General features: G+C 45.6%; 2 protein-coding genes across 2 annotated transcripts; one reads left to right on the forward strand and one right to left on the reverse strand.

Moving 5' to 3' along the window:
- Positions 1-2,508: 2,508 nt before the first annotated feature.
- On the reverse strand, positions 2,509-31,824 carry YARS2 (tyrosyl-tRNA synthetase 2). Its single transcript, XM_082257182.1, has 5 exons — positions 31,070-31,824; positions 16,839-17,006; positions 12,152-12,307; positions 3,703-3,873; positions 2,509-2,720 (listed from the first exon to the last, which is right to left on the reverse strand). Exons 1-5 carry the CDS (start codon positions 31,813-31,815, stop codon positions 2,561-2,563), a joined length of 1,401 nt encoding a protein of 466 aa, XP_082113308.1. The 5' UTR covers positions 31,816-31,824; the 3' UTR covers positions 2,509-2,560.
- A 122-nt stretch (positions 31,825-31,946) lies between these two features.
- On the forward strand, positions 31,947-58,630 carry SNRNP27 (small nuclear ribonucleoprotein U4/U6.U5 subunit 27). The gene is made up of 6 exons (XM_082255366.1): positions 31,947-32,026; positions 34,678-34,792; positions 36,077-36,168; positions 49,250-49,329; positions 55,457-55,521; positions 58,372-58,630. Exons 1-6 carry the CDS (start codon positions 31,987-31,989, stop codon positions 58,424-58,426), a joined length of 447 nt encoding a protein of 148 aa, XP_082111492.1. The 5' UTR covers positions 31,947-31,986; the 3' UTR covers positions 58,427-58,630.
- The last annotated feature ends 13,161 nt before the right edge of the window (positions 58,631-71,791 follow it).

Below are 71,791 nucleotides of genomic sequence, written 5' to 3' on the forward strand. Positions count from 1 at the left end.
TATAACCCAGCAGTTATGATTTATGGAGCGATGTGTCCAATGAACGAAAGAGAAATTGCACTTGATAAAATGTTGCGCTAATATCGTGCAACAAAAAAATTGCAACTACCAACCATATTAATCTCCAGAGTCTCTGCTTTCAGAAAATATATCATTTGGGGTGTTTTTAGCTAATCATCAGGCCTAAAATGATTCGATAAGCACATAAGCGAAAAGAAAAGCATGCAAAAATGGCTCTGGCAGAAAAAGGGTTCAAAAACAAATTAAAGCCCAGTGCCCTTTTTGAGGACTTGCAAGCAACTTTTTTCTTTTTTTTTTTTTTTATTGAGGATGAAAGGCTTATTACATATTTATTTTTTAAAAAAGCTGATTAATGCAAGCACCTCCACCAATGTAGTATATTTGTTCTTCTTTCCTTCAGCCACTAGGAGTCCCTGGTCAGTCTACTGTATGTGACGCATACAGCCCACTAGGGGTCCATGTTCATTCTTTTTGACACATACCGGCCACTAGTAGTATACTTTATTGTGCATGATCTAGGGACAGGTTCACTATATCTTTTCAACACAAGCTATGCCTCTAGTCATAAAGCAGTACTCAGCAACTCCCCTCACGAGCCATGTTTATTTTCAACTTACTCACAGTGCTGTAGCACTCTTCATAGCACATATTCACCTGCACAGCGAATCCAGCATTATCCTGCTGTGATCCTCTATTCAGGTATCACACAGCAGGTCCCATGCCTCCATCTTGGTCCTCCTTCAGCTGCCTGCCTCTTCCAGATGCAGGTATCCAGTTCCAAGGATGCGTTGACCCCCCACCCTAAGACAATAATAAGCTGTCTAATCAGCGTCTTGATATACCACACTTGTGAGGTGGATGGATTATCTCGGCAAAGGAAAAGTGCTCACTAACACAGATTTAGACAGATTTGTGCACAATATTTGAGAAATAGGCCTTTTGTGTACATAGAAAAAGTCTTCGATCTTTGAGTTCAGCTCAAAAAAAAAAAATGGAGGCAAAAACAAGTGTTGCGTTTATAATTTTGTTCAGTGTAATTTTGGCAAAGAAAAAAAAACTCCTAGCACACTTACTAAATAGTCCGCAATAAAAAAAAAAAAAAAAGAAGATCTAATCTAAAAAGGTAGCTGTAGGATTAGCTGAATTCTTTTTTTTGTTTCAGGCACAACTTCACCTCCTAAGGTGTCACCAGGTTTGTCATACAATAAAGGGACCTGTGGCACATCCATCATTGTTTGTCTACTTCCAGTCTATGTGTGAGAGAGGGGAACACTCTGCTTGCAGGGTTCAGCTGTCACTTCAGTACTGAGACTCCATGTATGTTCTTACAGGTCTATGTTTATCATTGTAAATAAAATGGTCGTGCAACAGTTTGTGTCTCTGACTTGCTGCAACCGGCTGCTTTATCTTACCTCTTCTCTCTTCCTATGTGCGGTTAAAGGGAAATTATAATGGGCACCCAGTACAATACCTAAAGCTAGACTCAAGGCAGATATAGCTTTGTATCTATTAATACATCATTAACGCAGAACCCCATGCACTGTAAATGGTAAATATATGTTGTGACCTGCATCTGTTCCGGCTGCTAAAATAAAAAAAATTAAAAAGGGCGCTTACGCAAATGCGCCACAGCACTTTTCCAGGCATTTGGGAGCAGGCAGATACCGATGGCAGATTTTTGCATGTGTGCATGCTGACAGCTTCTGATCGAAGTGTTTTGTGGCATTGTGCAGAAGAGTGCAGTGAAGGTGCTCATCAAGGGGGTGAGGTGTTCCATTTTTGCTCCGACTGTCAAAATAGCACAAATTACATTAACCTGTCATGACAGAAATGCTGGAGAGGTCCAAGGCATATTATAACTCTTTTTTTTTTTTCCTTTTTTAGGGTAGAAGCTCAGGAGCCATCATCCTCACCTCTTGTTTTATTACCCAGGTCCATAGCATCAATGTTGGATGCCCCGACCTTACTGGCTACAAACTTATTATAGATCTGTTAAGGAATAAGGCAAGGACAACAGGCCAGCCTGAACATTCAAAAATCATGGGTTCTCTTTACTGAACCAAATCATGTCCTGAACATCAGACAAGAACCTTCCTCTGCCACTATTCAGAAATCAAAGTCATTGGAAACTTTATTTTGTTTAAAAATTCAACTGATCCAGTTTATTATAATACAGTTTCAATTATGCACAAAACAGTTTCTCACTTAGTGAGAGTAATAAGTCGTAGATACAACCTGGATGCATTAGCACGGTCGGGTATTCCTCCAGTACACACAGGGCATATGGAGTGTTCTGTCTTCACAGCTGCAGCCACTTCACAATGTACAAATTTTTCTTCCCCACCTTAATACAACCTGGATGCATTAGCACGGTCGGGTATTCCTCCAGTACACACAGGGCATATGGAGTGTTCTGTCTTCACAGCTGCAGCCACTTCACAATGTACAAATTTTTCTTCCCCACCTTAATACAACCTGGATGCATTAGCACGGTCGGGTATTCCTCCAGTACACACAGGGCATATGGAGTGTTCTGTCTTCACAGCTGCAGCCACTTCACAATGTACAAATTTTTCTTCCCCACCTTAATGAGAGAAAGTCCATTCCTGAGAATGTGCGTACCAAGCACAAGAACTTCATCTGGATTGGTCACCTTCTTGTGGTTGAAGCGGACTCCACCTTTGCTGATTATTTCAAAGCTAGAATAGAAAACATGCCTCATAAAATGTATTATATAGTCAGCACAATATAAAACACAATACCAATTAAAGCATACAATAGGGAAAACCTATCCTTCACTGATCTAAGGTCAACAGGCTAAAGTCTAAATAATCACTGCACATTACTTTTGTAATGCTTTCGTGCGACACACACAGGACTATTGTGCTGATCACTGTTCTTGCTGTGGAGAAAGCTGTACCTGACAACCTGTAATGCAAAGGGCTCCCTGCTTCTGTTTCAATATTTACTTGAGACGAGTGATTGTAACAGGTGCAGTCACTTAAATTAAAGCGGAGCGCCACCCAACAAGGGGAAGTTCCACATTGGGCCTCCTCCCCCACTCCAGTTTGTGAAATGGGGCTTTTGGGGAGGGAGGGGGGGGGGAGAGTGGGTACCCGATTTTGACTTTGACAGGTAACCTCTTCCACTTCTGCTCTGAACGCCTAGGCCATCGGAAGTGGAAGTTCTCCTTCGCCCTCCCACAGCCTTCTGGGTCACATGACAGGTCCCAGAAGACTGTGGGATCATTCACAGTGCACAGCGCCGTGCACACCCGGTTGTGAAGCTGCAAGCTGTCACAGCTGGGTGCCCATAGTAAAGATGCCGGCGCCGGGGAAAGAGGACACAAAGTAGAACTGGCTGGGCCAAGCACAGCGCTGGATCCAAGGACAAGTGAGTGGCTGTTCAGCAATCACTAACAGAAGGAACTTTGCCTGCTGTGATTTAAAAGAAAAAGATTTCACTAAAAAAATCTTCAAGGCTGACCATGGCACCTTAGCCAAGCTGGTGATACAGATGGTTATCCTTTACCAACTTTAAGCAATGCAGCATTAGGAACTCCAGAAATCTTCCTGCAACAGTCACTCTACATCTGCTAGGGACTATGTCACATTAGTATGTGTGGAAGATAAAGATCAGCAGGATGTTTCGGGGGGACCAAACATACATAAATATACATACCCACGGGCACCTTCTGGGATAGCAGAGGCTTGCAGACAGGCATCTAGAACCCTAGTACCAGGTTCATGCAGCACTTCAGTGAATGGGGCTTCCTGGAAGAGCTCCTGCAGCTCCTGATCAGACATGGCTTCCAAAGCGTCAATACTGCTATGGTACAGGGCCTGTGTGCATCTGAAGGAAAAGCAGTACAAAGATCAGACTTTCCAAATTGTTTACTTCACTACTGGGCTATCATTTTGCTCTTTCTGTTGAGTTACTTTTGTTAACAGGGCTAGGTTCTAGATTTATGCCCAACTTTCTTTCTTTACCACACAGGTGGGGATTTGCCAAAGTGGAATCACATTGCAGGCAATTTAGTCTAAGACCAGGCAACCTACTGGCATGTAACTTTTGGCTCTGGTGGGAAGCTGGGGGACCAAGAGTAACCTAACTAAACCTACTGAGTAATGTGTTTGGATACTACAGCCAGCACTGCAAGCTCACAGTGATAACTTTTCAGTCACCAAGCTGCCCAAATTGATGAAAAGAGAAGCTTTGATCATTTAAAGTAGACAATGGGGGTAATGATAGAGTGGCTACTGCACAGCTTGTGTATGTGTGTGCCAAGAAGCATTTGTTAGGGAGGGTTCTGCAAAAATTCAAATCTGCTAAGGAAAAAAAGTCTACTCAAGCCCTAATTTGTGCAGCTCCTCCAGCCCTGGGTGCCAGCCTTCCACCTATGCTCATCTAGACCCTAATACCACAATCTCACCTTGAAAGAAACTAAGGCTGCATTCTGAAAGCAATCTCATCAGTAAAACTTGACACTCATTTTATCTGTAGGACTGCTTCAGGGGTATGGCTTCCTGAGGTGTGATATTAGGAAAGTAATGTATTTGTATAAACTGTAAGTAGCATTAGCTACAGTATAACTTGGCTCGGCACCATCCCGCCCACAGCACCTGCCTTCCAGACAGATTTTGGTATCCAGGTGGCTGTGGTGAGGTGGGAGCCCGTCCATATGCCCCGGGCCTTTAACAAGTCAGGAGACCTTTGTCCCAGGACATGTGGCTGGCCTGTGGGAAGTAAGGCCCAGGTGTAAGGGTATAAAGAGGGGAGAAGAGGGCAGGAAGTTCCTAACCGCCATTTTTTCCAAACATACATCTTGAGGGTGTTCTCTGCTGTATTGGTGTAAGGTTATTTAAGTTATGGGATGGTATGCCACATGGTATTATATTTTTTCATTTAGTCTAAGGGCTCTTTCACACGGTCCGCATTCCGTTGCGGACCGTGCTCTGCTCAGCGGGGATCGATCCGCCGATCCCCGCTGAGCCGCCGGATGACAGCTCCGTCTCCGCACTGTGTGCGGAGAGGGAGGTGTCAGAGCCCCGCTGCTCTCTATGGGGAATCGGATGAGAGCGGACCGCCTGTCCGCTCTCATCCGATCCCCAGGACGGATGGAAAATAGGGTTTCCATCCGTCTGGATTTCACGGACAGGATCGGATGCGGATGGCAGCGGACATGTCACCGCTGACATCCGCTGCTCCATAGGGCTGAATGGGGCATCCAATCAGATCCGCCTAAAAAACTGACAGGCGGATCTGATCGGAACGCCCGTGTGAAAGAGCCCTAATGCTCTAACCAAACACTAATCAGTCCTAAAGGCTTTTACATGGATATACACTTTTCATGGGCACGTCTGTCCTTACTGAACTCATTTAAATTACATGGAATTAGTTTGTTACCTTTTTTCATTTTGTTTACAACATTATTATACTTTATGTCTTATGATGATTTTTGATTTACATGTTGCAAACAACATGGAATTTTACTACTATTCCATACATCCTTTCGCTAAAGAAGAGCTTCAGCCACCTATCAAAAAAGAAAAAAAAAAAAAAAAAAGGCCAGCAGCTACAAAAAAGTGTAGCTGCTGACTTTTAAGAAACAGCCACTCACCTGTCCCACGGTCCAGCGGTGCACTCAGCCCAGCCATCTTCACCCTCTGTCCTTCCTCGGCAGCGCCGGCATCTTCACTATGGGTACCTAGCTGTGACAGCCTGGAGCCCACTATGCATGCGCGAGTCGCGCTGCGCATTATGAATAGTTGATGCAGTCTTCTGGGATCGGTCAGTGTCCCAGGCAACTGCAGGGGAGGAGGAAGGAGAACTTCCGTTGCCGAGTGAAAGTGGAAAGCAGGTACCTGTCAACATCTGGTACCTGCTCCCCCCCATCCTCCTCCTCAAATGTGTCAATTGTGCAAGAGCAGTGGGGGACGAGTGCCTAAAGCAGAACTTCCCCTTTTGGGTGAAGTTCTGCTTTAATATTTATGCAGCATACAATCCTGCCTACTGTGAGGTCTCCCAATCTGTTCCGTAGCGCTTTTGGGACCTTTCCTCTCCACAGGTCGGCAGGGTTTGGATGGTTCTGGGTTCCCCTTGGATCCCTTGTCTAAAGTCTGGGTTTCGTTTTTTTTTTTCAAAAGAGGTAAATATTACATGTAAATATTTATATCTTCCCTTTTTTTTCCTCTTTGTTGCTTACTCCATTACCGTACCTCTCTTAAAGGAGGATAGGCTATAATATTAATATGTTCTAGTAATTTCTGTTTATTTAAAGAGTGTTATTTTCTAAAACATGTTTCTAAAAAGTGTTTTTTGTATTTGTAGTTTTCGGATATCTGTGATACCAGCTTGGGTCATTTGGTCCTGAAGATGTGGATAATCCCATAAAGCGCATTAACCTTGACATCGGCTGGCTTGTATACTCTGTACACAATTATTGGTGCAGTTACCCCTGCTTTGTAAACGTTTTTTAAAGTGAACATAACGTTGTTGGTATTTGAACACACTGTAATAAAGCTTTAATAAATTTTAACAGTGTGATGTACCATTTTCAGGTGCAAATCAGAATCCCACTATTACATGGTTTGGTTGCATTATATACAGTATACAGTGCTGTGTTTTTCAGTAGTGGTGTGGGGACTTCCCATTCGGTTTCCAGAATAAAATAGTGTTGGGCTGAGCACTGCTCAACCATCTACAAGATGCCTTGTATTTTTATAAATAAAAACAAGGGTTCCCCTGATTGGCTGAGACGGGGTGAAGAGTTGAGGGTAGAGCTTTACGATTAACCGTTAAAAAAAAAACATTACTATCTTTATTCCACCCTGCTTCCGATCTTATTCCGGCATTTCCACAATTCATAAAGTGCAGAGCTGTTCTCTGCTAACTCACAGCATACAAAAAAAGCGCCTTTTTCTCTAATTGTCTTCCAGGGCAGCATCTGAGAGGATGTACCAAGCAATACTTACTAGGGAGGAAATAAAGTCTGGATCACCTTGCTGCCAAATCCCTGGTCCTGACAAGACAGCTGGTCAATGCGGTAATGCCTTGCGAAAGTCCTGAAGTTCAACTATGTTGCTGACCTGCAGATCTGCTCCGGTGTCGCCTTTGACTCTTTCTGCGCTTGATGATGCCCAAGCTCTGGTCGATTGGGCTAGGACTCCATTTGGCAGGGCAAGGATAAGTGCTTGCTAGTCCTCCTGAATAGCAAGCTTTATCCATCTGGCTATCTTACTTTTCAAGGCCGGCTTCCCCTTGTTGCATCCTGCATGGAGAATGAATAGTGTGGTCGTTTTTCGTCAATCTCAAGTTCTCTCGAGGTAAGCTATCAGGATCTTTCTTACATCTAATCATCTGCATCAGATGTCCTGGACAGTTTATTCCCGCCTCAGCCCTGGGATGGACGTCTCTCGGTGCCTCCACTTCCCCTCTCAGATGCTGGGCCCACTCTTTTATGCCCACATGTAAGCAGCAAGGCTACTCGTTTGACATCCTCCCTTTTATTTGTGGAGTACCATAAATTACATCTCCTTTCTACATCTGAAACTTACATGACATTTTTACTAATTTATAGACACCTTGTTGCATCAAACTCCTGATGAGTGGACCTTACTAGGATCTACGAAACACGTAGAGCTCCAGAGATGCCAAGATATATCTTTTCATTTACATACCAACTGTGTATTTTATGAACATTACTATACATGTGGTGTTTTATCATATATGGATTTCCCTATGTTAATTTTTACTGTAAATGGTTGAATTATTACTCTAATGCATAATTGTATGTTATGGAATTTGTAATAAATCATTATTTGTACTTAAGGTGTATCTATCTAGTGACCTACCTCATTTAAAGTTCCATGACCATTGCCGTGTGTGTGTGTGCATACATTTATAATATTATATATATATATATATATATATATATATATATATATATATATATATATATATATTATATATAAAAAACACACACACATATATATATTTCTTACATTTAGCTTGTTGTGTCTCTTTTCTTGCTATCCATCGAACTTGGAAGAGAGGGGATAACCACACCCTGAGTTCTGTGGAAAGTTGAAGAGACTTTTGGTACGAGGGCTGGGTCTGGTGTGAGAATAATTTTGTGTATCAGAGAGCCTGTATTTGGCTAAATCTCCTTGCTGACATAAGTGCCACCAGGAGTACGGTTTTTAGTGTAAGGTACTTATCTCAGCATTCCTCCAATGGTTCAAAGGGCGCGGAGAGGAATCCTTTAAGTACTGTGGAGAGGTCCCATGTCGGAGTTCTGCTGAACTTCATGGGTTGTGTGAAATGCCCTTGTCTGCTCCTTCCTGAAAAAAATCTAAGATTGCTGGAATAGTCCCCTTGTCGGGGTCTCCATTGTTCTCGTACCATAAGACGAACTTTTTCCTAACTTTTTCGTAGATGGCTCTAGTCACGGGTTTTCTGCTGGCTAAGAGAGTGTCAATCACCCTGTTTGACAGACCCTTGTTCTGTAGCCTCACCCTTTCAGGAACCAGGCTTCATGAGAGCTTCATGACCTTGTGGTTCAGGTGGTTGACTGGCCCTTGTGATAGGAGGGTCAACACATCTGGAAGTGTTAGATGTGGTTGAGTACTGAGGTTTTTTTTTTTAAGTGACAACCATGGTCTCTGAGGCCAATGGGGTGCAATAAGTATCACCGTTGCCCTTTCTACCTTGAGCTTTTGTACCAGCTTTGGCATTAGGGCAGTTGGGGGTGAATACATAACACAGTTGGAGAGCCCAGCTTTGGTTGAACACATTTACTCCGATGTTCCCATTTGTGGGGTTTAGAGAGAAAAATTTTGGGAGCTTCGTATTTATTTTTGACGCAGGTGATCCACAGGAAGATTTCTTGATTTAAAGGACCATTCCATCCGTTTTATGAGTTTTCGGCTTAAGAAGTCTGCCAGTGTGTTGTCAGTTCCCCTTTAGATGGATGGCGGAGATGGATCTGATGTTTCTCTCGCCCTATGACAGTGTTTTCGTCAGACCAATTAGACAAGTAGATTTTGTTCCCCCTTGTATGTTCAGGTATGCCACAGTTGTGGCGTTGTCTGACTGAATCCAGATATCTTTGCCTTGAATGGCTGGTTGGAAAGCTTTTTTAGCGCCTCCTCTACTGATTTTAATTCCCTCATGTTTGAGGATGCTTGAGACCAGTGGGGGTTCCATTTTGCTTGTACGCAGCGATCCACCATATGCATTCCCCAACCCAGAGTGCTGGTGTCCGAAGCGATACGCACCGGATCGGTCTGTGTCCATCTGCATCCCTCGAGGTAAATTAGCAGGCTGAGCCACCATTGGAGCGTTCTTTTGATTGAACGAGGAATCAAAATATTCGTCTCTAGGGATGATGGGTTGTCATCCCTTAGGGCCAGAACGTGATTTTTTTAGAGGTCTCATATGGAGCTGTGCCCAGGTGATGGCTGGGATTGAGAACGTCATTAGTCCCAACACTGCCATGCCCCGTCTGATGGTCATGAATATGGCCCCTATCAGGGATACTATCGTTTCCTTTTTTTTTCCAACTTTTTCCTCCGTCAGGCTACATACTAGATGCCAAAATAACCAAGATTTTCCCTAAGTATATGACTCTCTGGCTTGGGGTTAATTGTGATTTTTCTTCATTCACAATCCATCCTAAGCTTTGTAGGAGAGGCTTTTGTGCAGATTGGCTTCCAGTCTGTCTGATGATTCGACGAAGAACAGTAGATTGTCTAGATATGGCACCACGCCTATGCCTTGCTGTCTTAGGTTTTTTTTAGGGCTTTTGCCATTATTTTCGAGAAGATCCTGGGTGCAGAAGAGATACCGAAAGGTAGAGCTGTGTACTGCAAATGTAGAGTGGTAGCTGGACCCTGCCTGGACCGCAAATCTTGGGTATCTCTAATGACTCTTCTCGGCACATGTAAATACGCATCCTGCAGATCTACTGTGGCCATGTATACTCCTGCCGGAAGAATATTCCTGATCGAGTAGACAGACCATCCTGAATCTCCTGTACCTCATCTTTCTGTTGAGTGGTTTGAGGTTCAGTAGGAGCCTTTGCTTGCCTGATGGCTTCTTCCTCGTAAATATGTGCGAATAAACTCCTGTCTTTTCCTCTTCCGGCGGTACATGACAAATTACTTTTTTGTTTCATTAGATTTTCTAATGCAGAAAGGAATGCCTCTACTTGGTCTGTGCCTTTAAGGAATGTTGTCACCAGGTACTTGGTTTGGGGGGGGGGGGGGGGTGGGGGAGTGGAAATCTCTATTGAGTTACCGTCTGCTATCGTACGTAGAACAAATCCGTTTTTTGTGATTTTCTTCCATGGATGACCAAAGGATGCCAGTCTGCCCCCCACCTGGAGACCATCATTGCTTACTGTTTCTTGGAATAGAAGGCTTGAGGATAAAATCTCCCTGGTCTTTTTTGTTTTGTTGTGTCCAGCGCTTCTTTGGTCCAGTTTCTTTATTACATTTCCTGGACTGACGAAAGTGCACTTCCCCCTGCTTCTTTTTGGTTTGAGGAAACCCTTTATTTTTGGCTGAAGTTCTGTCCAGAACAGTTTCAAAGTTGGCTCTTAGTAAACTGTCAGCATCTTCTGAGGGAAAAAGCGTGCCTTCTGATGCTGTGTCTTCGTCAGCTGAGTCCGAACATAGGCCATCTTCAGATTCTGATTCCAGGCTATCTGAATTGGTTTCCTGCTGCACGAGGGGATGGATGGCTTGCTGGTCGATGGGGTGCTCGTCTGGCAGGAACTTGTTGGAACCTTCAGATTTTCTATTGCCCAACGTAGGGGCCCAATCGTGCCCTTAATTTCCTTCTTGAAGGAGTTGAGCATGTCTTTAAAAGGAACCCCTGTGATTCCTTGGCAACCATTTTGCTAATGTATTTTTGGCATAATGCTTTTTCCATTCTGGAGGAAACCTGTGACCGCAAGAGGCGCATGCCTTGCTGCTGGTCTTTGCCCTTTTCTGGGGTCTTTGTCTGCAAATAAGCACAAAGGACCCAGTGAGACAGGCGGTTGCCATACACAAACATGAATAACCGTTTGTAGTGAGGTAAAGACAGAGGAGACTCCAGAGTGCTCTGGTTTACCTTGGAGCTGTTCTGACAGGCAGAATCTGCCGGGTAGGGTGGCTAAGCATCCGACATGGTCAGCCTCAGAAAAGAACCCCTGCATAGGGGCCTTTTACCTGCTTCCTGCACAGCTCCAGCCCCGCCCCCAGCTGACCCCATGCAGATTGGTGGACATACCTGCACTGCCATCTGCTCTCCTGGTATCCTTATAGCCTGCTAATTCCTTGGGAAAAAAAGCCCATCCATCTTTCTCTTCGTTTTTCTTTTCAAAAACCGTGCCCCTGCCCGGAAGGGACGTCAAGCAGAAGTTGCCCGCTCTATCGCCCAACTTCCGCCTTCCCCAAGATGGCTGCAGACCAGAAGTGCGTCACCAGAAGTGCCACGTGGCTCCAGAAATGACACGCCCGCCACCTTCTTGCTCCTCCAGCAGCGAGGGACACCCATTTGCTCTATCGGCCAGAGGTATGGCCCATGGATAGCTAGTACTAGTGCCCGGAAGATATGGTGACCAGATAGCTGGCTCAATCCAGGTGCAAATTTTTGGGGGAGATGAAATTGACATCCTTTCCAGCAGGGGGGGATGGTTGCATACCCCTCCATAGGGGCGAAACCTGCGGCAGGGGCAGCTTAACCCAATATGCTGCCACTGGCCTGCACTACCCAAAGCCTGCTGAGCTGGATGGGAGGCTGGCCAGGGAGTCCCCTGCAGTTAGCACAGAGACTGGGAAAATAATAAACTGTTGCAGCTCCTGTGGATCCGGAGAAAACACAATCAAACTAAGGAAGAAGGTATGACTGATGTTTTTATAATGGTGGACTATTGTGTTTCCTGTTTCAGGTGGGAGGAGCCTATCTCTCAGATGCTGCCCTGGAGTACAATTCGAAAAAACAAATGCAAACCCGCACGAAACATGAACGCAAAACTTCAATAGATTATCTCACAAAAAAACAGACATTTCTTCTTACAATCTGGCCAAGAAGATCGTGTAGGAGAAGAAAGCAGCATCTACAGAGAGATGTGGCCTCTCACCTCTTGGCGGACTCCAAACCTTCCTTGCCATGGACCAGTTTTGTCACCTCTGCAGCCAGTCTCTTGTGTGGGATTCTCTTCTCCGGCTCCTTGGTATGCTGCTCCATAATGTGCTCAATCTCTGGCAGCGGGATGAATGTGAAGAACTTTAGGAAGCTGCAAAATTAAAAGAATTACACTATTAGTAAATATAGGCGGGCAGGTGCAGAGTGAGGGTTCTGCCACAAGAAATAATGAAGAAATAATGAAGCACTAAGTGCCAGGAGATTACATCTTTGGTCTGTAAATGCATCATTTCCAATTCATTAAAATCAACTCACTGATTTTTTCCAGGAAATGAACACCAACCTTTATTAAAAGCAAACATTATTCTTTCCACTTTTCACCAATCATTCTATGTGGTGGCTGCATTAGTTTTCTTTTTTTGGCTTTTATACCCCTTACGTTTTCACCTTGTGACCTTGTCAGTAACACACCTTTTTTTTATAAAAGTGCCCCTACCCTGGATGAAGGAGCACAGGGGTACCTTTGGACAGTAGCACTGTTAATCTGGGGGGGGGGGGGGGGGAGATGTACTAGCAGATGGTTAGATGTACTAGCAGATTTAGATACACTAACAAATTGCAGCCAACTCCAGCTTACACAGCAGTTACAGCAACAGTTTATTTTACTTTTGGGATAACAGATTTACATGAATAAACCAGAAAGTTGAAAGCACGCTTGTCAGTGTTAAATAGGTAGTCTCATCCCTCAAACTGCTGTATCTGCAAGAGAGCTTGTACTTTTGAAAAACAACAGACTTACTGGCTGGATAAACAGGTGAAAATAGAGGAAAGAAAGCCTAAAAAATAAAACAAATGCAGCCATCACATCTAAGGAATGGTAAACTGTGGTATAATAAGTGTTTGCTTTTGGGTTTAATACCCCTTTAAACAATCAATCAGAATAAGCATTCATCTTCTAATCTGAACTAGAAGTCAAATAGGTTGTCACACCAACTTTACAAACATCAGTGCTGAGGACTTGAGAAATAACCAAGCAAAATACTAGTTGATCTGCAAGAAAAACTCTGTACACTAGATGGTGCTAAGAGGTCAAAAATAGAGTGGAGGATGCTGCTACTTCTTTTGTTAGGCAGGTACAAGGATGGGAGGGGGGGGGGGGGGAGATACCTGTGTGCAGTGGAAGCAAAGCAGTGCTTAAAGCTGGCCATACACTGGTACAATAGAATAATTGTATCAGTACATGTCTGCCACCAGAGATTTGATGAATGTTGTTTGAAATTACTTCCAACACTTCATTTGTTTTTGACATTCAATTTTGGAGTAATTGGATTTTTGACTTACCATAAAATCCATTTCTCTGATGTTTATTGACAGACACAGCTCCCGATCTTGTTAACCATCGGGACATCCCAAAGCTTGAGGGGTGGAAACAGCGAAAAAGAAATTCCCAAGGCTAACTATAGCTAACCAGGTAAACAGGAGCTCAACCAAAAAAACAATATACCCTCAAAGAGGACCAGGTCCTCTAAACAGCAGCCTGCAAAACCTTGCAGCCAAAAGTAAGCATCCGCAGATGCCAACACATCCACTTTATAGAACTTTGTGAAAGTGTGCAGTGACGACCAGGTGGCCGTCTTGCAAACCTGCGTCACAGACACCGGATGACAGAAGGCCCAGGAGGCACTGAGCCCCCGAGTAGAGTGCGCCTTGACAGGGAAAGGAGGAACCTGACCCTTGATGGAATAGGCCTGAATCACCGTCTGTCTGATCCATCTGGAAATGGTTGCAGAGGAAGCGGACAACCCTTTCCGAGGCCCATCCCTAAATAATGACCGATTTCCTTAAAGACTGCGTAGCTGGCAGGTACACCCTAATCACCCAGACCAAATCTAAGGCATGCAAAGCAATTTCCTTTGGATGTTTTGGCCTGGGACACAGGGAAGGCAACACAATGTCTTTATTCAAATTAAAATCAGAGACAACCTGAGAAAGGAACAACGGAGAGGGGTGAAGAACCACCTTATCTCTGTGAACCACCAAGTAAGGTGGCAAGGTAATGCCGCCAATTAGGACACCCTGCGCACAGAGGTGAAAGCCCCCAAAAAGGCCACCTTCTGGGACAGTGTAAGCAGGGGAATTTCCTAAAGATTCTCAAAAGGAGGCTTCTGGAGGACTGAGAGCACCAAGTTGAGGTCCCAAGGCGGCAACAGAGACCGCACTGGAGGGGTTAACTCCCTGAAGAAAAGTATGCACCAGGGAATATGTGGCCAAGGGCAGTTGTAAGAAGACCACTAAGGCCGACACCTGACCCTTGATAGTACTCAAGGCCAGTTTCTGCTCATCCCCCCGTTGAAGGAAGGTCAAGATCCGAGCCACTGAAAAAAAAAAAGAGCAAGGATGAACCCCAAGAGACTCACACCACGCAATGTACATCTTCCATGTACAATGGTAGATTTCCTCGTTTTTAACAGCGTTGGAATCACCAACTCAGACAAACTTCTATCCATCAGCACCTGGCATTCAACAGCCAAGCAGTCAAAGCCAGCAACTGTAAAGCAGGATGGAAGATTGATCCTTGGGACAGCAGATCCTCCCTGAAAGGAAGCTTCAAATCAACGACGGCGACCAGCTGCACCAGATCAGCGTACCAAGTCCGGCGGGGCCAGTCCACTGCCACTAAGATGACCGGAATCCCTTCTGCCTCGATCCTGCGTAGAAGTCTTGGCAGAAGCTTAAGAGGAGGGAAGGCCTAAATCAGATGATACTGACCCCTTGGGGCCACCAGCGCATCCCTGGCGTCCACCAGAGGATCCCGTGACTGAGCCACAAACCTCTGCACCTTTCTGTTGAGCAGAGACACCAACAGATCCACCTCAGGGATGCCCCACCTGAGACAGAACTGATGAAACACCTCTGGATGAAGGGACCACTCCCCTTGAGCCAGCGCCTGCCGACTGAGGTAATCCGCCTGCCAGTTTTCCATTCCGGGAATGTGTACGGCAGAGAGGGCTGGATCAAACGGTTCTGCCCCCAAGGACTCTTGGGGGGGGGGGGGTGACAAATCAGCAAAGAATAGGAAATCTGTCGCCTGAGTAATCCCTCCCACCAATGGCTGGGCATACTTGCGATGTGAAATGAAAACTAATAAGGTCACATCTTTTTAGAGGTATATTTTAACTAAAGATTTTAGTTTTAGATAGAATGTAAAAGAATTAGCACACTGGTCAGCATTTGATACTGTCTGTGTCCCCGTTAGGGAGATTTACCCTCTCTGTCACGTTTACCATTATCATTTAAAGTGAAAGTAAAAGAAAATCCCAAAAGTTGGGTTGTCCCCAGAACAGAGGGGAAATCTTCCAATGGGGACACTAAAGGGCTGTACAAATGGGCTGAATATCGGACGGCATCGGGCAGTTCAATAGAACCCGGCTTCTATCACAGGGGCATGACCGAAAAAGGTCCGCCGATCAGCGCTCTCAGCCAATGGCTGAGAGTACTGACTGGTGTGCTCTGGTGGGGGTATGTCCCCCTGTCAGAAAACAATAGCTTAGCGGGCTGAATGAAAAAAACTGAAGAGCTCAGGAGAAGCCGCTATAATAACTATGCGATGTTAGTGCAGTGGCTCCACCTGTGCTCTTCAGTTATTTTTGTTTAGCCTGCTGGGTTGAACGATAAACTCACAGTGTGTACCAGGCTTAAGGCCTGGTGACAGCAAGGGATTCCCTCACTTTGGAGGGATTTCCTCTCACTTCCTATTTTGGCTATGACACAGAAAGTGAAGGGAAAATCTTCCCAAAGAGACATAGGTGAAAAAAAAAAAAAAAAAAAAAAACACCACATCAGTTATAACCATCCCATCCAAAAAAAAAATAAAAAATGTTTTGCCTTTAGTTCTACTTCTTCAAAGTTCTAGCTCAACAAAGACTTATCTCTGGATAAGGATCCCTCCATTGATTGATTTCCCCATCACTTTCCATTCCATTGACACCAGGACAAATAGAGAAGGGAAATAGCAGTCTAACAGATAGAATTCAAAGCAGACAACTGCAAAAGTCCTCCTCACCTCTGTATCCAAAAAAAAGTTAGCTGAAAGGGTTAGTTCACCTTTGCCAAAAACTGCCTAAGCAGATAGGGGGCATCTGTAGATAAACTGGGCAGCTCCGACTCAGTTGAAAAATGTCTTTGCTATAGGGGTAAACCATTCACATACCTCCTGAAGCCTTACAGGGTGTTGCCCAGCTATTACTGTTCACCTTCACTCTCAAATGCTGAGCTCAGAGCTACAGCATCAGGGGAAAGAGCATGTAAAGGGGCTCTGAATCAGGGCCTCTTTTAGCAACATCCTAGGAGTTTTCCGGTAAAGTTTCATGAGGTACGTAAATGGCCTACACCTAGAGGAAGGGCATTAGGCAATTCTGGTCAAAGCTGCACAATTTCTTTTTATCTACAAACAAGCCTTATCTGCACAGGCAATGTATTGGTAATTGTGAACTATGCATTTTTAAAAACACTTAAACATTGTATTAACAAATCACATAAATTCATCTTTGCAGCATTTACTTTTAACATTTTCTAATTATGTAGCCAGGTTTAAGCTTCTGCTGGGTACCACAGCATTGAAAAAAAGTTGATAAAACTGTGATTTACAGGAAAGGCCTTACAAATTTAAGGGTGACCCTCACCGCTCTACACAGCTGTCCTGTTGCCGGACGAAAAACTGATACAGTTCAAATGGAGAGGTCCTGGGTCTGGTCAGCCACAAAGCATTCCCTGCTGACTTCCCCAACTTATCTCCAGTAGTGCTTGTGATGAGAGGCATGGTGATCCCAAATACATCTTCTCCTGTGGTCCTGCGGGATGAAAAAGACAAATATTCAGAGACTGAGGGCAAATCCCTACAATGCCAGCAGATCTATGTATGTATTCCATGTATACAGTAGCTGGCTCAGGCAAGGGATTGATGTGGTAAACAGGTAATAAAATAATAATCAGCACAAACCATAAATTAAAAAAAATTCAATAGTGCACACAAGGCTGCGAACAATCAGTGCTAAACACAAAACAAAACACCAGTGACAAATCAATAAATAATATTGTTGCGCCAAGTGAATATATCAATGTGTCAAAATCATTTTAAATCAAATATCAAATCAATCTTAATAAATCAACTCTATTATTAGTGATATCCAGTGATCTTAATAGTCCCAATTAATAGTGAATCAAAAATTAACAAATCAATCTTCATCTGTGATCACAAATTAAAGTGCTGCATGCTTCACTCCAAGTGCTCCCAGTGAATGGTGCAAGATAAGCAGCTCACCTTAGGATTAGACTCCTGAGAGTCAAACACACTTTGGGATATATGTATAGCAGCCTGATGCCCTTCCTTTCACCGCCTCCAGCTATCCCTCCGTATAGACTAGGAATCCGGTGTAAAAAGAAAAGAAGATCTAATGCTCTCTGTTTTAATAAAGCTATTTATTCCCTCTCAAACAGATGAAATTCCACTTATATTGAAAAGCACTTAAAGCAGTGCGGGCTTACAGCGTCATAAACAGCTCTCTGTACACCTCCAGGAATCAACGTACTCCGAGCAGGCTCCTCCCCCGTACGCGTTGCGTCAGAGACTTCTTTAGCGAGTTGATTTATTAAGATTGATTAAGATTGATTTGATATTTGATTTAAAATCATTTTGACACATTGATTGATATATTCACTTGGCGCAACAATATTATTTATTGAGGTGGTGGACAACCCTTCAATACCATAGGCTCAGTTCACAAAGCTAAGGAATAAGCCCGCTGTCAGCTGACGTCACTCAGCTGGTCCAAGCTCTTGGTCGATTCAAACTTTACAGTTGGGATCCACCCAGGTGCCTGGACCAGCAGCTGGCTCAGCCTCTCAACGAGCCGCTTGTTGAAATCTGGGCCAGCCGCTCATGCCCCCTGCACAGCCCAGTGCTCCAGTGAGCGCTGGAGGGGCAGAGCAAAGAGCCAGTGACAGACCGGCTCTCTGCTCACTGAAGACTGAGAACTGAGCAATCAGTCTTTGATCGCTCAGTTCTTAGAAGCTGCAGGGAGACAGATGCAGCATCAGATCGATGTTGCATCCACCTGAGTATAAAAGTTGTTTTTTTATAAACCCAAACTTCTCTTTTTAAAGTGTTTGTAGACCAAAAACAGAAAATCAAAAACTATATACAACAGCCCCACAGCTCTCAATGGCCCACTAAAAGCCTAAAAAAAACTAAACTGGACAGCTGCTACCCTAATTTTGATAGATTATTGAATAATAATCATATAAAAAAAAAAAAAAAAGCGCTAATCCCTTCTACTCCATCCCCCCCCCCCCCCCCAAGTGAGGTAAAATATACAAATTCTGTAATGTATCACAATACAAAAAAGTTATAAAGTGCTAGTGCAAAAATAAGCAAATATAGCATCAAATGAAATGTGCAAAACATATCACATATACATATATGCTGAAGTGCAAAACTATTCCGTCAAAGCAAAATATAATGTGCCAAAAAAAAAATCTACCAAAAATATATAAAGTGCAATACACATTTTATTGAAAATAGAAAAAAGACCGTTATTTCCAATAATAAAGTCCCAACAACATACAAATGACGTGCTGCATGTAAACGTGTTAGATCTTCACACAAGTGTTCTCGTGCCACTGTGCATCGCCCAGTGTGATCCTCCAACCTCCACATTAAACTCATCAGAAATACATGCTGGAAAAATTATAAACCAGCTAATGTGCCAAATAGATCCACTGTGTAACTGATTCCACCACAGACGCGGCTGTATATCAATAACTCCACTCACATAACCCCGTCATACGTGGAGAGATCTAGAAAAGGAAGCTCCCATATTGTAAGACCGTTGAAACCAGGCTTTTTTTATTAAAATATATGAATCCATTCACATGTACAGTACATAGTATCCTCCCGACACTAGGGTAAAAACACTAGTTTATGTCGCCTATCCTCTCTGGCCAGACAACCAAGCCCCGAGTACAATCTAGGCGTGCGCAGGGATGTCCTTGCTTGACAAATTTGCTTTTAATCTGGGAGCCAGCTAAAAAAGTTAGGAGCCAGTTTTTTTTTTTAACAAAGCTTTATTTTTAATGACAAAACTCCTCTTATGTAGCTCTGAATTGTATCTTTACAGTGCACAACACAGGTACAGTTATGCCTCTCAGCTTTGCCTATTCACCTGTGAATGGATGGAGAGGCATTGGCAGCTTTCCTCTTCTGGCTGTTGGGTAGAGATGGGCTTGGTCATGTTCGAGTTCCCACCAGGAAGCCGACATTTCACACCTCTAATAAAAGGCACCGAGACCATTCTCGATTCGCAGCTTCACAGATCGGGAAATGTTTCAGTGCCTGTGATTAGCGGTGTGCAATGTCAGGTCCTGGCGGGATCGGGCATGTGGGAACTGGAACACGCCCGAGTCTATCTCTACTGTTGGGCTTTAAACTTCTCGCCCAGACATCCAGGGCAATCTTAGTATCTTGTGACCCTGGGTCAGTAATGCACTGGGGCCCTACAAGCCAGGCATAATTTAAGCACATACTCAAGAATTACAACCCACTACTACTTATCAAACGCAACCCATTCAAATAAAAGGGTCCGTGCTGCTGTATTCAGGGGGTTAAAACAGGTGAAGAGGCGACATATCTACACTACCAGTCAATTGCCTCTGAAAATAAATCTGTGTGGATTGCTTTTAAGAGGAGTGGCCGTCTTTTTCACTCAGAGAAGCAGGGGGGGGGGGGGGGCATTAGTGCAATTGTCAGGGAAGGAGGTGATGTTTAGAGTGACGCACTAACCAGCATGTCTTTGGAGTGTAGGAGGAAACCGGAGTACCCGGAGGAAACCCATGCAGGCACAGGGAGAACATGCAAACTCCAGGCAGGTAGTGTCGTGGTTGGGATTCGAACCAGCGACCCTCTTGCTGCTTGGTGAAAGTGCTAGCCACTTCAGCACTGTGCCGCCCCTATACTGTTTAAAATTAATTAACACACTGTAGGGCTGCCACGACGCGTCGACGTAGTCGACTACAAAAAATCGTCGACGTGCGAAAAAAGCGTTGACGCGTCAGCACGTGACGTCACACGCATCTCGCGCGAGTTGCATTAAAATAGCGGAACAGCAGCGGTAATGGCGACATCTGATCCTGGGGGAGAAAAAGCCAGCAGCAGCAGCGGTTCCACGTCCAGCAGCAGAGTACAAAAGGCTTCCAGCAGCAGTTCCAGCAGCACACCACCAGTACAAAAGACAGCGAGAGCCCGATCACGGTCATCAAGGGTATGGGAATACTTTCAGCAGAGGCCAAATAAAATGGTCCTCTGTTCCCTTTGCAAAAGTGAAATGGCATACCACGGCAGCACAACTGCTATGCATGAGCACCTCAGAAGAAAGCATCCTGGCGCACTGACCACAAAGGACGAGCCATCTTTGTAAGTACTAGTACTACTAATTTCAACAATATGAAAAAAAAAAAACTGATGATTGCTTAGGCCGGGCCAGCTCACTACAAGGCATTTTGCATTTGCAGCCCTCAGTGTCTGTCTTGTGGATCCCTCAGGTCATGATTGACAACAAGTGCAATGATCTGACCATGACCACCAGCACACCTGAGCGCTATTTTGACTGTGAATGCACTCTGCAGCATTATTAATTACAACATTGGCCATGGATATCTCAAAATTCTACTAGAAAAAATACAATTAATATTGTTAGCGTTGAGGCTGAGCATTCATAGATGTGTAAATTGGTAATGTTATTAATTATTATTATTATTATTAATTATTATTATTGTTGTTTTTCTCAGGAAGAGGCAAAGCTGTGTACAAGATTTTTTCTTTCATAAAAAGGATGTCACTGCTTGCACACCCCAAGTGGCCATTACACTTACCAATAGCATACTCAACATGATTGTAAAAGATATGAGACCTCTTTCTATTGTAGACGGTCAAGGATTTCGTGAGATGATCAGCACATTTTACCCAGGATACACACTTCCCTCCAGGTCCCATTACACAAAGCTGATGGAGAGGAAATATGAGGAGAATTTTGAAAGATTGAAAGCGTCAATCAAAGATGTCAAATCCAAAATGGCTCTCACCACAGACGCATGGACCAGTATTGCCACAGAGGCATACTTGGGTGTCACATGCCACTTCATTAATGAAGACTGGAAGCTTACATCCTACAATCTGACCACTATGCCACTTGAAGATCGCCACACAGCTGAAAACATTGCTAACTGGGTGGAAAAAGCAGCTGAGAAGTTTGAGATATCCATGGCCAATGTAATTGCAGTTGTTCATGATAATGCTTCAAATGTTGTCGCTGCTCTGCGTATTTTGGAAGAAAAGCATCCTGGCATCTCTTCTCTCAGGTGTGCTGGTCATACATTGCAGCTAGTTGTCAACCATGCCCTGAGGGATCCCCAGATCAGCAAGACACTGAGGGCTGCGAAGTGCCTTGTGGAACATTTTAAAAAAAGTGAGCTGGCCACTACAAAGCTTAAAGCAAAGCAACAACAAATGGGTACCCCTGATCATGCACTAATAAATGATGTATCTGTAAGATGGAACAGTACTTTACACATGATCAGTTGCCTGCTTGAACAGAGGTGGCCTGTGACTGCCACACTTTCCGATCCTGATGTCACACCACGAGGGAATCGCTTCCTGGATTTAAAACATGATCAGTGGAGCTTACTTGAGGAAGTGGAACAAGTCTTGAAGCCTTTTGAGTGTGCTACTGTTTTCTTGAGTGGAGAGTCCTATGTGACTGGTTCCGCTCTACCTCCTTTGGTAAAAGGCCTCCAGAAATCCATACAGAGCACAATTTGCGAGATAGCGGCAGTCAAGGCTTTCCAAAATGTTGCTACACAGGAGATGACCACAAGATAGGAGAGGGAAACTAAATTCAGAGATGACGGAGGAGAAAATAAATGGATTTTTGTAAGATCTTACCGTAAAATCCTTTTCTCTTAAGCTCATTGACAGACGTAGTCTTCTTGATTCTCAAGAGCTGGGTTATGTTGTCTCCGCAGGAGTAGGACTAGGCAGAAAGACAAAACGTTCTGGCTCCACCTTAGGGGCAGTCCCTGAGGGTATATCCTCCCTCTCTCTGCTACAGGGAATCAGTTCTGTTTTAAAGCAGTACAGAGAATTTAACCCAACCCAACTCAATGATAGAGGGGCGGGTACTACGTCTGTCAATGAGCTTAAGAGAAAAGGATTTTACGGTAAGATCTTACAAAAATCCATTTTTCTCTATCGCTCATTGACAGACGTAGTCTTCTTGATTCTCAAGAGCTGGGACATCCAGAAGCAGTGCCACAAATGAGGGGTGGGATTGACAAAATCAAATCCAATCTAGAAGGCCCAACCGGTGCCAAACTAGAAGTTTTTAAAGGCTCATTATAAACAAAGAATGAGACTAAAGAAAAATTTTCCAACGGAAAAAACCCTCGAGGTAGACCACTGGTCTCCTCAAATTGCGGCCTGCAAAACCTTGCGGCCAAACGAGGCATCAGACGATGCCATTACATCAACTTTATAATGTTTAGTAAAGGTATGCACCGACGACCAGGTAGCCGCCTTGCACACCTGGACCACTGACGCCTGATGGCGAAAGGCCCATGACGCACTAAGTGCCCGAGTGGAGTGCGCCTTAACAGGGAACGGGGGCTCCTGACCCTTAATAGAATAAGCCTGTACTACCGTCTGTCTGATCCATCTGAAAATGGTCGCGGCAGATGCAGGCAACCCCTTTTTGGGTCCATCTGGGATCACAAAAAGTGAATCCGTCTTGCGAAACGAGTCTGTCGTTTTCAAGTATACCCTGATCGCCCGGACTACATCCAAGGAGTGTAAAGCAAACTCCCGAGGATGACTGGGCTTAGGACACAGGGAAGGTAATACAATTTCTTCATTCAGATGAAATTCTGAAACCACTTTTGGTAGGAAGGATGGATTCGGACGAAGAACCACCTTATCTCTATGAACCACCAGATATGGTGAACGACAAGATAATGCGGCCAGTTCTGACACCCTGCGTGCAGAAGTAATAGCCACCAAGAAGGCCACCTTCTGGGACAACGTGGGTAGAGGAATCTCCCTAATATCTTCAAAGGGAGGTTTCTGAAGAACCGACAACACTAAATTAAGATCCCAGGGGGGTAACGGCGCGTGCACTGGCGGAGCCAGATGTCGCACCCCCTGGATGAAATTCCGCACCAAGGAATGAGTAGCCAAAGGCTTCTGAAAGAAGATGGCTAATGCTGAGACCTGACCCTTGATAGTACTCAAGACCAGTTTCTGCTCAACCCCTTGTTGCAGAAAAGCCAATATTCGACTAATCGAATAAGACCGAGGACGGAACCCCAAAGGTTCACACCATGCAATGTAGGACTTCCATGTGCAATGATAAATCTTTCTGGAAGTCGCTTTCCTTGCTTCAACTAGAGTAGGAATAACTGAAGCTGACAAACCTTTGTCCTTCAGCACCTGGGTCTCAATAGCCAGGCCGTTAAAGCCAGCGATCGTAAAGCAGGATGGAAGATCGGTCCCTGAGACAGTAGATCCTCCCTGAGAGGAAGTCTCCACGGGACGTCCGCCACCAGTCTGACCATGTCGGCGTACCAAGCTCGACGAGGCCAGTCCGGAGCTACCAGGATTACTGGAATTCCTTCCTCCTCTATCCTGCGAAGAAGTCTTGGCAGTAACGCGAGAGGAGGGAAGGCATATATTAGCTGGTATTGCCCCCACGGGGCGATCAGTGCGTCTGCGGTTTCTGCTAGAGGATCGCGGGAGCGAGCCACGAATCTCTGAACTTTCCTGTTGAATCATGATGCCAACAGATCCACATCCGGGGTGCCCCACCGTAGGCACAACTGGTGGAAAACGTCTGGATGGAGTGACCATTCCCCCTGATCCAGGGTCTGACGGCTGAGATAATCTGCCTGCCAATTCTCCACCCCCGGAATGAACACCGCAGAGATTGCTGGAACAAATCGTTCCGCCCAGCGAAGAATGCAAGCCACTTCTTTGGCCGCTCGGACACTCTTGGTGCCCCCCTGGTGATTGACATAAGCCACGGCCGTGGCATTGTCCGACTGGATCCGAACCGGGCTGCCCTGGAGCTGCTCGGTCCAGTGAATCAGACAAAGTCTGATCGCTCTCAGTTCCAATACATTTATCGGTAACCTGGATTCTTCCGGGGACCAAAGTCCCTGGACAGATAACTGACCGAGAATTCCTCCCCATCCGGATAGACTGGCATCCGTGGTCACTATCGTCCAATATATTGGCAGAAATGACTTTCCCTGGCTGAGCATCGGAGACCGAAGCCACCAGACCAGAGACTCTCTGGTCTGTTTGCTCAATCGGATCTGATTGTCCAGGGATTCCGGATTCTGATTCCATCTGAGAAGAATCTCTTGCTGAAGAATTCGGGTATGGGACTGGGCAAAAGGGACTGCTTCGAATGAAGCCACCATCAACCCCAGAACCCTCATGCAAGTCCGAAGGGAAGACCAGCTGTTGGACAGTAACAACTGGACTGCTGATTGAATCTTTCGGAGTTTCCCTACCGGAAGAAAAACTCTTGTCCTGACTGTGTCTAGAATTAGACCCAGATATTCGAGCCTCTGGGTGGGAACCAGAAATGACTTTTGCTGGTTCACCAGCCACCCGAATTCCTGTAAAGAAATCATAGTAATTTCTATGTTTTGTAGCAAGGTCTGAGGAGACTCTGCATGAAGCAGAAGATCGTCTAGGTAACCAAGGATCGATATACCTCTTTGGCGCAGAAGTGCCAACATTGGGGCCAACACCTTTGTGAAGACCCGCGGAGCCGTGGCGAGACCGAAAGGTAACGCCACAAACTGATAGTGGTTCTCTTCTACGGAAAAGCGTAGAAACCGCTGATGTCCTGCGAAAATGGGAATGTGAAGATAGGCGTCCTTGATGTCTATGGACGCTAGGACATCCCCTGGATGCAGGAAGGCTGCTACCGTGCGAATGGACTCCATTCTGAATCTTCTTATGTTGACAAAAGAATTGAGTGCTCTTAAGTCCAGAATTGGACGCACTTTGCCCTCTTTCCTGGGTATTGTAAATAGGTTTGAATAAAACCCTTGAAACCGTTCTGTCCAAGGAACGTGGACTACCACTCCTTGTTGTAGTAAATCTGTGACTGCTCTCCGCAGATCTTCTAAACGATCTGAGGATAGTCGGATATTGGAAGGGAAGAATCGCGCCGGTGGGAGAGATCGAAACTCGATCTTGTACCCTGACCTTATGACTTCGCAAACCCATTTGTCCGGGATTCTGGAAAGCCATGGATCCGGGAACCGGCGAAGACGTCCCCCCACCCCAGTTATGGGTGGGGGCGCACCTTCAGGCTTTGGATGGTTTATCTTCAGGTCTGGAGGGGGCGGGCTTTTGCTTGCCCGACCAACGACCCCTGACGCCTCCTGCAGGAGCTTTGGAGGACTTAGTTTTTTCACCCGCGGGACGAAAAAACCTCTTGTGAGCAGAAAAAGAAGGCCCTCGTCTTTGACGAGTTCCTCTACCTTTAAAATTTTGCGGTAAAAAGGTGCTCTTTCCACCCGTGAGATCTTTAATGATCTCATCTAAGTTGGCTCCAAATAGACGCTCTCCTGAAAAGGGGATATTAGCCAATGCTTTTTTGGAACCTTGGTCGGCTAACCAACCTTTTAGCCACAGTGTACGCCTGAGAACCACTGCTGAGACTGATGCCCGCGCCAATAATGGAGTGGCGTCTAACGCCGCATCACACACAAACTGTAACCCCTGTATCATTTGTTCCAACAAATCTGATACCGCCTGAGGGACCTCTTCTAAGTACCGGCGTAACCACTTGGTCCATTCAGTTACAGCCTGCGAAACCAGACCAATAGCTATTATAGGTCTGAAAGCTGATCCAATCAAGGAAAACATGGTGCGAGACATAGCTTCTATCTTGCGATCCACTGGATCTTTAAAAGACGGAGCGTCTTCTAAAGGAATAACCGTGGCTTTATTCAATCTAGCAATTGGTGAATCCACCACAGGTGGTTCTGTCCATTTCTTAATAAGGGTTTCCTCAAACGGATAACGCCTGTCAATGCGTTTAGAAATAGTAAAAGTGCGTTTTGGCAGACGCCATTCTTCTTTGATTGGATTGCCAAAACATTTGGGCAATGGAAAAACCTTCGCCACTTTGATGCGTTTTTTAGTCCCAAAAGGGATTTCAGTTTCAGCTATTTCCGATGGAATACCCTGTAACCTTAAGGTCTCTTGAACAGATACAATGAGTGCGTTTACCAACGCTTCCTCTCGGGCTATGGCGGATGCCGAAACATCCTCCTCACTGTCTGAAGAGACAGGACCCGAGACACCAATCCCAGATGAAGTACCTGCAACTGCAGAAATGGGCTCAGAGTCTGAATCCGAGGTTTCAGATAATATGGGGTTAGGCGGGGGTCGCTTTCTTGCGCCCTGTCCCTGACAAGCCACTTCCACCCGGGACACAAAAGTTTCCATAATAGCTGACAATGATTCAATTGTCAATGGGGTGCTGGAGGATCCCGCAGACCCCTCGAGGGGATCCGGAGGAGATACATGAGTGGCAGGGTCCATGTTAATTCAGGACACCTTTGCCAGCAAAACAAAAAAACTTTCTTTTTTTTTTTTGAGTGTCTCCCCCTAGCGCAATAGCGCCCCTCAGAGTACCTGCTTCTCGATCCCACAGAGAGAGAGAGGGACCCCCAAGGCTCACCAACCGATGCAGTGCAGTTTCCAACCAACTGCAGTCAGCGTCTGTCTTACACAGACTGGAAGGAGCTGTTTGCTTTTTCCCGGGTAGAAGGACGTGGCTCCGCCCCCTGTGTACGCCTTCCGGCATTCCCAGCTCTCCACGAGGTAGCTGGGCTCACAAAACATGGCCGCCCCCATAGAAGAGACATAAGACTCCAAAAACATGGCGGCCGGCGTGACCTGAGGACATACATGCATTCGGTCTACGGTAAAATGGCGGCGGACCGCCAAAATCGTTTTCCCAGCACATCCACCTGCATCTCTGCTAAGAGGCGAAATATGGATCTACAGGAGATACACTACACATAAGGTAGGATTATACCTCCTATGTCTGCTGTAATGTTGCAGTCTGCTGGGTAGAGTGTTAGCTCTTAAACCAAGTCCACTTTCCACAAACACATGCTGTATTACAAGGGGGACTTGTAAGTATCAGATATATACTGACCATATATGGAGGGGCCCATAATACATACTGCCTCATAACGAGGAAAAAAGGGAACGTTTACTCACCATACCGAACCGACAGGCACCCTCTCTTCACAATACCCTCTCCACCGGGGTGGGAGTTTGTGGACCACTCCGGACGCCTCGACTCTCTGGTACCTGGCGTCCAAGCGAGACTTTTAACTCGCAAGGTCAGTCCCTCCACTGGGACTCCGTCGCGGCCGACCCAGCGCGGAGCTCTGGTCTGCACGCGCTCGTAGGCAGAAACCGGGGTGACCACTGGATCTCAACATCCAGCCCGTCGCCCGGCCCCGCATACTTACTTGAATATGTCGCGGCCGACCAAGCGCAATGCCATGGTCTGCGCGCGCTCGTAGGCCGGCTGGGGTGACCACAGGTGTCGCCCAGTCCGGCATTTTTGCTTGAAGATCTCACAGGAAAAAACACTGGAGAAAACTACCTAAAAAATGTCTTTTTCTTAAAGAAAAAAAGTCTTGCCAGGACCAAAAGATCCCAGCAAGGAACTTAGGTCCTTACTCCTGACTAGACAGAAAAAAACTGATTCCCTGTAGCAGAGAGAGGGAGGATATACCCTCAGGGACTGCCCCTAAGGTGGAGCCAGAACGTTTTGTCTTTCTGCCTAGTCCTACTCCTGCGGAGACAACATAACCCAGCTCTTGAGAATCAAGAAGACTACGTGTGTCAATGAGCGATAGAGAAATATGTCTTATTGCAGCAGCCCTGGACCCCAGATTCCATAAGCTAAAATTCCTGGCAGCAGAGGATAGTTTAAAAGTTCACCTCAAGGTCCAAGCTCTTGCTCTTGAAGAGAAAAGAAGATATGAGGAAGAGCAAACACATCAACGTCAATGTGAGGAACAGGTTCAGTCAGCCAGTGCAATGAGTCCAGACATGAAACTTTCAGAAAAGAGGCAAGTGTCTATGTTGGACTCTTTGCTCGGTTCAGATTCAGATGAACACCACAGTAATGGTGAGGATGACACTGGTCACATCCAAGATCCAGAAATTCACAGTGAAGTTGTGAGGAATGAGATACACATGTACTTTAGTGAGCAGGCCATTCCAAAGGAAGACAATCCACTGAAATGGTGGAAGGAAAATGAAGGGAGGTTTCCCATCTTGGCCATGCTGGCAAAGAGTTACTTGTCTGTGCCTGCAACATCAACCCCATCTGAAAGGCTTTTCTCAGTTGCTGGCAACATTGTGACTAAAAAAAGAGCAAGCCTAACTGCAGAGCATGTCGATATGCTAACCTTCCTCCATTGCAATGCTATATTATAGGTACAGGCCCCCAACCTGTACCTATTGCACTCTCTTGGGTTGTATTGTTGGACTTCTTTAAACTACAAGATGGCTGTTGGCTGCCTTGAGGTAATCTTTCCTCAGTATTGGCCATTAGAATTTGCACAGTGTTGAGCGGTGCTTGCTTTTTGTTGGACTTGGCTCCTTTAAAACTGTTAGTTTTTAGGTATGTTTTACATTTACAAGTAACACACACACCAAAAAAATACTGGTCAAACACTGTATATGAAAAACATACCTAAAAAGTAACCACGTTTTAAAGGAGCCAACTAGTCCAACAAAAGCACTGCTCAACACTGTGCAAAAATAATGGCCAATACAGCAAAAGATTACCTGAAGGCAGAGAGCTGACTTGTAGTTTAAAGAAGTTAAAGTGTTAGGCAGATATGGCATTTTTCATGCCTGATGCCCTAAAGTGTTTGGCACTTTATGTGTCTCTTGTATTTTTGCACAGTTGCACAAGTTAGTGTTGTTGAGCACTGCAGTGCTTTATAATTTATATGGCATTTTGAATGCTTTTGGTTTTGAATTAATGGCATTATTCCTGCCTGATGTTAAAGTGTTGTTTACATTTTATTTTTGCCACTGAAACTTCAACCACATTGAAGTATTTTTTGGAAAAACTTTAATAAAAGTTGAAATATTATATTAGAAGTTGTACGTATCATTTTTCGTAAAGTTATTCAAAGGATTATTTAACTAATCAAAGAAAGAACACTAGATTAAGCAAAAAAACAAAAAATTTAAATAATCGTCAGATTAGTCGACTAATCGTAAAAATAATCGATAGATTAGTCGACAGACAAATTAATCGTTAGTTGCAGCCCTAACACACTGTCTCATCCTCCTCTGCACATGCTCTCCATTTTTAAGCACTGACAAGTTTGTAGAGGCCAATTTGCTGACAGTCTAAGGCAGTGATGGCGAACCTTTGCACCCCAGATGTTTTGGAACTACATTTCCCATGAAGCTCAAGCACTCTACAGTGAAGTTGAGCATCATGGGAAATGTAGTTCCAAAACATCTGGGGTGCAAAGGTTCGCCATCACTGGTCTAAGGCCTCGTTCACACATTGGTGCAGAGAGGTCACTTTTTCTGCACGGGCACAAAAAACCAATGGTTCTCTAGGAGCACTGTTCACACAACGTGCAGAATTTTTCTACGCAGGAATCTCCAACGTGTATACAGTTTTCTGCATGGGGAAAAAAACAAACATGACATCAACATTGGTGTAAATAGGGCACATAACTGACATGCATCAAAACTGATGTCAGCGTGCATGAAAACTGAGGTAAACTGATGCCTCTGCAAGTGAAATCTGCACAGTTCATGCACTCATGATGTGAACGAGCCCTTAGAATGAAACTCCCCTATCCTTTACAGCCAAAGAAGCAGCTTCTGCTTGATCTTCAACCCCCATGGTGCTTCACATGTGATCAGTTATACCTCCGGCCCTCTGCGGAGCAGGCGGGCACCCGGGGTCATACCTCGGCCCTCTGCGGAGCAGGCGGGCGCCCGGGGTTATACCTCGGCCCTCCGTAGAGCAGGCGGGCGCCCGGGGTTATACCTCGGCCCTCCGTAGAGCAGGCGGGCGCCCGGGGTTATACCTCGGCCCTCTGCAGAGCAGGCGGGCACCCGGGGTTATACCTCGGCCCTCCGCAGAGCAGGCGGGCACCCGGGGTTAAACCCCGGCCCTCCGCAGAGCAGGCGGGCACCCGGGGTTAAACCCCGGCCCTCCGCAGAGCAGGCGAGCACCAGAGGGTTATACCAGGAGGTTATACCTCGGCCCTCCGCAGAGCAGGCGGGCACCGGGGTTATACCTCGGCCCTCCGCAGAGCAGGCGGGCGCCCGGGGTTATACCTCGGCCCTCTGCAGAGCAGGCGGGCGCCCGGGGTTATACCTCGGCCCTCCGCAGAGCAGGCGGGCGCCCGGGGTTATACCCCGGCCCTCCGCAGAGCAGGCGGGCGCCCGGGGTTAAACCAGGAGGTTATACCTCGGCCCTCCGCAGAGCAGGCGGGCACCCGGGTTATACCTCGGCCCTCTGCAGAGCAGGCGGTTCTACATCAGAGCCCTGCAGGGAGGTTGAGAGGCCAGGGTTATATGTTTGACCCCTGTGGTGGTAGGGGTTATGTGCCTGACGTCTCCGTAAGGGGGCCCCAGTGTTATACACCAAGTCACTGTGGCAGCGGTTCTATAGCCCTCATGGAGGTGCCCCCTGTGGAATGGCATTGGAGGGGTTGGGTTCTCGGGAACGCTCAGTTTCACCAAAGGCGTAGGGGTGGATGGCAATGCTCTCACCTCTGGATAAAGTCATGGCCAGACATGAGGTTGCCCAGTTGGTCGGTGCCCCCCAGCTGTATCCGGCAGCCATGGTTCTTGTACAAGTAGTAGAAGTCGTAGGCCTGGAAGACCTGGTAGGTGAACTCGGTGAGGCTCATGCCCTCGGGGGATTTGAGGCGGCTCTGTACGCTGTGTCGGCTCAGCAAAGTACCCATCCGGAAGTGTCTGCCCACCGAGCCCAGGAAGTCCACCACCTGCCATTGCCGGTACCAGGCGGCGTTGTCCAGGACGGTGAAGCGGCCTGGGGGGCGGTTGTGGCCCTCAGGGACCAGCGGCTGTGAATTGGTGAAGAGACGGTCCAGACACTCTCGGAGGCCCCGCACGTTTTCCGCTAGCTGCTCCGCGCCCAGCGGTTCCCTCTCCTGGCTCCTCCCACTCGGATCCCCGATCTGCGCTGTGGCTCCGCCGATGACGGCGATGGCGTGGTGCCCGGCCCGGTAGAAGCGTAGCAGGCCCATCACTGCCAGCAGGTTGCCAACATGCAGTGAGTCCGCCGTGGGGTCGAAACCGCAGTAGACGGTCTGTGGTCCAGAGGAGAGGAGCTCGGGGAGTAGCAGGGGGGCGCTCTCCGCCGGGAACATGTCCTTGAAGATCCCCCGCCGGGCCCCGGACGCTAACGGGTTGGAGAAGGCGGACATGAGGCGAACAGGGCAGTGGGAGAGCCGGGGCACCCAGCGGGCAGCATGCATTACGGGCGCCGCCATCTTTGGGGAGCGCGGAGACTTTTGGGTAGGATCAGCTGACGGATTCTGAGTCTGCGCGTGCGCAGGTAGCTGCGTAGGAGGAACGTTTATTACCGGAAGTTGTTGCTGGCCGGAAGGCTAAGGAGAGTGTACGAAGGGTCTTAGACGGAGTGATTCCGGTATACGCAGAAGATGGGTCGTAGTCGGAGCAGGTCGCCGGAGAGGCGGAGAGGTAACAGTACAGTGTCCAGGGACAGTCCTGGGTTTGGGAAGGCGCAGTCCTGGGGTGGGGGAGGTTCTGGAATCTAGCAGCTGCTCAGGGAAATGTTTATTTATCGTCCATTTACTCCACACACTTATTTGTACACTAGGGGTGCGTGCCATCTCATCCCTTATACCCGAACACATATGAATTACATTGGTTCTGTGCTAAGTTAATGCAGATTAGGCACCAAGTGAGTCAAATTACCACCTTAACCAGCTACAGAACCTGTGTAATTAGTGTGTTCGGTATTAAAGGGATGAGGTCGCAACCTTCTCTACACAGGCAAGCTCTCCATAAGCCACAACAATCCCTGGCAGCCAACGCTGCGATCCTTGTCTAGTATTGAACCTGCAGAGGATGGGCATTGTGGTGGCGCAGCAGAGGATGGGCATTGTGGTGGCGCAGCAGAGGATGGGCATTGTGGTGACTCAGCAGTGGATGGGTATTGTGGGGGCACAGCAGAGGATGGGCATTGTGGTGACTCAGCAGTGGATGGGTATTGTGGGGGCACAGCAGAGGATGGGCATTGTGGTGACTCAGCAGAGGATGGGCATTGTGGTGGCGCAGCAGAGGATGGGCATTGTGGTGACACAGCAGAGGATGGGCGTTGTGGTGACGCAGCAGAGGATGGGCGTTGTGGTGACGCAGCAGAGGATGGGCGTTGTGGTGACGCAGTAGAGGATGGGCGTTGTGGTGACGCAGTAGAGGATGGGCGTTGTGGTGACGCAGTAGAGGATGGGCGTTGTGGTGACGCAGTAGAGGATGGGCGTTGTGGTGACGCAGTAGAGGATGGGCGTTGTGGTGACGCAGCAGAGGATGGGCGTTGTGGTGACGCAGCAGAGGATGGGCGTTGTGGTGACGCAGCAGAGGATGGGCGTTGTGGTGACGCAGCAGAGGATGGGCGTTGTGGTGACGCAGCAGAGGATGGGCGTTGTGGTGGCGCAGCAGAGGATGGGCGTTGTGGTGGCGCAGCAGAGGATGGGCGTTGTGGTGGCGCAGCAGAGGATGGGCCTTGTGGTGGCGCAGCAGAGGATGGGCGTTGTGGTGGCGCAGCAGAGGATGGGCGTTGTGGTGGCGCAGCAGAGGATGGGCGTTGTGGTGGCGCAGCAGAGGATGGGCGTTGTGGTGGCGCAGCAGAGGATGGGCGTTGTGGTGGCGCAGCAGAGGATGGGCGTTGTGGTGGCGCAGCAGAGGATGGGCGTTGTGGTGGCGCAGCAGAGGATGGGCGTTGTGGTGTCGCAGCAGAGGATGGGCGTTGTGGTGTCGCAGCAGAGGATGGGCGTTGTGGTGTCGCAGCAGAGGATGGGCGTTGTGGTGTCGCAGCAGAGGATGGGCGTTGTGGTGTCGCAGCAGAGGATGGGCGTTGTGGTGTCGCAGCAGAGGATGGGCGTTGTGGTGTCGCAGCAGAGGATGGGCGTTGTGGTGTCGCAGCAGAGGATGGGCGTTGTGGTGTCGCAGCAGAGGATGGGCGTTGTGGTGTCGCAGCAGAGGATGGGCAATGTGGTGTCGCAGCAGAGGATGGGCATTTTGGTGTCGCAGCAGAGGATGGGCATTGTGGTGTCGCAGCAGAGGATGGGCATTGTGGTGGCAGATAGTCCATATGACACGGGCTGAATGGTGTCAGTCACCTGCTAACTCCCTCTGGGATTTGGGGACTCCAGCTGGGTGAAGCATGGAGTAGAGGATGCTGGCTGTGCTTCTGTGTTATCTTATGAAGCTGATGGGAGAACCTTCACATTATCCGCTGAGGGGAATTCATCAAAACTGGAGACAATAGAACCTGGAGCAGCTGTTCAGGACCATTCACCTTCTATCCTCAACTTCTTCAGTGCAAGGGGTGCGCTCCCGAGCTGGGCTGCGTGGGTCTATAGATACACACAGCGTGGCTCAGCGACACCCGCACTCCCTACACACAGGCGTTTGACTGACAGCAGCAGGATCCAATTGGTCCTTCTTCTGTGTGTCCTGTGAGAGGAGAGCGGTGTCCAGACATCACCAGACTGTGAGAGAAGACCAGTAAATATTTTGGGGGGGTTAAGTTTTTTTTTTTTATCAGTCATGACATCTGAGCAAAGCACATATATCTGTAGTGTTTCCTTATCTCTCTTCAAAGCTCTAAGTGTTGTTAAATGGTGCACATTTAGGAGATCTTCACTGTACCTATAGGTAAACCTTATTATTGGCTTATCTGTAGGTACAAATTTTAAAAAGCAGAGTTCACTGCCACTTTAAGGGTGGCTTTACACTGCCCAGGAGCCGTCTAGCTGTGCCTTGGCCAAATCGCAGCTAACCTGCGCTTTTAATGCAGGTTAGCTGCACTTTCCCATAGACTATGATGTCCAAAACAGTTTTGGTGTGGCTTCACAAAGCACACCAAGGATTCAGCATACAGATGTTTTGATGTGCATTTTAAACTACGCCAAAACTATGGGACATCTAAGAAGTCTATGGGAAAGTGAAGTGGGGCAGTGTGAAGCCACCCTAATACAATATATAAACCTAAATTGAATCTGCTTGTGGTGTTCTTTTTATAGTATAGATGCATGTGTGGCTTTCTTTTTTTTTTTTTTTTTTTTTTTTGGTCTAACATTTTTTTGTTTTTCGTTTGACTTGTTAAGAGCGAAGACGCTCCAGATCTGCGTCCAGGGAACGTGAAAGGCGGAGAAGAGAGCGCTCAAGGTCCAGAGAGAGGCGGAGAAGTCGATCACGATCTCCTCACAGGCGCCGCTCTAGGTGAACGAATATGTTTCGACAATATTTAAAAAAACTACTTAGGTGTCTTGACGGTATCTACTACAATGGTATTCCTATTTGTGAACGCTCACAGTGAATTCCGGGTGCAGCGTTTGCTGGAACAAACCTTTGTAATGCTTTATCTGAAGTTAAATGTATTTGTTATTCTTCAGATACATGATGGAGTTGCACATTGTTACAATTAGGTTTTCTTTAATTTGGCATGTGGTTTAACCTGTTTTGTCAGATGTTACCCCCCCCCCCCCCCCTGTGTTGTCAGATTAGCAGTGTACTAGCTAACCTTGCGCCTGCATGTAGCTGAGACTTCTGCTGTTCATATTTAGCTGCCTCATGTTTTCTCAAACAATATACTAGGACCAGGTAGTGATGTATTAGAAGCAAATATTAAACAATTTGCTCTTGTAGCTATACCGATAGTATATGGACCCATTTAGCCTTTCCATCTTTAAAAGAAAAGTATGGTCAAAGCTTATTTGGCCATACTTCTCTTTTGGGTCACAGAAGTGCAATAATTTTGTCCTATGACCCAGAGTCAGCTGATAGCGGGTTTTTGCCCACTATCAGCTGGCAGGGCACAGCTACACCAGGCACTGGAAGGTTCCAGACAGTATTGTAGGGATCCACCCACTGCCTGATTGACTGCTCCCTCTACCTTTCAGTGTGGCTGACAGTTGCCTGGTTGGGGGGAGGGGCGCAGAGAAAAAAAAAGGTGACTGAGCCGACTGAAGTAAATAGAGGGGGGGATGTTGGCACGAGGCATCCTTCCCAGCCTGCCGGTCAGCAGAAGGCTGGCAAACAGCAGTACAGTGATCCTTCCAAAGAAGAGAGATGTAGGGGGTGTGTCAGCACTTGTCTGATCATTGGAGTACTGCCAGGCTGTGTGCCCAAGTAGAACACAAAGAAGAAAACTGACCATGTTGAAATAGATGTGCTTCCAGGTACTGACATGGTCAGTTTTAAACAGGGAAAGCTGGGGGACTAGCAGGATTACCAGGTATTTCACACGAAGGAAGCAATGCTAAGAGAACAGAATACTTTTTTAATACAAATACATAACACAAACACATGTCAGAAATAGGAAATGATGGAGTAACGTGCACTTTAATGTAACTGTACAAACAGAACAGGCATAGAGGGTTTGGTGGGAAGATAATTAAAATTATTGGATTGTTTTAATTTATATACAACCTCTTTGTGGAAATCTGCCTGTCATACAGAAAGCATGTACGTATGCACTAAAGTGTTTTTTTTGTGTTTTTTAAGGTCTCCACGCAGACACAGGTCCTCTTCCCTCTCACCTGGTAGGCAAAAGGATGATAAAGACTCAAAAGTAGCTAAGGAAAGGCAAATAGCAGGTTAGTGTGTGTGTAACATTTTCTTAAATATGTAAGGGAAATTAGGTTTGTTTTTTGTACATACTTTCCTTTTTCTGATTGAAAACTAAATTTGTGTATTCGTTAGAAGCTTTACATTGCTTATTGCTTGTTTTCTAATATCACATTTTCTTTGCTATAAAAAGCCTTTTGTTTTTAGAGCTCAGTAGTTCAAAGTGGACCTTGCACTAAAAATACAAGGTCTACCTATTTGCTTACAGAGGAATTCTAAGTAGCCCAAGTTTCAAAAGAAGACATTCCTGCCCTGTGATAGAACATCTTCTCGCGAGATTTGGGATACTCAGTATTTTCTAGGATCTTGCTGGAAGAATGGTGACCTCATCCTCTGCAAGTATGTTAGTGCCACTAAACCCCCAAAAAAATATATTCCATGCCTCCATATGTGGTGATTTGGATATGTGGAAATAGCAGTGTCGCATAACATATGGTAAAATATAAATGGAATAACTATGTTGTTATAAAGTGGGTGCACTGTACCCCCATTATCTCAGCTCATTCATAACAGCTCCTCCCACTCAGCTTCAACCACTGGCTAATTGAATGACTGCGGGACTAAGAAAAGGGGACCATCTTGTGCTGGTCCTTGATGGCTAACACTATTCCTCCCACTGATAGGAGATGCTATTCTTCCAACTGATATCAACAATGGGGCACCATTTCTCCCATTGACACCAACAATGGGGCACTCTTCCTCCCCATGATACCAATGATAGTCAGGGAGGTGACCAAGAACCTGATGGTCACTCTGGCAGAGCTCCAGCATTTCTCTGTGGAGAGAGGAGAACCTTCCAGAAGAACAATCATCTCTGCAGCACTCCACCAATCAGGTCTGTATGGTAGAGTAGCCAGACGGAAGCCACTCCTCAGTAAAAAAAAAAAAAAAAAAAAAAGCACCTGAAGGACTCTCGGACCATGAGAAGCAAAATTCTCTAGTCTGATGAAACAAAGATTGCATTCTTTGGCCTGAAAGGCACAGCTCATCACCTGGCCAATACCATCCCTACAGTGAAGCATGGTGGTGGCAGCATCATGCTGTGGGGATGTCTTTCAGCAGCAGGAACTGGGAGACTAGTCAGGAACGGGGGAAAGATGAATGCAGCAATGTACATAGACGTGCTTGATGAAAACCTGCTCCAGAGTGCTCTGGACCTCGGACTGGGGCAAAGGCTCATCTTCCAACAGGACAATGATCCTACGGACACAGCCAAAATGATAAAGGAGTGGCTATGGGACAACTCTGTAAATGTCCTTGAGTGGCCCAGACTGTAACCCGACTGAACATCTCTGGAGAGATATGAAAACGGCTGTGCACAGACACTCCCCATCTAACCTGATGGAGCTTGAGAGGTCCTTCAAAGAAGAATGTGAGAAACTACATACAGTGCCTTAAAGTATTCATACCCCTTGAAATTTTGCACGTTTAGTCATGTTACAACCAAAAATGTAAATGTATTTTCTCTAGCGCTCATCGACAGACGTAGTCCTCGGTGATACACCACCTTCGGGTTATGTTACCTCCGCAGGAGCAGGACTAGACAGGAAATTAAAAAGCTCTGGCCACACCCTAGGGGCAGTCCCAGAGGGTATATCCTCTCTCTCTCTCTGCCTCAGCAAATCAGTTATTTTCTGTCTAGTTAGGAGTAAGGACCTAGACACCTTGCTGGAATCTTAGGTCCTGGCAAGAATTTTTTCTTAAAGGATTTTTTTTAGACAGCTTTTTTCTCCAGTGTTCCTGTGAGATCTTCAAGCAAGAAAGCTGAACTGGGCGACGGGCTGGATGTTGAGATCCGGTGGTCACCCCAGTTCAGCCTACGAGCGCGTGCAGGCCATAGCTCCGCGCTGGGTCGGCCGCGACAAAGTCCCATTAAAGGACTGTCCACGCGAGTTAAACGTCTCGCCGAAACGCCAAAGACCATGAGTCACGGCGTCCGTATCGGTCGACAGCCCTCCCGCCCCGGTGGAGAGGGGTACTGTCAGGAGTTGGTGCCCGCCTGGTTCCGGTATGGTGAGTAGTATGTTCCCCCTTTTTCCCTGACGGGTTTTGTGGTGAACGCGGGCCCCTCTCTGTATGGTAAGAAAGAGTCCTTTCTATCCTATAACATGTCACAAATCCTCCTACTTTGAGTGTGATTTATGTGTGCAAAAGCCAGGAGGCTTGGCTTGGGAGCTAACAATCTATTGTATACATGTTTTAAAGATGTAATCTGTGGCATTCTGGGAATCTTATGGGTTAAGTATAAGCTACCTACCAGTCAGAAGCCACGGACATGTAGACTGCCTTCCAAATCAGATCTCCAGCTATTAGCAGGCCTCCCGAACGGCCACGCGGTCCGCCAGGGCCGGTACCGCCAACCACGCCATATCCCCATGCAGAGAGAGTGTTGTGTGCCCTGCAGCACACCGCTATTCAGTTTAGGCCGCCGCCATTTTTTTTGCTGGATCGCACGAGCCGCCATTTTGGCGTAGCCTCGTGTCTCCAGCATGGGGGCGGCCATGTTTGAGGTGATCCTACACCTCGTGGAGCTTGGGGGAGGCGCCGGAAGGCGTGCAGAGGGGCGGAGCCGCCTCCTTTCTTCCTGGGCAGCCAGCCAAAAGACTTCCTGTTTGTCAAGACAGCGCTGTAAGCTGTTGCAGTTTAACTCTGAGCATCAAGTGGTGAGCCTGGGGGTCTATCTCTCTCTCTCGATCGATAGGGATCCCTAAGCAGGTAACACTAAGGGGTTTTTTTGTGGCGCTGGGGGTCAGAAAAGAAAAAAAAAAAAAAAAAAAAGTTTTTTTTCTTTACTTTTGAATTATATTATCCAGGAAGTAACTGGAGTTATTATGGACCCTGCCACACATATTCCCCCACCTGTTTCCCTCGAGGGGGCCTCGGGACCCGCCGGTGCACAGAGTATAGAGTCATTTACAGCAATTTTGGAGTCTATGGTGGCTCGGGTGGAGGCGGCCTGTCAGGGACGGGGGTCAAGGAAGCGACCCCCGCCTACCCCTATACCATCTGACACCTCTGACTCAGATTCAGAGATGGTCACGGCAGTTGCAGGTTCCTCTGCAAGGGCTGTTATCCCAGGTAAAGCCCCCTCAGACAGTGAGGAGGACGCTTCTTCTCTTGCTATAATTCAGGAAGAAGCATTGGTGGACGCACTAGTTGTGGCAGTGCAAGAAACCTTAAAACTTGAGGCTTTACCGGCAGAGGCAACTGAAACAGAGAGGCCTTTTGGGACTAATAAGCCCATCAAGACGGCGAAGGCTTTTCCTGTACCTAAATGTTTTGGTAATCAGATTAAAGGAGAATGGGAACATTCTAAACGTACCTTTACTATTTCCAAGCGTATTGCTAGACGCTATCCGTTTGAGGAATCCATCATTAAGAAATGGACGGTACCACCTGTCGTGGATCCGCCTATTTCCAGGCTGAATAAAGCCACGGTTATTCCAGTGGAGGACACTTCGTCCTTTAAGGATCCGGTGGATCGAAAGATAGAAGCAGAGTCCCGCACTATCTTTTCTCTGTTTTTTTCTGTCCCTAAGTTTCCCAGACACTTACGGAATGGGCGAAAATGGTACGCCAAGATCTTAGGGGAAAAGATATTTCACAGGAGACATCTGATTTGATGGAACAGATCATACAAGGGCTACGGTTTATCTGTGACGCAGCCTTGGACACTACTCCCCTATTAGGGCATGCATCTAAGTTAGCAGTGATCCTCAGACGTGTGCTGTGGTTAAAATGCTGGTCAGCTGACCTAGGTTCCAAAAAGACCTTGACCAATCTCCCCTTTCAGGGGAATCGTCTATTTGGAGCCAACCTAGATGAAATCATTAAGGATGCCACTGGGGGCAAGAGCACTTTTTTGCCACAGGCTGCAAAAGCTAAGGGACCTCGCAACAAGCGAGGACCTTTCTTTACCGCCCATAAAGGGCGCCCGGCTGGTACTAGCGGGAAAGGCAAGACTCCTCCAGGAGGGTTCAAGAAGGGGACCAACCCAGCCAAACCCGAAGCAAAGGAGTACACAGCCTGAAGGTGCGCCCCCACCCGGTTTCAGGGTGGGGGGACGTTTTCACCGGTATTCAGGACATTAGATCGAGCATCAACCACTACTACCGGTGCGATTCTTCCCTTCCAACATTTAAGTACCACAGGAAGCGGTAGTTACCGTTCCCTGAAAAGATCTTTTCTTTTACCTTTTCCTAAGATTAGTCCCGATACCTCACAGGAATCGGATCTGGTTGACCAGATAGGCCAAGTAGCCTCTAGTCGGGTGACTTCGGTCCCTGAGGTTCAACCAGAAAAGATCACCTTTCCTGATAACTATCAGGTATCTGATAAATGTGTGGGAACACAAAACGACCAGACTTTCTCGGATGGTCGGGGCCAGATAGCTCTAGGGACGCCTGGTTCAGATCCAATCAGCGCCAGTGGTCCTAGAAATTCTAGGCTGGCCTCCTCAAGCCGGCCTGGCCGACTTGGACATGTTAGTCGCAGACGTTCCGTGGGAACTTCGTCTCAGGGAGTGTCTGTGGTCTCAAGGACCAATTTACCTTCGTGCTTTACAGTCGCTGGTTTTAATGGCCTGGCCATTGAGACCCAAGTACTGAAGGACAGAGGTTTGTCTACTTCAGTCATTCCTACCCTTATTAAAGCAAGGAAAGCGACTTCCAGCAAAGTCTATTATCACACATGGAAGACTTATATTGCGTGGTGCGAATCTTTAGGATTTCCTCCACGTACCTATTCGGTGTCTCGAATATTGGCCTTTTTGCAACAAGGGGTTGAGCAGAAGCTAGCCTTGAGCACCATCAAGGGTCAAGTTTCAGCATTAGCAATCTTCTTTCAGAAGCCTTTAGCTACCAAATCCTTGGTGCGGAATTTCATCCAGGGGGTGCGGCACCTGGCTCCTCCAGTCCGCGCGCCCTTACCGCCCTGGGATCTTAATTTGGTTTTGTCGGTTCTACAGAAACCTCCCTTTGAAAACATCAGGGAGATTCCCTTGCTTACTCTATCCCAGAAGGTGGCCTTCTTGGTGGCTATTACTTCTGCTCGCAGGGTGTCAGAACTGGCTGCATTATCATGCCAGTCACCATACCTAGTGATTCATAGGGATAAGGTAGTACTTCATCCTAAGCCATCTTTTCTTCCCAAGGTGGTTTCAGATTTTCATCTGAATGAAGATATTGTACTACCTTCCTTGTGTCCTCAGCCCAAGCATCATCGGGAACATGCGTTGCATTCCTTAGATGTGGTTCGGGCAATCGGGGTATACCTGAAAGCTACGGAATCATTCCGTAAGACGGATTCACTTTTTGTGATCACGGATGGCCCCAGAAAGGGTTTGCCTGCATCTGCCGCGACCATTGCCAAATGGATTAGACAAACGGTGGTACAGGCCTATTCTATTAAGGGTCAGAGTCCTCCGTTCCCTGTTAGGGCGCACTCCACTCGAGCGCTCAGTACTTCCTGGGCCTTTCGCCATCAGGCGTCAGTGGTCCAGGTATGTAAGGCGGCCACCTGGTCGTCGGTACATACCTTTACAAAATTCTATAAAATTGATGTGACGGCATCGGCGGATGCCTCATTTGGCCGCAAGGTTTTGCAGGCCGCAATTTGAGGAGACCGGTGGTCTACCTCGAGGGTTTTTTTCTGTTTGGAAAAAAAAAAAAAAAAAAATTGTTTTCTCTTTTTTTGGTTGAGTCTCATCATTAAGGATGAGCATTGTAAACTTCTAGTTTTGCACCGGTTGGGCCTTCTAGATTGGGATTTGATTTCCATTTTCCCACCCCTCAGTTGTGATACTGCTCTGGGACGTCCCGAAGGTGGTGTATCACCGAGGACTACGTCTGTCAATGAGCGCTAGAGAAAAATGGATTTTTGTAAAATCTTACCGTAAAATCCTTTTCTCTTAGCTCATTGACAGACGTAGTCCCCGCCCCTCTGTTTTGGAGTTGGGTTGGGTTAAATTCTCTAAGCACTGCTTTTTCACATAACTGATTTGCTGAGGCAGAGAGAGAGAGGATATACCCTCTGGGACTGCCCCTAGGGTGTGGCCAGAGCTTTTTAATTTCCTGTCTAGTCCTGCTCCTGCGGAGGTAACATAACCCGAAGGTGGTGTATCACCGAGGACTACGTCTGTCGATGAGCTAAGAGAAAAGGATTTTACGGTAAGATTTTACAAAAATCCATTTTTATTGGGATTTTATGTGATAGACCAACACAAAGTGGCATATAATTGTGAAGTGGAAGGAAAATGATAAATGGTTTTCAAAATATTTTACAAACATCTAAAGTGTGGCGTGCATTTGTATTCAGCCCCCTTTTTTCTGATACCCCTAACTAAAATCTAGTGGTACCAATTGCCTTCAGAAGTCACCTAATTAGTAAATAGAGTCCACCTGTGTGAAATTTTATCTTGGTATAAAAACAGCTGTTATGTGAAGCCCCCAGAGGTTTTTTGGAGAACCTTGGTGAACAAACAGCATCATGAAGGCTAAGGAACACACCAGACAGGTCAGGATAAAGTTGTGGAAAAGTTTAAAGCAGGGTTAGATTATAAAAAGAAAAATATTCCAAGCTTTGAACATCTCACGGAGCACTGTTAAATCTATCATCTGAAAATGGAAAGAGTATGGCACAACTGCAAACCTACCAAGACATGGCCGTCCACCTAAACTGACAGGCCAGGCAAGGAGAACAATAATCAGAAAAGCAGCCAAGAGGCCCATGGTAACTCTGGAGCAGCTGCAGAGATCCAAAGGTGGGAGAATCTGTCCACAGGACAACTATTAGTCATGCACTCCACAAATCTGGCCTTTATGGAAGAGCGGAAAGGAGAAAGCCATTGTTATAAGAGAGCCAAAAGAAGTCCTGTTTGCAGTTTGCGAGAAGCCATTTGGGGGACACAGCAAACATGTGGAAGAAGGTGCTCTGGGCAAACAAGACCAAAATTTGAACTTTGGCCTAAAAGCAAAATGCTATGTGTGGTGGTAAACTAACACTAGACATCACCCTGAACACACCATCTCCACTGTAAAACATGGTGGTGGCAGCATCATGTTGTGGGGATACTTTTCCTCAGCAGGGACAGGGAAGCTGGCCTGATTCGATGGTAAGATGGATGGAGCCAAATACAGGGCAACCTCCAGAAGAAAACCTGTTAGTCTGCAAAAGACCTGAGACTGAGGCGGAGGTTCGCCTTCCAGCAGGACAACGATCCTAAACAATACAGCCAGAGCTACAATTAAGTGGTTTAGATCAAAGCATATTCATGTGTTAGAATGGCCCAGTCAAAGTCCAGACCTAAATCCAATTGAGAATCTGTGGCAAGACTTGAAAATTGCTGTTCAGACGCTCTCCATCCAATCTGACAGAGCTTGAGCTATTTTGAAAAGAAGAATGGGCAAAAATGTCACTGTAGATGCGCAAAGCTGGTAGAGAGATCCCCAAAAAGACTTGCAGCTGTAATTTCAGCGAAAGGTGGTTCTACAAAGTATTGACTCGGGGGCCTGAATACAAATGCACGCCACACTTTTCACGTATTTATTTGTAAAAATAAATTGAAAACCATTTATCATTTTCCTTCCATTTTACAATGATGCACCACTTTGTGTTGGTCTAGCACTATAAATCCCAATAAAATACATTTATGGTTGTAACATGACAAAATGTGGAACATTTTAAGGGGTGTGAATACTTTTTCAAGGCACTGTAGGTGTGCCAAGCTTGTAGCCTCATACTCAAAAAGACTGGAGGCTGTAATTGGCGCTTCAACAAAGTTTCGAGCAAAGGCTGGAATACTTATGTACATGTGTTTTTTATTTTTATTTTTTTTTATACATTTGCAAAGCTTTAAACAAACTTCTTTCACATTGTCATTATGTGGTATTGTTTGTAGAATTTTAGGCAAAATAATGAATTGAATCCATTTTGGAATAAGGCTGTAACATAAAATGTGAAAAAAGTGAAGCGCTGTGAATACTTTCCAGGTGCACTGAAGGTGTAATTTTAATTTTTTTGCCAGTAAAAATATTTGAGATTTTTGCACATAGTACAGGTCCAGTGTAGAGAATACATTGCATGAAGAGGCAATGTGGTAGTGACAGTCAGGGTATACAATGAAGTAAATTCACAAGTTCAGTCTACGTTTTCCTGTAAATTACAGGCATACTATTCCAGATTAGGCAATAAGGAGAGGGGGGGGGGGGAGAGAGAGCAAGGGGTCTGAGGGTAGGAAAGGGATGAAGGAGAAGGAGAGGACTGTAGGCAACAGCTAAGTATTCTCTGGGTCACCGGAATGCAAAATTAATTGCACTCCTGTGACCCACAAGAAAAGTATGGTCAAAAAGCTTTGGTCAAATTTATTTTGACACGTGTCAACACACTGTGTTGGATCAGGGTTATGTAAATGGGCTGTAACTTTCTCTGTCCAAGGGGATAACTATGGGGTGCTTTTTTTTTTTTTTTTTTTTTTAAGATGATTCGCAGGTATGGTACTTTTTTACATAGTTACATTGGTTCAGCTTGGAGAAGCGGTGATTTCCAGCTTCCAGAGACATCAGCCAGGTACAGTACTGTAAATACATAGTTACAGTGGTCTAAGCTGGACCAATTCAACTATGTAAAAATATACCATGCCTGGGATTGATCTTTAAATAATCCATTTTGCCCTAGTAATTCTTAGTGGATAGCACTTTGCCTTGCAGCACTAAGGTTCCTAGTTGAGTCCCAGTCAGAACACTATCTGCATGGAGATTGTGTTTTCTTCCCGTGATTGTGTCATTAACCCGAGCTATGTACCTACTTTTTATGATGCTGCTGTACTGGATCAGAATGTGATCTAAAATATAAGTTATAGAAATACAGTGCTCAGCCAAACTACCATAAAAATCCCAGCAAAGTGAAGAAAAACGAATATTTTTAATATATATATATATATATATATATATATATATATAATCTCACAAAAGTGAGTGAGTACACCCCTTACACTTTTGTAAATAATTTATTATATCTTTTCATGTGACAACACTGAAGAAATGACTCTTTGCTACAATGTGAGTGTACAGTTTTGTATAACAGTGTACATTTGCTGTCCCCCTCAAAATAACTCAACACACGGGCATTAATGTCTAAGACACTGGCAACAAAAGTGAATACACCCCTAAATAAAAGTGTCCAAATTGGGCCCAATTAGCCATTTTCCCTCCCCGGTGTCATGTGACTTAGTGTTACAAGGTCTCAGATGTGAGAGGGGAGCAGGTATGTTAAATTTGGTGTTATCGCTCTCACTCTCTCGTACTGGTCACTGGAATTTCAACATGGCACCTCATGGCAAAGAACTCTCTGAGGATCTGAAAAAAAAGAATTGTTGCTCTACATAAAGATAGCCTAGACTATAAGAAGATTGCCAAGACCCTGAAACTGAGCCGCAGCACAGTGGCCAAGACCATGCAGCGGTTTAACAGGACAATTTCCACTCAGAAAAGGCCTTATGGTGGTTGACCAGAGAAGTTGAGTGCACGTGCTCAACGTCCTATCCAGAGGTTGTCTTTGGAAAATAGACGTATGAGTGCTGCCAGCATTGCTGCAGAGGTTGAAGGGGTGGGGGGTCAGCCTGTCAGTGCTCAGACCATACGCCGCACACTGCATCAAATTGGTCTGCATGGCTGTCATCCCAGAAGGAAGTTTCTTCTAAAGATAATGCACAAGAAAGCCTGCAAACAGTTTCCTGAAGACAAGCAGACTAAGGACATGGATTACTGGAACCATGTCCTGTGGTCTGATGAGACCAAGATAAACTTATTTGGGTCTGATGGTGTCAAGGTGAGGAGTGCAAAGACAACTGTGTCCTGCCTACAGTCAAGCATGGTGGTGGGGGTGTCATGGTCTGGGGCTGCATGAGTGCTGCTGGCACTGGGGAGCTACAGTTCATTGAGGGAACCATGAATGCCTGAATGCCAACATGTACTGTGACATACTGAAGCAGAGCATGATCCCCTCCCTTCAGAAACTGGGCCGCAGGGCAGTATTCCAACATACCGACCCCAAACACACCTCCAAGATGACCACTGCCTTGCTAAAGAAGCTGAGGGTAAAGGTGATGGAATGGCCAAGCATGTCTCCAGACCTAAACCCTATCGAGCATCTGTGGGGCATCCTCAAACAGGAAGTGGAGGAGCTCTTGGTCTCTAACATCCACCAGCTCCGTGATGTCATCATGGAGGAGTGGAAGAGGACTCCAGTGGCAACCTGTGAAGCTCTGGTGAACTCCATGCCCAAGAGGGTTAAGGCAGTGCTGGGAAATAATGATGGCCACGCAAAATATTGACACTTTGGGCCCAATTTGGACATTTTCACTTAGGGGTGTACTCACTTTTGTTGCCAGTGGTTTTGAGATTAATGGCTGTGTGTTGAGTTATTTTGAGGGGACAGCAAATTTACACTGTTATACAAGCTGTACACTCACTACTTTACATTGTAGCAAAGTGTCATTTCTTCAGTGTTGTCACATGAAAAGATCTAATAAAACATTTACAAAAATGTGAGGGGTGTACTCACTTTTGTGAGATACTGTGTGTGTGTGTGTGTGTGTGTGTGTGTGTGTGTGTGTGTAATATAAATAAATAAATATATATATATATATATATACACACACACACAGTGCTAGTTTTGTGCTCAAGACTATATACAAAAATATAATTCATTTATACATAAAACCACATGATTATATATAAAAAAGTCCAAAAATGTATACAAGTCCCAAATAAAGTGCCTTATGCAAGAAAAGGAAAAGTGCCTTAGTGTCCCATGGGACTACATCCACTGTTTTTTTACTTACCACCTTCACAAACCACTCACCAGATATATAGACCCACTGTTGTTTAGGGTCAAAACATGCTTAGGATCATCATGGGAAGGTTCATCCACTACTCAACCTCTCTGATTCAAAAGCACCGCCTCAAACCTCTTGCTCTCCAGGGTCTGAACCACTTATCTCTCCTAAAGGGTTCCACTATTCTTCTTTACTCATCAGCAAGACCAGTCTGCCAATCACCATAACTCTCTTTTTAGTCTCACATGGGTGCCGGCATAGTGATAAAATCCTATAGAACTTTCATAGTGTAACACAGTTTACTAATTTAAAAACATACATAAAAGCAGTAAAACTCGCAATGCCTGGTGATGTATCACAGAACTTAGATCAATCCTTCATTCACAGTTGGTTTGGGCTCCACTGCTTAGCCTAATGTGAGCTCAACTCTGCCTGCAGGATGACGTCAGGTATAGCTCTGCTCCAAAGCACGTTTCACGAAGCGCCTGTGATTTTGTTGGTATCCCTTAGCTGCTCCAGTTTATTTCCACCCTCAGAAATGCTGGAAGGTTTTTTGGCTCCTTTACAAAATTGGTCTAGTATGATATTCTATTGAGTGTGCCTAAGATAGTTGCCTTACTATCCGCCTCACCAGCAGATAAAGTGCTTTGGGTCCCCAGGGAGAAAATCCCTATATCAATAGCTTACCTGTCAACCACTCTGTTATGAATTACATTCATCTTTTTCTTTTGTCCGTCTTATATTTAACCACTTAAGTTTCAGTGCTGTTTTAACCACTTCAGTCCTTTTTTTTTTTTTTTTTTTTTTTTTTTTTTTTATACACATTTGTTTACACGTAAAGATCAGTATTTTTTGCTAGAAAATGAATTAGTACCCCTAAACTATATATATATATATATATATATATATATATATATATATATATAAGCAGAGGCCTTAGCTTACAGAATATATTAGTGTTTTTTTTATGTCACACGGTATTTGCGCAGCGGTTTTTCAAATGTAGTTTTTTTGTGGGGAAAAATACACTTTTTTAAATTTTAATGCAAAAAAGCACACTATATATCTCATTTTCTTTGTACAGTATAAAAGATGGTATGCTGAGTAAATAGATGCCAAACGTGCCACCCTTAAAAATTGGCCATTCCTGTGCATTGTCGACAAACTACGTAAATTATACTATCCATAGGTAACGCTTTAAAAGCCTTTACAGGTTACCACTTTAGTTTTACAGAGGAGCTCTGGGGCTAGAATTACTGCCTATGATCTGACGTTTAGGGCGATACCTTCCATGTGTGGGACGATCACTGTTTGCATGCATGCAGGACTGACGCACAAATTCGCATTTGCTCGCTAGGACATGGACACTTAATATTTTTAGGCATGTTACAGGTACTCTTTATGGAGGGATCTGGGGACTTTAAGACCCCAAATCCCTCCTATGACCTTAAAACTATTCAAAAGACCAACATCAATGTTTTTGACTACTTTTGATTTTTCAAAAATGGCGCAGTTGACATCCGGATAAACCAGAAGTGATGTCATGTCATCGCTTCCAGGTTACTATCACGAACAGCTGATCAAAGCCGATCCCAGGTTTGTTTGGCTCTTCGACCAACCAGTGAACGTGGTGGCTGGTCGCTCGGGTCTCCCGGTGGGGTGAGAAAGCCCAAGCAAGCCGCAGGAGGTGGTGGGAGGGGGGGCGTCCCCTCCCACTGCTTGTAATTGCAACCGAGTAGCTAGTTAGCTGTTTGCTATGAGCTGACCGTCGGCTCAAAGAAACGGTACCGGGATGATCCCAGTAAAACCTCCGAAAGTCCAAGGATGTGCAGGTACATTGCTGGCCATTACGTGGTTAAACACACTCCTACCTGCCATCATGGCCAGGTGTGCATGTACTGCTGTTAAGCCAAGTATCGGCTCGCAGGCTTTCTAATATCTGACACAGCAGTGCCTACTCACAGGGTATAGTGAATATGTGTCACAGAATTCAAGGTAAATGTGCAGGGATCTTCACAAAGTAAAGTGTGGTGTTTTTTTTTTTTTTCTTATTGTTCAGATAAATAGAAACAATTGAAATTCAATGTGGGAATTAATGGTTTTACATTTGGACCATATATACTTTAGAAAGCAATTTAATGTGTAGAAGAAAAACATTGATGCCACAAGTCTGGTATTTGCATTGTTTGTCAACATGATCTCTTTATTTTCTGCAGCTGAGGATCTGGAGGGAAAAACCGAAGAGGAGATAGAAATGATAAAGCTCATGGGTTTTGGCTCTTTTGATACCACTAAGGTAACTGATTTGTTTTTTTATCACCATGCAACCATTACTCCACATTATAGATTTAGGCCCCTTTCACACAGGCGATCCGATCCGCCTGTCAGTTTTTCAGGTGGACCTGATCGGATGCTCAATGCATCCCTGTGGGGCAGCGGATGTCAGCAGTGACATGTCCGCTGACACCCACTGCTCTCCGATCCGATCCTGTCCGTGAAATCCAGACGGATGGAAACCCTATTTTCCATGCGTCTGGAGGATGGGATCGGATGAGAACGGACAGGCGGTCCGTTCTCATCCAATCTCCCCATAGAGGACAGCGGGGATCTGACAGCTCCGTCTCTGTACACAGAGCGGAGACAGAGCTGTCATCCGCCTGCTCAGCAGGGATCAGCATATCGATCCCCCGCTGAGCAGAACGGACTCCATCCCATGTGAAAGGACCCTTACAGAGTGCATTCATAAATTACTCAGACCCCCTTCACTTTTTCAATGTTGTGTTGCAGGCCTGATACTACAGTTGTTTAAATTCATTTTTTTTTCTCAATCTACACTCAGTTCTCCATAATGACAAAGTGAAAACAGAATTTTAGAAATGTTTCCAGATGTATGAAAAAGGAAAAACTGATATATCACATTAGCATAAGTATACATAAGTACTCTTTGCAACACTTGACATTTAGCTCAGGTGCCTCCCATTTCTCTTGATTGTTTCTGAGATGTTTCTACGCCTTGACTGAAGTCCACCTGTGGTAAATTTACGGAAATTGATTGAACATCATTTGGAAATGCACACATCTTTATAAAAGGTCTCACAGCTGACCATGCATACTGTATCAGAGCAAAAGCCATGAGGTCCAAGAACTGGTCGCCTGGCCAACTGAGCTATTGGGGGAGAATGGCCTTAGTAAGAGAGGTGACCAAGACCCTGATGACTGAGCTTCAGAGATCCTGTGTGGAGGTGGAACATAGTTCCAGAAGGACAAACATCACCAAAGCCCTCCACAGATCTGGGCTTATGGCAGAATGGCTATACAGAAGCCTCTTCTCTGTACAAAACACATGAAAGTCCACTTGGAGTTTGCAAAAATGCACCTGAAGGACTCTGACTGTGAGAAACAAGATTCTCTGGTCTAATGAAACCAAGATTGAACTCTTTGGCCTCAATTCTAAATGTTATGGAGGAAACCAGGCACTGCTAATCACCTGCCCAATACCATCCCAACAGTGAAAGTAGTATTAAAGCTTCATTTTTTTTTTTTTTTTTTAAATAAACATGTTATACTTTCCTGCCCTGTATAGAAAATCCCCCCCCCCCCCCCGGAATCCAGGTGTGGCGAAGCTTGTCGCATCTTACCCAAAATGACTCGAAGCTGTAGTGCTGTCAAAGGTGCTTCAACAAAATTGAGTAAAGGGTCTGAATACTGTGATATTTCAACTGGAGGTAAACCCATTGATTTAACAGTTTCAAAAAACAGTTTTATTCCTGGAATGCGAGGATAACTAACTCACATTTGCTTGTGCTCTCAACCAAACTGTCAAACCATTCAGTGACTGGTGTCATAACTGATCACCTGTGCAGCATCGTGGTAGTTGAAGATCAAACCAAAGCCAGGCTGGCAGCTTTCCTGGCTGAAAACGATAGGAGAATTTACTTCCATTTTCAGGGTTTTTTTTTTTTTTTTTTTTTTTTTTCTTAATAAATTCGCAGACTGCAAAAAATCTGTTTTCATTTTATCTTTTATGGGGTACTGAGTGTAGATTAATGAGGAAAAAAGAAAATTAAACAACTGTACTATCAGGCTGCAACATAAAATCTTGAGCAGTTAAGGGGGTATGAATGCACTGTTTATGTTAGATCCACTGCAAATGTGTGTTCATTGTGGATAATACAATAGAATAATCAAATTAAATTCCTGAACAAAAAACACAATGGTGAAGCGCAACTTTTTTAACTTCTTATCTATGTTCCAATTATTTAAAAAACGAAACCTCAAACAATTTTTCCATGCTTTAATAAATCCCCCTGAGGACGTTGTGTGTCTGAGTGCTGACACGCATCGGACTGGAGCCTTATGGCACTTTTCCACTGCAAGTACCGGCTAGGCTCTACTCGGCCCTGCTTGGGCCGGTTTGCTTTTCCACTGCTGGTACCGCATGGTACGGTGATGGAACGGTTCGGTACGGTACGGTATCAGTTTGCTTTTCCACTAAAGTAGTACTAAAGTTAAGTGGGTGGGATAACAACGGGGTGTGTGGGATTCTCTGACCAATCAGTGGCTAGTAGTGACTGCATGCAAAGGATTGTGGGATATGGTACCAGTTTGGTACCTGTTGGAACCACAATCGTGTAGGTACTGTTTTTTCAGAGCCGTACCGTACCGTTCGGTTCCATGCAGTGGAAAAGCGCCGCCGTACCGTACCGAACCGTTCCGACACCGTACCATGCGGTACCAGCAGTGGAAAAGCACAAAAGCGTGCCGAACCGTTTCGGTTCCATGCAGTGGAAAAGCGCCAATAGATGACATCAGCAAGCACAGCGCCAATTTAGAGAGTGCAAAATCTGTGTTACCATTTGGAGCTAAATGCTGGTCTAGCTCAATTTCCTATGAAATAAGTAGTATTACCGCTCACGGTAACAACCCCTCTACTTCACAGCCACTGCACATACAGACTACAGAGGGTGCCAGCCCTACATGCAACAGGAAGTATGTAGTTCACTACATAGTTTGATTTCCTACTGTTATGAGGGTGTGCTTAAAGTGCACTATGTTCTGTGAGTTTTATTCTGGAACAGAGAGTTTGAATAAAATCGTTTTTAAACCGTAAAGCACCATGGCGCTCGTGTTTTCTCTTTGATGCTGTGGCTTGGAGGAGCGAAGAATAAAAGATGCAGCTACCTAGAGGACAGAGGATCCCATTTAAAGGGATGACCCTACATATTATGTGGGTCATACACAAGGTGAAACCACAACTGGTTATTGTGATTCACAGAAAGTGGCGGATTGGATTGGGCATGTCACAAGAGTATAAATGCACTTCGGAGGAAAATTAAGAGCTGCAAGAGAGGCTGTTTCACATTAACAATTTTATTAATGCAAGGAAAAATGTTTGTTTGAGTTTTGGAGTTTTTCATTAATAACTGGTAAAAAAAAAATTGGTAAATAGACAAAAGATCTAATTTAAAATACTACATAATTTTATTTTTGACAAGTTTTTGTATGCACATTTTGAGAGAGACATAGGGTAAGGGTGGCTGCAATTTCTAGTTTTATAGGCTGGTTTTATTTGAGTAGCATTGCAAAAGGCTTTCATTGGTCAAATTAAATTTCTGATTACAGTATAAACTCACAGATGTAATAAAGTATTATGATGTGTTGTTACTGAATAATAGGACCACATAGGAATCTGCACCTAGAGTGAGCCTCTCTATTTAAATCCGCTGTCTTTCCGAGTCAGAATTGTCATTCTTTTATTATAAATAGTTTTTTTCCCTTTGCTGGACTCTGCTATTCAGCGATCTCCCATTGTATGGACAGAGACCTATCCCATAGTTGTGCATAACAAGTCCTGTAAAAATGGGAACATTCCAGAAGCTTATTGTTCCATCAAGGTTCTTGTGTACAGGTACATTTATTTAGCCCTTTTTATTGGCACTTGTATGGGTACCAAAAAAGCAAAGGGTGAACAGTAATTTCACCTGCAGCATCAGTGAAATGGCAGTGGGCTCAGGCAGCATGGTCATAAGACACCAGCTTGAGGGCAGGGGTTGCTTTTAGGGGTTACCACCGCCAAAAGAAACAACCAAGAACTATTTGCCTCAGAAGGCCAGAAATTTTGGAGTTTAACTGATACCCTTAACGCTAACTTAAGTTATTCACCACTTTACCTCCGGAAGGTCTTACCCCCTTCACGACCAGGACATTTTTTGCTATTCAGCACTGTGCTACTTTAACTGCCAATTGCTTGGCCATGCAACACTGTACACAAATGAAATTTTATAGAATCTTTTCATACAAATAGAGCTTTCTTTTGGTGGTATTTGATTACCACTGGGTTTTTTTATTTTTTGTAATAAAAATGAAAAAAATACCACAAATCTTGAAAATAAATGATATTCTGGTATACTGATGGCCTCTCTCATTTCTTAAGACCCTGAAATGCCAGGACAGTACAAATTCTCTCCAAATCACCCCCTGTTGGATTGTAAACCTTTTTATTGGGTATTTTTTTTTTTTTTTTCTTACTGTCCCCAGTCATGACTGATGTGGCGGGCATCAGGGACACTGACTTGTGACAGTATGTTTAAAAAAAAAAAAATGACTTTACTATTTTATGTTCCATACTTTCATCAGAGTGGTCAGTGTCACCATAGTAACACTTTACTACTCACTGATTTTTTTTTTCTTAAACTTTGCTGTTACAATGATCTTGATTGTAACTGCAAATTTTTTAACTTTCATGAATCGGTTACATTCATGACAGCTGTAATCACTAGTGATCTACTATTGGCTACTGCTGATCACATGGTGCTGTGATTGGCCCATGTACCATGTGATAGCTGTGGGCCAATTACAACATAAAAACACAGCCTTTATGAATAAATTCAGCTTTGTTGACATTGCGATCACATGCTCACCGGGCCCGAGTACCGCGATCTACAATCCACTGTGTCCAGAGGAGAAATGACGTACATGCATGTGATTTTTGCCTGCACGTCTCGCAAGCAGTTGGGGATGCTACATTTAAATTTATAAAGCCTACAAAGGGATCTAAAAGATCCCAGAAAGCTTTCATCTTTAATATTTTTATATCAGTCAACCAAGGGTATCCCTTAAATTCCAAACCTTCTTCATTAAATTATAGCTAACACAGTACATTGCTCTACTACTTTTGTAAAGGCAACATATCGTACACACTGTAAATTCACAATGACAACCTTTTTTTTTTTTTTTTTTTTTTTTTTTTCTCAAGAAAACCTTATTGGTGAATTTTTTTTTGTTCCTGTGTGTGATCACTTCTGCTTCTTACCTAATAGTATATTCATTCCTCTTGAAATTCAGTAACCACTTGCTACAAATTTCTGTCAGTAGAGGTTTTGTGTAAACGAGGGTTACCTTCCATGGATATATGTTCATACAATTAGGAGATTAGAGGTTTAGGGGTTTTTTCCCCATCCCATTGGCCCTTTTTCTGCACACCATCGCACATGTATAGTGTCAACAGGCCACATAGAGCACAATTGATTTCTTTGTGCCCTGTTCACACCATACATGGAGTGCAGAAAAGCGCAGCTCAACAAACATGGTGTGACCAACCTCTAATGCAGGGGTCTTCAAACTACGGCCCTCCAGTTGTTCAGGAACTACAATTCCCACCATGCCTAGTCATGTCTGTGAATGTCAGAATTTTACAATGCCTCATGGGATGTGTAGTTCCGCAACAGCTGGAGGGCCGTAGTTTGAGGATCCCTGCTCTAATGTAACAAGTGACTTTGTTAACCATTAAAAAGGAGGGCAGGCATGTCCAAGATAAGCTTTTAAAAGGAGAGTCAAGATTCTGCTGCCCTATGGACTGGTTTGAGTTTTCACTTCTACTCTTATTTACAGTATCAAGTTTATTTTTGTTGGTTGCATGTAGAGATTTCAGGAGTTAGTCATTTTCAAACAGTGCCTGGTGTGAGCAGAGCTCCTCTAAATGTCCTTGTTTGAAAACATTTATTAGCTATCATTGGCTAATAAATGCTTAACTACAATGCATAAAATGTCCACCAACTTCACCAGATTTGTGCAGGTATTTTTCTGAAAATTAAATGTTTTATTGTAACATCTTGCCTAGTGTGTCTAGTTTTCTGTTCTTGGAATTGCAACTACATAATTCTGTGAGTACTAAGAAATCCGGCCTAGCACGCAAAAAGTCACAATGAATGTAATCTGTGCAGGATTCATAAAAGCTAGACAGAATGTGCTGAAACTTGTAGTGATACATTACCAGAGGGGCCAATTCTGACCTACAAAGAAAAGTCCCCTGCGGTTCCTTATGCTTTATAGTGTGCAGTAAGCGCTACTTCTGCTGGTCATGTCTCTGTCCTGTGCAGATAAGACCCTGTTCTAATAGTCCTTATTAATCTGTTCTTTTACAGGGAAAGAAAGTAGATGGGTCAGTTAATGCATACGCCATAAATGTGTCACAAAAACGAAAATACAGGTAAGGAATCAAAATGTGACTGTTGGAGACAATAGATTGTTAGCTTTGCTGGTAAGATTCTATTCACACTTGTACGATTCCAAAGTTGCACCGACTTTGGAGTGCAACTTTGATGTAACTTTTACGCAACTTTGTATGGGTGCAACTTGGATACGACTTTGGCTTTGACCAGTGATAATGGACAAATGTTGCACACAAGTTGCATTGTATAACATTCAAGTAAGACTTTCATGCAAATTCTGAGGGTTAACATTGAGGCCCCTTTCACACTTGTGCGACCTAAAAGTTGCCAATGCCTGTGTAATCTTGAGGTCTATGGACCTCGAAATGCATCAAATTTGGACTAAAGTAGTGCAGGGACTACTTTGAAGGCGCTGCAGCTTGAAGACACACAAATATGAATGGTACTCATTGGAAATCATTAAGTACGACTTGTCATGCGACTTTTCAGTCCCCAAGTCGCAGGACAAGTCGCACAAGTGTGAAGGGGGGCCTGAAGTCTATGGCTCTCAAGTTGCAAGAAAATGAGAAAAAAGTAGTGCATGAACTACTTTGAAGTTGCTGCAACTTTAAGTAGCGCATATATGAATGGTTATCATTTGAAAATATGGGGAGCGACTTGTCATGCAACTTCGATGTACAAAGTTGCATGACAAGTGGCACAAGTGTGAATGGAGTCTTAAGGAACCAGTATGAATGGTAACCATGTGCTTTGTGAATTACAGCCCATTATGACTAGCCAAACCATCTGCTTATTTGGACGGTTAAATGGTGTTGACTATTTTAATTAAAAATAAATGTCCAGCGTTTCTGGTTGTTACCTTTTAACTTGTTTACTGATGGTCTTAGTCCTCTGCATATCTGTTTAGTCTGTCTGTCCATCTGTCAATTCATCTACCCCTCTCCTTTGATGAAGCACATGTCAACATTTTGTCTGTAGGAGTTGTACATTGATTAGACGGAGGCAGTGTTCAGTGTAACACAATGGTTTCCAGGCAACGGTAGCAGGCGCACATATGAAGGAACAGGGGGAAACCCAATATCCCGCCATTTTACAGTTACTGCTTTTTTCTTTATCCCAATGTAATGAAAGCAATTGCTGACATTTAGGGCACATTTACAACTGCCCAGTCTTTCAAGCGATACATGTTGCATGCCAATCATTCCACCCACATGTAGTATGCGATTCATGTTAATCATTGCATGAAGGCAAATTAAAATAATTTGACTTGGAATCATCAGTATACGTTACTTTATTATTCTGAAATGTTAACACTATATTTAAAGGCTAATTTTACCTTTAACAAAAATAAATAAATAAAAGAATTGTTTTCCCCAAAGCAATCTGCAACGCATTGCAGCCGCAATCAGTGGATGGTGCAATGTCAGGCTCCTGCAAACGCTTCCTCCAGCTCCCTTTCAGTTGGAAAGCTGCATGAAGTGTAAATGGACTACAATTGTGCTGATTACTGCACTTGTGTTCCATTGATAACTACACTTTCGTCTGGCGCAGTATAAGGCAGGATTGGTAGTTTATACATGCACAGATCTCTGTCAATCAATGACACTGCTATGTAAGCGGAAGTAACAGTGGTTGCAAGGGAGAAGAACTCCTGCTGTCACGGGGAAGGGGATCATTCCTAAGGGGTTGGGAGGCAAGTACTTGGTTGGCAACATATTACATGCTATATCCTAGATACAAGTGTAATGTTTTCCTAAGGGCTCTTTTACACAGGCGGACCATTCAGATCCGCCTGTCAGTTTTTTGTTTTTTTTTTTTTGTTTTTTTTTGGCGGATCTGAACTGTCCCCCCATGCATCCCTATGGGGCATCGGATGTCAGCGGAGACATGTCCGCTGACATCAGATCCGATCCGTCAAATCTGGATGGATGGAAACCCTATTTTTCATCCGTCCAGCGGATCGGATGGAATCGGATGAGAACGGACCGACGGTCCGTTCCCATCTGATTCCCCCATAGAGATGTATGGGGAACTGACAGCTGTGTCTCCATGCACAGTGCAGAGAACAACTGTCATTCTCCTGCTCAGCGGGGGATCAATCCCCTGCTGAGATAAACGGAGTCCGTCCGACGGACGGATAGTGTGAAAGGGGCCTAAAGGAAAGCTTCGCTCTTTAAGGAGACCCCTATGGTAGATGCCATTACTGTCTTTCTAGTTGCTTGTTTTGGGTCTCCGTAGTATTACGAGTCAATGACCCAGAGTTAGGGAGCAGCTTGGGTGGTTCAGATCCAAACCTTTTGAATTTTTTTTCTTCTCTTGAACAGTCCTAAAAACTTATAAAGCCATTGATTCAGCATTACAGCCAGGAAACTAGACTTTTTTAGGAGATGTTATCATAGGCAGCCTCCATTCTTCTACTTTTTCATTAAGTCGTTTTCTGTTTAAAATGGGTGCGGGTTCACTATCAGCCACTGCTGAGCCTTTCCATTCCTTCTAAAGTAATTGATGTACAGCAGAAAGAAGTGGAGAAGGTGATGAGGATCTGTCATACCATTCAGAGCAAGGGTTTGGGGAGGGGAGCTAAAGGGGAACTGGAACTGAGAAAGATCAGATCCCTTCTCTGCCAGACAGGGCTGTGCCATGTGACAAAGCAGTTCCAGGACTTGATGGACAGAAATACAAATTCTTTGGCAGGTAAAATGACTCCCATACATGTATTTTGCTTTTTGTCTGGAGTTCAGCTTTAAGGTAATGAACAAGCTCAAAGTGTAAATAGATTATCTGCTGTGGGAACTGAACAGCTATGCATAGGATGGTCAGCAAATATCAGGCAGCCTTGTTTGGTAACTGTAAGCTAATGTTCTCCCTCTGTCACTTTTGATTTGCAGGCAATATATGAACAGAAAAGGAGGATTCAACAGACCTCTAGACTTCATCGCCTGAGCCTTGGCAGCCACAAGTTGGATGTTGTACTGTATGTGTTCTCGGGAGTCTTTTTACACTGCACGTGAAAGGAAACTTGTTTTGAAAGAGCGTGCCATTGCTGTCTCCATATGAAAAAGCTAGTTGTCTGGTTTAAGTACTTTCTGTGACCCTGATCTGAAATAAACATGCAGATTAGAGGCATCAGAACTAATTCTAATCTGCATATTGCTCCAGGTCAGGTGACTCCAAAACATGACAGCCAGGGAATTTGTGCTTTTAAAAGAGGGGGTGTGCAGTGGTGGCTTTCATATTTTTTCAGTACAATACCTTTAATACAACACAGTACACATCTGATCGCTAGTTCTGGGCAGTGTGACATCATGGTTTTGTTCACTCCAGTGTTATGATGACAGTGTGAGGACCCAAAATAGATGATCCCTGTAGCATTCTTTATTTATGCACCCATTTCCATATGTGAGATGGTTCTGCTACTTGCCATTGTTTTTCATTGTAAAAAAAAAAAATTATATAAAAGCATTGCTTTAAATTAGAACTCGGATCAAAACTCTTTATTTAGGTTAAGTGGGGTGGTGAAGGGTTTAAACCTGCATCGAATGACATACTTGACCTTGTCAAGGAAATCTGCCTCCACTCTTGTCCTAGCGATGTCGAGTGCTGCTTGCCTAAGGGACTGGTTTCCTGTAACTTCACACCACCTGGTGAATCCTCTATAGGCATATATAGACAATCTGTGAAGGTGGAGAACTTGGGCCTTGGCAGACAAGTAGCTGTAACTGCTGGACAGGATGGGGTGGAATCTCCATCTGGGAACAGAAAGGACAGCAACAGATAAAACATGTCCACTCCATTCAAAAGTAGAAAATAGAGATGCGTTTGGTAACTGAGGTCCTGATTATAATGAGCAAGTGGCATTGTGCCATACCGGGCATGCTTGGATTGGCAGTTCTTTGTCAACTGGGAACATACCCTGTTTTAAAGTAAATCATTTACAATTTTTGTTTTTTTGTGTTTTTTTGTATTTTCAGTTATTTCTCCTCATCTTGTGTATTGTTTAATAAAATGTTTTCAATAAAAAAGGTGAAATGTTTGTAAAGATCTAAAGAACAGTGAAATTGATTTACTAAAATTGGAGAGTGCAAAATCTGGTGCAGCTCTGCATGGTAGCCAATCAGCTTCTAACTGCAGCTTGTTTAACCACTTGACTTTCGCAAGATTTTACCCCCTTCATGACCGGGCTATTTTTTGCGATACAGCACTGTATTAGTTTAACTGGCAGCTGTGCGGTCGTGTGACACTGTACCCAAATAAAATTTGTGTCCTTTTTTTTCCCCACAAATAGCTTTGTTTTGGTGGTATTTAATCACCACTGGTTTTTTTTTTTTTTTTTTTTTTTTTTGCGTTATAAACAAAAAAAAAAAAAGACTGACCATTTTAAAAGAACAGTGAGATTGATTTAATAAAACTGGAGAGTGCAAAATCTGATGCAGCTCTGCATGGTAGCCAATGAGCTTCTAACTGCAGCTTGTTTAACCACTTGACTTATGGAAGATTTAACCCCCTTCATGACCGGACTATTTTTTGCGATACATAACTGTATTCGTTTAACTGGCAGTTGCGCGGTCATGTGACACTGTACCCAAATAAAATGTGTCGTCCCCCCCCCACAAATAGCTTTGTTTTGGTGGTATTTAATCACCACTGCGGTTTTTTTTTTTTTTCTTGCGCTATAAACAAAAAAAGACCGACCATTTTAAAAAGAAAAAACAATATTTTTTACTTTCTGCTATAAAACATATCCAATAAAAAAAAAGGTTAAAAATCCAATTTTTTCATAAATTTAGGCCACTATGTATTCTACTACATAGTTTTGGTAAAAAAAAAATCCTAATAAGCCTATATTGATTGGTTTGCACAAAAGTTATAGCGTCTACAAACAATGGGATATATACTGGAATTTTTTTTATACGAAATGGTGGGTATCAGCGACTTCTAGCGGGACTGCATTATTGCGACGGACAACCAGACATTACCTGTTCCTTTGCAGGAACCAGTGACCCTAATAGTGATCAGTGCTAAAAATATAGAGAAAACACACATTACCAGTCCCTGCGCAGATCCTGGAGATTGATTCTCAAGCTGGGGAATCTTGTAATATGGCCTGTGGTGAAACACATGAATGAAGCGTGGCAGCTCTCCTAACCCTCCATGGGTACAAGTGCTAAAAATATACATGTCGCTGTACTAATGACACTGGCTGGGAAGGGGTTAAACATCTAGGGCGATCAAAGGGTTAACTGTGTGCCTAGCCAGTGTTTTACTGCACTTTGTGCGCTGCTTTTACTAAGTTAAGAGATGGATTTTATTCCCTGCTTTGCAGGGACACAACAAGGGCTGGCACTACCACTAGGCGAACTAGGCAGATGTCTATAGGGCGCAGCCAAGGCTGCTGGTTTCCCTACTCTTTGCCGGGTCAAGGTAACCTCTCCTGAGAGAATCAGATGTAAACAAAGGCGGATGTGAGCCCTGTATCGGTCAGGATATAAAATCTGCAGACAACAAAAGCACATAGTCTGGTGACCAGCGATCTTCAGAGCTTCTCCTGTGCTCAGCCCCCTGATCTCTGCACCCTATAAGGCCACTAACCAGCAACCTTATGTCATCAGTCCTGAAGTCATTGGATTGGCGCTGGTGATTCACGTCAGCGCTGGGGCTTTGACTTGGGTTGTAATTGGTCACTTGCTACTGTTCCGCTTTCCTTTTTTTTTTTTTTTTTTGAGGAGGGTTGCAAGTACCTGATCTTACCTAGGGCGCAAAATAGTCTAGCAGAGGCCCTGAACAAAACCCATCCCTTCCACCTTGTCAGAACAGAGATCTTCATTGTTTACATAAGCAGATCTCTGTTCTGTGTGTTTTACCAACGAATGGCTTCCCCTGTGAATAATCATTAAATCTGCTATGGGGCAGTCAGTAACTGGTCAATTAAGCTTTGACAAAAAAACCTGGAAGCTGATTGGTTTCTATGCAGAGCTGCACCGGATTTTGCACGCTCCAGTTTTTGATGAGCAACTAATGCCATTCAACAAAAATTCGGGAGTGCTGATATCAGAAAGGTCATTCAAATGTACCATAAAAGGTAACTCCACTTCTGTGGAAAAAAATAAAGCACGTACAATTGCTACACAAGCCATATTGTAACTTATGGTTATTAAAAATTACCTTTCCCTTTCAATTGCAGCATCATTTTCTGTAAACTTCAATGCAATATTGTAACAGTTGGTGTACAGAACTTCTACAGAAATGCAATTTCCTGCTTGGGCGATTGGCTCACTGATTTTCCCAGGAGTCTGCACTAAGATACAAGTTAGATTTTAGGCATCACCTGCAGCAAAAACTTTTTTTTTTTTTTTTTTTTTTTGGTGAGCTGATCCTAAAGGGTTAATCACAGGTAAATCTGTGTAGACCCTGCAACTTTCCTCATTGTAACACTGCAAGTGCATCAGCTGAATAATAATGAAAAGGTCACTCCCTTTCACATTTACTTACATAAAATTTGTTAACGCACAAAGGTTGCTTTTGTTAAAACATTTTTAACAGGTATAGTGGCTAATTAATGCATATGGTTAAAGCTGAAATCTAGGAATTGCATATTTCTATATATTTATTTTTTAATCCACTTATCTCAAGTATATATTGTGACCTGATTTTCGCTCCCTGCAATAGCCCTCTAAAATCACTTAAAGTAAAATTAAAGGCTTCATTTTTTTTTTTTTTTAACTAACTAACATGTTATACTTACCTGCTCTGTGCAGTGGTTTTTCAGAGTAGCCCAGATCTTCCTTTTTTTCGGGTCCCTTGCTGGTGCTTTCAGCCCTTCCCTCCTGCCAAGTGCCCCCAGAGCAAGCTGCTTGCAATGGGGGCACCCAAGCAGGCTCATATCCACTCGCACACAGCTGCGGCTCAGCCTCGCCCCCTCTCTCTCCTCATGGGCTCACTGGCGGTAATTACCAGCAGCGGGAGCTGCTGTTTCATCTAACAAGAGGAGGAAAACCCTTAATATATCCCTGTGGATCTCCCTGCTGCTGTAAATACCCATTCCTCCTTGCTGCTGCAGTGCTGGGGTCATGTATTCACCTGCAGCTATCGTCATAGATGCATTCAATTTCAGACACTGATATAAAGAAAAAAGCCAGTAAAACACTAAGAGAAACACTAAGGTTTTGCATTCAACTTCTCATGTCTAACCCTTATTTAGCTATTCATACTTAGTTAGTTTATTGTGGCCAAAGGTTACTTGTCCCCAAATGACACCCATTATTACCCCCTACTCTGTGAAGAGATCCACATTGCAAAACCTAGAAGCACTATGAACTGTAGTATTTTTGTGATAAGAAGTAAGGTAGGTTGCTCAAGGTTGAAGATAAAGTGCAACATAATAAGTTGTTTTATTAAGGCTGCTTGCAACCCTGACCAAGATACGAGGTTACAGCAGCTGAATAACCATAGCAAGACACCCAAATTGATTTTTGCGGTAGGCGGTGGAAAATTCTACAGATAATGTCAGAACGACAGACTGATTTGATGAGTTTAAAGCAGGTCACAAAAACTGCAGCTTGTTCCTACAGCTTGCCTATAGTAACCTGGTCACCTTCAGTCGTATGATGCTCATCAGCACCAATTACTTGAGTTTGTGAGTAGCTAAGGCCTTGCTTGTCTGTACATAAATACCGAGGGGACTGTCTTGCTACTACGGATGGCCCCAGTCCATACTCTGTTGTTTCAGCTCTTGCATTTGCAGGATTAGCCAACTGTCTCCATCTTTTGGTCTTTCAAAGCTCCTGATGCTGTGCACACTATTCCAGGTATTACTGTATGTGGACTGAAAGCACCCTGGAGGGTCCCGAATCCCACCTAAAGGTGCGTCAGAATTATTCCCGTGCGTCAGAATTATTCCCCTGCAAGAGGGAATTTGTTGAACAGTTGTCTATACCAAACTGTTGTTTCTTTTGGATCTGTCAGTGGTAGAGAGAGTGTTCACCCTTAAGGATCCTGCTGTTTATCAGTGGATTGCTCTCTTTACATTCCAGTTTTACCGTGACAGCTTTGCCCTTTTGTCCTGTGTTGTCTCTGAACTTAAGCTGCCTTCATATGACCAGTGGAGAAGATCCTTGAAGCTTTACGCTTTAGCTGTGATGGCATGTAAAATGCAGGCCTGCATATTTCTTTCTGGTTAAGGTGCTGGGATGCCGATGCCCCATCTAAAAAGCATCTGCCTCGCCTCGCAGGAAACTTGCAGGAAATCCTGCTGGAAGGTCATCTGATCTGGATTTAAAACCTCCCCCATGAAGGTGTGCGCTTACTTCTACATAAGAGGGTTTTTTTTTTTTTTTTGTAAATCCATCCAGGTCCATGCAAAGTTTCTCCAGGCAAATTTTTCCTTCCCTGAGCTGCCTTCTGGTCTTCTAGAACAGGTGGTTACCTCTACTTTATAGGATTCAGCTTTGAGCAGGTTTTCTTGTTTAAACTCTGCTTGACACTCTTCGAGATACTACTGAGTTTTCACCACTGAGAATGGATTGAAATCCTTCCTACATCAGGCAAAGTAGTTTTATTCCTGATCAAGACAATACTGTGAGCATTGGTCTCATGCAGTTTGATCACCTGAGGGGTAAAACACCATACACCAGTTCCTCGCACCTGCTAACTGCTGATTAGAGGAGAGCTTCATGCTTCTATCTCGGACCCCACACAATAAGCCAAATTTCTGACATTGTGGGGTAAGTCCATCAAGTCCCTGGACAAACCAATTTGTTTGAAATCAAGGACCAGGTTGTCCCCAGCCTGGTGGCTTACAACATCGGCTCTGAAGTTAGGGAAGTCCTTTCATTCCGGTCTTCTAAAAGATCCACACAATGGATGCTAGCCTGCAAGGTTGGGGAGTAGTCCTAGGCACCCTGTCAGTGCAGGAAACTTGCAGGAAATCCTGCTGGAAGGTCATCTGATCTGGATTCAGTCAGACAATGCCATAGTGGTGACATACATCAACCATCAGTGAGAAGTCAGAAGTCTTTCTGTGGCAAGAGAGGTAGATCTGATCCTGTCCAAGGCAAAACATTGTGCTCCCGCCTTGTCCAACATGTACATCCCAGGCATAGACTTCCTCGTACGACAGTACCAGCACCTGGGAGAGTGGTCTGTTCACCCTGAAGGTGTTCAGGACCAATGTGGACCTCCTGGCCTCCATGTTCAATCAGGAGTTGGACAGGTATGTCTCCAGATCCAAGATTCTCTAGCACAGGGGATGCCGGCCTGCTACAAGATTTTATCCAACCTGCAGCAACCTTGGCTGGCTGGCAGGCAGTGGAAGCACTAGCTTGTGTATCGTAATATAAAGACCGATGCATACCCTGCCAGCCAGCAATGACTCTCCTTCAGTCCCCAGTGCAGAATTATTTTAGGCATTATTGAATCTGTAAATTCTACAATGCTTAAAGATAGGAAGGGCACTTCCGGTAGAGCCTATTCTCGAACATAGAAGGCATACTTCCCTTGGTGTGAGTCTGGGGGCTTCCACCCTAAGGGTTTTTCCATGGGACAATTCCTTTCCTTTCTGTCTCTCGTATAACTCCCCTGCTTCCTTCTCCTGTAATTTCTTAGGATCTAATACACTCACTCACAAAGTAGTGTTCCTTGTAGCTTTCACCTCTGTGAGGCAAGCGTCTGAACTGACTTTTCTGCAAGGAAGCTTTTCTGGTTTTGCATAGGTACAAGGTGATTTTGAGGTCCAGGACTTCCTTCTTGCCTTATGGTAGCTTCTGCCTTTTGCCTAAACCTGGACACTTCTTCCGCCCCTCTGTCCAGTTCCAAATCATGTAAAGGAAATTTCCGACAATTGCATCGGAAGTGGTTCGGCTGTAAAAGTCTCTCAACCACTGCTTTCTGAAAGAGTGATCCCTTTCTCTCATCCTGGATGGTCTCTGTAGGGGTAAGCTGACTTTTTGTTCCACCATCTCTAGGTGGTTCCAACAGACCTCCATTCAAGATTGTCTCAAGGACCAGGTCACACCCTTTTCTGTCAAGATACACTCTTCTAGATCTGCGTATGCTTTTTGGGCTTTTCAGCATCACGCCAAAAACCTTTTTCTTAAATTTTCATGGCTGCCATCTGGTCCTCTGTTTATCAAGTGGACTTTGCTGCCTCCGTTGTGCATCTCTCAATTGGACTGCTTTTGATTGTATTCAAGATAAGACTTCATGTGTGCCCAGGGCCAGATTAACATAGGGGCTATTGGAGCTGCAGCTCCAGGCCCCTACCTTAATATAGGCCCCGGGTTGGCCATATTCACTGTTACCGCTCTTCTGTCACTTGTAAACACAGAAGTCTGGCTTCTATGCTCGCTTCCCCAGGCAGCTCCCTCAGAACCTCCACCCACAGCACGAAGGCCGGACAAGGAGGGACAGTTGCCGATGCATGGATGTGTTTATGGGCTTCAGAGACAGCATCCCATGTTGAATTAGGCATGCATGGCTGCACCCTTCCTCCTCTGGGTGCATGCCAAGGCACGGCCCTTAAGGCCCTTCAAAATCCTCAGCACCAAGCCCATGATGCTCTTAATCCGGCCCTGTGTGTGCCTCAATGGATGAGAAGGAAAATAGGATTTTTATACTCCCCATATAATTATTTTTTTAGTTTATTGAGGGACTCAGGTCCCACCCCTCTATATTTATGATCATGCTCTCATTTCTGCTTTTCTACAAAATAGGCATGCTGTTTGTAAGTGGAATTATCTGGGGGTGGCCTGCAGGATATTTGTCTGCCAGTGTTAAATCTTCACGTAGGCAACAGTATAACCCAGAGGTGAAGAATTGTGTTCCTTAGTAGTGTCCAAGGAAGGATTTTACAGTAAGTAAAGAAATCATATTTTCTCCATTGGGTTCAAAGAACTGTAATTTTACATTTACTGTAAAAAAAAAAATGAACTACAGTGTGCTTCAAATCTGTGTTCTAAATCGAACAACAAAAAAACCCCATCATATTGCATCTTTACAGACCTTAGATGTGGTGGCTGCTTTCTCCTTTTTCTCTTACGTCCTCCGACAGTCGCCGCCCCTTCATATTCGTCACAATAGGGTTATTGACCTTTGCTCCGTAGGAGTAGCTAGGCAACAGAATATGTTAATATCAAAGCTTTTAGCATACCCCACCCCCAGGGGGTGGTCCCCTCAGTCAATACCCTCCTGCATTCCTACCTCAGTTTCATTTGTCTAGCTCAGGAGTTAGCAGGCTTCCCTGTGCTGGGATTTCAGTCACAGCCTCTATTCTCTTTTTTTGATTTTATTTCAAGTATTTTCTCTTCTTTACTTAGCTGTTCTTTTTCAGCATTAGTTTAGTTCTTCGGATGAAGATGATCATGCGGAGCTGGGTCTCGGGCTGGCCTCCCTGGGTACCCAGGGTTCAGGGTCAGTGGCTTCCCAGCCTGCCATTGAGCGTTCAGCTCAGGTTTCCCTGGCATTTGTGAACGACCCATCCCTGTTCGCTGCAGGGATGCTGCGGTGAGGTGGCTACCTCACCGGACGCCATTTGCGGTTTCGCACCGCAGTTCCACTGCGTCCTGGCTGCGACTCTCCCTGTCCCTAGTACAGCGGTTTGATCGCTTGTGCGGGTTCCCCACGCCATCCGGATGGTAAGTGTATTCTGTGTGGGGACCTGTCTGTTTTGGGTGTCAGTCTGGGACTGTGGGACCCTGCATGTCTGTGAACAATCTTTGAGCTCCCTGTCAGTACTAGCTGCCTTTCTGTGGGCTGAAGAGGGGGGGGGGCTCTCCTGCTCTGCTCTGTGTAACAGGCTGAGAGTTCTGTGAGACGTGCTGTATGCTATGTGGGACATGCTTGTGCAGTGTTTTTAGAGCATACTGTGTGGCGACTGCTGCTGCGGTCCGCCATTTCTTTACAGCTAGCTATGGTGGCCGGTCCTGTTTGGTCAGCGCGGTGTTTTATGGCGCCAAGCGCCGCCATTTTGGCGGCGATCGATCCGGCCTCATGTCAGCACTGTTTTTCTGTATATGCCTATGTAGCTTCAGCCAGCGGCCATGTTTGTGTAGCCTTTACATAGGCTTCATAAGGGCGGTCGGTCTTGCATCACTTCCTTTTCCTCTGGGACAGCGATCGGTGCAGCAGCCTGTGTGATCCCTCCAGGTTTTACCTGTCCATATTCCTGTATTCCTTGCCTTGTATTCCTATCCCTGTGGGGGTCAGTGTGTTTTGTGAGTGCGGTGGGCTACGATCGCCGCGACCTTAAAGGGGCAGTACTCCTTTTTTTCCTAAGTTACTGGGGCATGGTTTCTCAGGAAAGCAAGTTTCCCCCCTCCTTAGTAGGGGGCCAGGGGGGCTGCTGCTTCACCTGAGGGGGCTGATCTGGCTGCTATTGTGGCTAACCTTGTTGCTCAGGTGCAGATGCTGGTGGCTGATCGATCCACAAAAAGGCCCAGAGTGTCCATTTCCTCTGATTCAGAGGGCGATGGGGATGCTATGGCTGGAGTGCCCTTCTCAGGGTCTCGTTCATCTCTAGACCTTGCGGGGTCTGAAGGGGAGGCTGAGGTGGAAGGGGTTGATAATTCTCCCCCTGGCTCGTCTGAAGAGCTTGCACTCATGGATGAGTTGGTTGCTTCTATCAAGCAAACGCTGCATTTGGAGGATGAACCATGTCCTCCTGCTTTGATGTCCTCTTATGGGACGCAGAGAAAGCGCAAAACGTTGCAGGTTTTTCCTTGCTCTACGGAATTTCAGCGCGCTGTTGAGGAGCAATGGCGCAACATAAAGAAGCCTTTTGCTGTGCCGAGTAGATTCAAGCTGCGTTATCCTTTTACACCAGCTACTGATGAGCGTTGGTGTGTGCCGCCTCAGGTGGATCACGCGGTGGCGATTTTGAATAAATCCACTGCGATTCCTGCTGAGGATACCCCGGTGTTCCGGGACCCTACGGACAGGAGATTGGAATCTCTGGCCCGTCACTCTTATACGGTTGCGGGCTCTATGCTGAAGCCTATTTTTGCTTCCATTATGGCAGCCCAGGCTATTGCCGATTGGACGCAGGTGCTCAGGCGCACCTTGGTGACTGACTCTGCCTCGCTGTCAACATTGGCTATGGTGGATCAGATTCATCAGGGTGTCATGTACTTGTGTGATGCGGACTTGGATATGGTCCCTTTTGGCTGCGCGTCTGCAGAGTGTGGCGGTGTTGTACCGTCGCCTGATCTGGCTGAAATGTTGGTCTGTTGACCAATCTTCTCGCAAGACTTTGGCTAATTTGCCTTACGCGGGCTCTCGCCTTTTTGGCGAATCTTTGGATACTCTGATAAAGGGTGTTTCTGGGGGTAAGAGTACTCTTTTGCCCCAGACTCACAAGTCTAAGTTTGTTCGCGGTGAGAAGAATGCTTCGTTTAGACCCTCTCAGGGGTCCTTTCGTGCCTTTCGGTCGCACTATAAGGGTAAGCCCTTCAAGGGACAAGGCTCCCAGAAAAAGCCGTGGGCAGGTAAGCAAAAGTCCGGCCAGTCCGGGTCTGCTGCCCATAACAATACGGCCTGAAGGGGCGCCCTCACCCAGTTCTGGGGTGGGGGGACGTTTGCTCGGTTTTCTTCAACCCTGGCTGGCCCGCGTTCGGGACAGGTGGGTTCAGGAAATCGTTCGATCTGGATACAAGATCGAGTTTCTCTCTCGGCCGGCGGGCAGATTTTTTCCCTCAAATCTTCAGCTGTCTCCGGAGCGCTTGCGGGATCTGCACCTGGCGGTGCGGGACCTGCGGGCTCAGGGAGTGGTGATTCCGGTGCCTCATCGGGACAGATTTCGGGGGTTCTATTCAAATCTGTTCACTGTGCCCAGAAAGGAGGGCAAGGTACGTCAGATTCTGGACTTGAAAGCTCTGAACCGCTTTGTGCGGGTTCGCAAGTTCCGCATGGAATCCCTGCGCTCGGTGGTGGCTGCCCTGGTTCCGGGGGAATTCATGGCCTCCATCGACTTGAAGGATGCGTACCTTCACATTCCCATTTTCGAGGGTCACAGCAGTACCTTCAATTCGCCATTGCGGAGGATCACTACCAATTTGTGGCGTTGCCCTTTGGTCTCGCCTCGGCTCCGCGAGTTTTCACCAAGGTGTTTGCGCCGGTTCTGGCTTTGTTGAGAGCCCAGGGCATCTCGATCCTGGGGTATCTGGACGACATTCTGGTTCGGTCTGCGACCAGTCAGGGCCTGGTGAACGACCTGTCCGTCACGATGCAGACTCTGCAGGAGTTCGGTTGGACGATAGCTTTTCCAAAGTCAACGCTGTGTCCGTCGGTTCGTCTTCCTTACCTGGGAATGATCCTGGACTCTGTTCAGGCGAAGGTCTTCCTGCCGGAAGACAAGCTCCGGAAGCTTCAGGACGAAGTCGGGTCCCTCAGGGACGTTCAGTACTCGTCCCTCCGGACGTGCATGAGGTGTCTGGGGCTGATGGTCTCGGCTTTCGAGGCGATACCCTTTGCCCAATTTCACACGCGGGGTCTCCAAAGGGAGATTCTGGCCAGGTGGGACGGACGACCGCAATCTCTGGATCTCCAGATTTCATTGAGTCATCGCGCCAGAAGGGACCTTCTGTGGTGGCTCCAGTCCCCGGCGGTGTCGAGGGGGCAAGTCCTTTCGCCCTTGCTCGTGGACAGTGATCACCACGGATGCCAGCCTGTCGGGCTGGGGTGGTGTTCTGGGCGTTCTGTCTGCCCAGGGAACTTGGTCGGAGGAGGAGTCCTCCCTTCCGATCAACATTCTGGAATTGCGAGCAATAAATCTCTGCCTTCGGCGTTGGTCGGACAGGCTGCAGGGCCGTCCGGTTCGGGTGCAGACGGACAATGCCACAGCGGTGGCCTACATCAACCACCAAGGGGGCACCAGGAGTGCTCGAGCGGCTCGGGAAGTAGCCGACATTCTGTCTTGGGCCGAGACGCAGGTCCCGGCGATATCTGCTGTTCACATTCCGGGGGTGGAGAACTGGCAGGCGGATTATCTGAGCCGCCAGACCCTGGACCAGGGAGAATGGTCCCTTCACCCGGATGTCTTTCTGATGTTGTGCGAGAAGTGGGGGTCCCCAGATGTGGACCTGTTCGCGTCTCGTCTGAACAACAAGGTGGAAAGGTTCGTGGCAAGAACGCGCGATCCTCGGGCAGACGCCTCAGACGCGTTGGTGGCGCCCTGGCATCAGTATCGTCTGATGTATGCCTTTCCACCGATTCAGCTGCTGTCCAGGTTCCTTCGCAGGTTGGCCTCGGAACCGAAAACGGTGATTCTGGTGGCATCAGACTGGCCTCGCCGGTCTTGGTACGCAGACCTCATGAATCTGGTGGTCGACGCTCCGTGGCGTCTGCCTCTTCGAGACGATCTTCTGTCTCAAGGACCGATATTCCATCCTGCTTTACAGTCGCTGGCTTTGACGGCCTGGCTGTTGAAACCCAGATCCTGAAGGATAGGGGTCTCTCCCCTGAGGTCATTCACACTTTGATCAAGGCTAGAAAGTCCTCTTCGGGGAAGGTTTACTACCGTACTTGGAAGGGCTATTTTGCTTGGTGTGAGTCCAGGGGGTATTCCCCTCACTCATACTCGGTATCAAGGGTGTTGGCTTTTCTTCAAACGGGCGTGGACCAGCGTTTGGCGCTGGCCACGATTAAGGGTCAGATTTCTGCTCTGGCCGTTCTCTTTCAACGCCCTGTGGCGTCTAATTCTTTGGTTGGCACCTTTGTTCAAGGGGTGCGGCATCTGGTCCCTCCTAGGAGGGAGCCTTTGCCTCCATGGGACTTGAATCTTGTTCTGTCCGTGTTGCAACATGCTCCCTTTGAAAAAATCAGGGAGTTCTCGTTGTCTATGTTGTCCAAGAAGGTCGCCTTTTTGGTGGCAATCACCTCGGCTCGTAGGGTGTCGGAGCTGGCTGCTTTGTCCTGCAGATCTCCGTATTTGGTGATTCACTTGGATAAGGTGGTCTTGCGTCCTAACCCGTCTTTCCTTCCGAAAAGGATTTCGGGATTTCACCTCAATGAGGACATTGTCTTGCCTTCGCTTTGCGCAAAACCTAAACATCCGAAGGAAGTGGCTTTGCATTCCTTGGATGTTGTTCGGGCGATCAGGGTTTACCTGTCATCGACTGAATCCTTTCGCAAGATGGATTCTCTCTTTGTCCTTCCAGAGGGGCCTCGGAAGTGCATGGCGGCGTCGGCCTCTACCATCGCCAAATGGATCAGGCAGGTCATTGAACAGGCCTATGCTTTGAGGGGGGAAAGTTCCCCCCATGCCTGTGAAGGCGCACTCCACAAGATCTCTGAGTACGTCTTGGGCCTGTCATCATCGGG

This window comes from Pelophylax lessonae (genome assembly GCF_965119305.1).
Source record: "Pelophylax lessonae genome assembly, chromosome: 4".
Classification (NCBI taxonomy): Eukaryota; Metazoa; Chordata; class Amphibia; order Anura; family Ranidae; genus Pelophylax; species Pelophylax lessonae.

Excerpts from the sequence above, each read along its gene's own strand:
- YARS2 (XM_082257182.1), bottom strand. The coding sequence starts at position 31,815 with ATGGCGGCGCCCGTAATGCATGCTGCCCGCTGGGTGCCCCGGCTCTCC. Across the intron at positions 12,308-16,838 it reads CAGGACAGCTGTGTAGAGCG|CTTCCTAAAGTTCTTCACAT; the intron begins GTGAGGGTCACC and ends TTAATTTTGCAG. Across the intron at positions 2,721-3,702 it reads ATCCCAGAAGGTGCCCGTGG|CTTTGAAATAATCAGCAAAG; the intron begins GTATGTATATTT and ends TTTCTATTCTAG.
- SNRNP27 (XM_082255366.1), top strand. The coding sequence starts at position 31,987 with ATGGGTCGTAGTCGGAGCAGGTCGCCGGAGAGGCGGAGAG. Across the intron at positions 32,027-34,677 it reads GTCGCCGGAGAGGCGGAGAG|AGCGAAGACGCTCCAGATCT; the intron begins GTAACAGTACAG and ends TGACTTGTTAAG. Across the intron at positions 34,793-36,076 it reads CCTCACAGGCGCCGCTCTAG|GTCTCCACGCAGACACAGGT; the intron begins GTGAACGAATAT and ends GTGTTTTTTAAG.